General features: G+C 42.3%; 3 protein-coding genes across 4 annotated transcripts; 2 read left to right on the forward strand and 1 right to left on the reverse strand.

Moving 5' to 3' along the window:
- Nucleotides 1-12,349: 12,349 nt before the first annotated feature.
- Nucleotides 12,350-25,940, reverse strand: LOC119216638 (uncharacterized). The gene is made up of 6 exons (XM_062563499.1): nucleotides 25,843-25,940; nucleotides 23,733-25,577; nucleotides 17,314-19,027; nucleotides 15,845-15,852; nucleotides 15,725-15,795; nucleotides 12,350-15,550 (listed from the first exon to the last, which is right to left on the reverse strand). The coding sequence occupies exons 1-6, from the start codon at nucleotides 25,859-25,861 to the stop codon at nucleotides 13,034-13,036; spliced, it is 6,174 nt and encodes a 2,057-aa protein (XP_062419483.1). The 5' UTR covers nucleotides 25,862-25,940; the 3' UTR covers nucleotides 12,350-13,033.
- A 5,964-nt stretch (nucleotides 25,941-31,904) lies between these two features.
- ccdc50a (coiled-coil domain containing 50a) lies at nucleotides 31,905-46,001 on the forward strand. 2 transcript variants are annotated; one of them, XM_037469474.2, is made up of 12 exons: nucleotides 31,905-32,213; nucleotides 35,012-35,074; nucleotides 37,096-37,225; nucleotides 38,577-38,667; nucleotides 39,215-39,317; nucleotides 40,763-41,566; nucleotides 42,179-42,330; nucleotides 42,948-42,992; nucleotides 43,244-43,414; nucleotides 43,531-43,616; nucleotides 43,699-43,811; nucleotides 44,166-46,001. In XM_037469474.2, exons 1-12 carry the CDS (start codon nucleotides 32,159-32,161, stop codon nucleotides 44,183-44,185), a joined length of 1,833 nt encoding a protein of 610 aa, XP_037325371.2. In that variant the 5' UTR covers nucleotides 31,905-32,158; the 3' UTR covers nucleotides 44,186-46,001. The 2 variants fall into 2 exon arrangements, with proteins under 2 accessions (XP_037325371.2, XP_062419384.1); XM_062563400.1 differs by lacking the exon at nucleotides 40,763-41,566 and having other exon boundaries at nucleotides 31,916-32,213.
- Nucleotides 46,002-51,557: 5,556 nt separating this feature from the next.
- Nucleotides 51,558-54,169, forward strand: LOC119216706 (claudin-19-like). The gene is made up of 4 exons (XM_037469775.2): nucleotides 51,558-51,981; nucleotides 52,340-52,504; nucleotides 53,046-53,124; nucleotides 53,234-54,169. Exons 1-4 carry the CDS (start codon nucleotides 51,780-51,782, stop codon nucleotides 53,397-53,399), a joined length of 612 nt encoding a protein of 203 aa, XP_037325672.1. The 5' UTR covers nucleotides 51,558-51,779; the 3' UTR covers nucleotides 53,400-54,169.
- The last annotated feature ends 793 nt before the right edge of the window (nucleotides 54,170-54,962 follow it).

Below are 54,962 nucleotides of genomic sequence, written 5' to 3' on the forward strand. Positions count from 1 at the left end.
CTCTCCATTTCAGTTTGATACCTTACCCTATCCATCTCCAATGTAATAAGCATAAGCTCTTTCTGTTGGTCAAATGTTAACCCTGGATTTGTTTTTACACCTTTAATAGGTAGGCTTAATGGCTCCGCAGCAGCCACCCCACCTCCCGGCGTTTCCTCCAGGGACGGCAAAACATTTAATTCTTCCAAATTAGCAACTAAGATCATCTTTAGTGTTGGTAATTTACGTCTCCTGTCCCCAATGTCAATGTGGTAATGGTCCGCGATTTCCAGCAACTGATCCTTTGTACTGTTATTTAAAAGATCAACTGATGGTGATGCCACAAACTCATCAATATGAGCCATCATTAATTGGTTGGATAATTGGACACCGCTTTGACACACCGATGCAACTTTAAACAAAGGAGTGTCCCCTATCTGCCTAACCAAATCTTCACTAACTCAACCCTAGCTCTTCATGGGGTTCGGCAGGGGTAATTATGCACTGAATATACGCTGGGGACAACGCAACTTTTAAACATCACGCTGTCAGCCACGTACTGTGCTCCCGAGACAACTGCTACTACTGCGTTCCCCCAACACTATCAAAAAAAAAAAAAAATTATCCACGAAAGTTTAAAAAACTAACGTGGCTCTGCCTGACCTGGGACAAAGAGTAGCTCCCGTACTTATTTAAATACTCAATAACTTAACATCGATGTGTCATCAAACTTAATTGATCCATCCAATTAACTCAACCAATGAAAAGTCTAAGTTATAATAACGGCAACGGAAACCCGCACGCAACGCCAAACAATTTGAATCTTTTGAACAGCATCACATTGCTTAACTGAAATTCAAAACTTGAAAATGTGATACTCACTGATCCCGGACGAGCCCCCATTTGTCATAGCTGGCTCAAGCTATGCCAAAACATTAGGAGCAGGAGACAGTTTACAAGATGAAAGGAATACATGTTTATTAAATTATAACCCTAACAGAAAGAACTTCAATAATAAACTGAAATCATATATCCAAAAGCCATAAGGATCCTATGAGGTGGGTAGTCAGTAAGTCAGTGTTGTAAGTGTGGATGTGTGACAAAATGGTGTGGTGCGTGTATGCATGAAGAGAATAATTCAACACAACTCAAAACGCATGGAGAATACTGCCGGAGCGAAGGCCGGGGCTGCCTCCTCTCGAGTCCCCCCCTCCAACTGGCAGGAGCCTGGCATATATAGACCTCAGGAGAGACACCGGGCCCAGGTGCTCTCCATTAGCCATCAGGACAATGCCCCACCCAGGCTCACCTGTAGGGAGACAGTTAGGTAGGCACCATCCACACACACTCATTATGTGTGTGGGGCATCACATATGTTATATGATATTAGCCCTATATTATGTTGTATATTAGTCATATATTATGTTATATATTAGTTCTATATTATGCTATATGACATTAGCCCTATATTATCTTCTATGATATTAGTCGTATATAATTGTCTATTATATTAGAAAAAGGAAAACACTTACAGACTATGTTATGACTATGTTAAAATTGGATGTCAGCGTACCAATTAGGAAGGATAAGGAAAGAATGACCTGTTATCCACTTTGTCATGTCAGGGATTTATATAAGGTGCTGTAACTTAATATAGTCCTATATTATGCTATTTGATATTAGTCCTATATTATGCCAAATGATCATAATCCACGTTATATGATATTAGTCCTATATTATGCTATATGATACTAGTCCTATATTATGCTATTTGATATTAGTCCTATATTATGCTATATGATACTAGTCCTATATTATGCTATATGATACTAGTCCTATATTATGCTATTTGGTATTAGTCCTATATTATGTTATATATTAGTCCAATATTATGTTATATGATTAGTCCTATATTATGCTATATGATACTAGTCCTATATTATGGTATATGACACTAATCCTATATTATGCTATTTGGTATTAGTCCTATATTATGTTATATATTAGTCCAATATTATGTTATATGATTAGTCCTATATTATGCTATATGATACTAGTCCTATAGTATGCTGTAGGATATTAGCCCTATATTATGCTATATGATACTAGTCCTATATTATGCTATATATTAGTCCAATATTATGTTGTATATTAGTCCTATATTATGTTGTATATTAGTCCTATATTATGGTGTATATTAGTTCTATATTATGCTATATGACATTAGCCCTATATTATCTTCTATGATATTAGTCCTATATTATCGTCTATGATATTAGAAAAAGAAAAACACTTACCGGAGCACAGGGAATAAAAGTTTTCCCTTTGCATGACATTTAGCAATGAATGAGGAGGCGGGTCCCAGCCTGGACCTATCAGGGGGGCTCTGTCAACCCCAGGTGTTTATTGGGGTTGAAGCGTGGCTGGACAGGGACCGGGGGGTAGATGGATGAGCTGATGTAGTTGGAGATGAAGGAGTATGTTGACTACCTGGATGGTCTCCTTTTTCTTCACTTCTCTCTTTTTTTTCTTTTCTTTTTTACTCCTGCATCTTACGCATCATTTTTTCCAACTCCGTACGCCGGCCCTGCATCCGTCACCCAAAAGGGCATCTCGTCTTTTTTTTAAAGTCGAGCAGCCAGAGCCTTTGTTTAGATCTTTAGCAGTTTGTGTTTTGCAGCCAACTGGTTGTTTTTGGCCCGCTGCTCTTGCAGCTCCTCTTGGAGAGAAGCGTTGGTGGAGAGTAACCCTGTTACCTCAGACTCCAAGAACTGTTGTTTGTTTTTCAGTTCGTTGGATGTCTTCATTCATTGATAAATATCATGCAAAGGGAAAACTTGTTATTATGTTATATGAGGCTATTTGATATTAGTCCTATATTATGTTATTTGATTTTAGTCCTATATTATGTTATATGATATTACTCCTATATTATGTTATATGATATTAGCCCTATATTATGTTGTATATTAGTCCTATATTATGTTATATATTAGTTCTATATTATGCTATATGACATTAGCCCTATATTATCTTCTATGATATTAGTCCTATATTATTGTCTATTATATTAGAAAAAGAAAAACACTTACAGGGAATAAAAGTTTTCCCTTTGCATGACATTTAGCAATGAATGAGGAGGCGGGTTCCAGCCTGGACCTGTCAGGGGGGCTCTGTCAACCCCAGGTGTTATTGGGGTTGAAGCGTGGCTGGACGGTGACCGGGAGGTAGATGGATGAGCTGATAGAGTTGGAGATGAAGGAGGATGTTGACTACCTGGATGGTCTCCTTTTTCTTCACTTCTCTCTTTTTTTTTCTTTTCTTTTTTACTCCTGCATCTTACGCATCATTTTTTCCAACTCCGTACGCCGGCCCTGCATCCGTCACCCAAAAGGGCCTCTCGTCTTTTTTTAAAGTCGAGCAGCAAGAGCCTTTGTGAAGAAGGGCAATGATCAAGGATCACTCTGAAGTTCTATGTGAGTGACACATGACTTGATGATGTCATTGCATTCCGTTGCCACGGAATCCCCCCCCCCCCCCCTCCTGAACGTGGTGATGCATTCCCTGATTGCAGTAGCACACAACAAAACCCATTATTTACTCATATATATATATATATATATATATATAAATATTCTAAAATTACTTTAAAGAGAGAAAAAAATCTACTTTTGACCATGATAAAGTAGGGAGTATTTTTTTACCTTGCACACTATGTTAAAATTGGATGTCACCGTACCAAAATACAAAGACGGTGAAATTGCCAAAAATGTGTTTTTCACTCAATTCAAAATGGCAGAAAAAGACATGTCTACCGTATTTCATATTAAATATTGACTAATCACTGACTTGATGGGTTCTTAACTGTATTTAACCCTGAAAACACATGCCCATTGAACAAATTGTCTCTCCTTCCAGATGTGTGTTAAAGCAGGGTTCGAAATGAGGGGGGTGTGGGGGGGTCCCGGACACCCTATAAGTCATTAGGGACCCCCTATAAGCATCTATTTTTAAATTTTGTTAAAGTTAACTTCCTTGCTCAAGGAAAGAATGACCTGTTATCCACTTTGTCATGTCAGGGATTTATATAAGGTGCTGTAACTTAATATAGTCCTATATTATGCTATTTGATATTAGTCCTATATTATGCCAAATGATCCTAGTCTTATAATATGCTATATGATAATTGTCCTATATTATGCTATTTGATATTAGCCCTATATTATGCTATATGATACTAGTCCTATATTACGTTATATGATATTAGTCCTATATTATGCTATATGATACTAGTCCTATATTATGCTATTTGATATTAGTCCTATATTATGCTATATGATACTAGTCCTATATAATGCTATATGATACTAGTCCTATATTATGCTATTTGGTATTAGTCCTATATTATGTTATATATTAGTACAATATAATGTTATATGATTAGTCCTATATTATGCTATATGATACTAGTCCTATATTATGCTGTAGGATATTAGCCCTATATTATGCTATATGATACTAGTCCTATATTATGCTATATGATACTAGTCCTATATTATGTTATATATTAGTCCAATATTATGTTGTATATTAGTCCTATATTATGTTATATATTAGTTCTATATTATGCTATATGACATTAGCCCTATATTATCTTCTATGATATTAGTCCTATATTATCGTCTATGATATTAGAAAAAGAAAAACACTTACCGGAGCACAGGGAATAAAAGTTTTCCCTTTGCATGACATTTAGCAATGAATGAGGAGGCGGGTTCCAGCCTGGACCTGTCAGGGGGGCTCTGTCAACCCCAGGTGTTATTGGGGTTGAAGCGTGGCTGGACGGTGACCGGGAGGTAGATGGATGAGCTGATAGAGTTGGAGATGAAGGAGGATGTTGACTACCTGGATGGTCTCCTTTTTCTTCACTTCTCTCTTTTTTTTTCTTTTCTTTTTTACTCCTGCATCTTACGCATCATTTTTTCCAACTCCGTACGCCGGCCCTGCATCCGTCACCCAAAAGGGCCTCTCGTCTTTTTTTAAAGTCGAGCAGCAAGAGCCTTTGTGAAGAAGGGCAATGATCAAGGATCACTCTGAAGTTCTATGTGAGTGACACATGACTTGATGATGTCATTGCATTCCGTTGCCACGGAATCCCCCCCCCCCCCCTCCTGAACGTGGTGATGCATTCCCTGATTGCAGTAGCACACAACAAAACCCATTATTTACTCATATATATATATATATATATATATATATATATATATATATATATATATATATATATATAAATATTCTAAAATTACTTTAAAGAGAGAAAAAAATCTACTTTTGACCATAATAAAGTAGGGAGTATTTTTTTACCTTGCACACTATGTTAAAATTGGATGTCACCGTACCAAAATACAAAGACGGTGAAATTGCCAAAAATGTGTTTTTCACTCAATTCAAAATGGCAGAAAAAGACATGTCTACCGTATTTCATATTAAATATTGACTAATCACTGACTTGATGGGTTCTTAACTGTATTTAACCCTGAAAACACATGCCCATTGAACAAATTGTCTCTCCTTCCAGATGTGTGTTAAAGCAGGGTTCGAAATGAGGGGGGTGTGGGGGGGTCCCGGACACCCTATAAGTCATTAGGGACCCCCTATAAGAATCTATTTTTAAATTTTGTTAAAGTTAACTTCCTTGCTCAAGGAAAGAATGACCTGTTATCCACTTTGTCATGTCAGGGATTTATATAAGGTGCTGTAACTTAATATAGTCCTATATTATGCTATTTGATATTAGTCCTATATTATGCCAAATGATCCTAGTCTTATAATATGCTATATGATAATTGTCCTATATTATGCTATTTGATATTAGCCCTATATTATGCTATATGATACTAGTCCTATATTACGTTATATGATATTAGTCCTATATTATGCTATATGATACTAGTCCTATATTATGCTATTTGATATTAGTCCTATATTATGCTATATGATACTAGTCCTATATTATGCTATATGATACTAGTCCTATATTATGCTATTTGGTATTAGTCCTATATTATGTTATATATTAGTACAATATAATGTTATATGATTAGTCCTATATTATGCTATATGATACTAGTCCTATATTATGCTGTAGGATATTAGCCCTATATTATGCTATATGATACTAGTCCTATATTATGCTATATGATACTAGTCCTATATTATGCTATATGATACTAGTCCTATATTACGTTATATGATATTAGTCCTATATTATGCTTAATGATACTAGTCCTATATTATGCTATTTGATATTAGTCCTATATTATGCTATATGATACTAGTCCTATATTATGCTATATGATACTAGTCCTATATTATGCTATTTGGTATTAGTCCTATATTATGTTATATATTAGTACAATATAATGTTATATGATTAGTCCTATATTATGCTATTTGATATTAGTCCTATATTATGCCAAATGATCCTAGTCTTATAATATGCTATATGATAATTGTCCTATATTATGCTATTTGATATTAGCCCTATATTATGCTATATGATACTAGTCCTATATTACGTTATATGATATTAGTCCTATATTATGCTATATGATACTAGTCCTATATTATGCTATTTGATATTAGTCCTATATTATGCTATATGATACTAGTCCTATATTATGCTATATGATACTAGTCCTATATTATGCTATTTGGTATTAGTCCTATATTATGTTATATATTAGTACAATATAATGTTATATGATTAGTCCTATATTATGCTATATGATACTAGTCCTATATTATGCTGTAGGATATTAGCCCTATATTATGCTATATGATACTAGTCCTATATTATGCTATATGATACTAGTCCTATATTATGTTATATATTAGTCCAATATTATGTTGTATATTAGTCCTATATTATGTTATATATTAGTTCTATATTATGCTATATGACATTAGCCCTATATTATGCTATATGACATTAGCCCTATATTATCTTCTATGATATTAGTCCTATATTATCGTCTATGATATTAGAAAAAGAAAAACACTTACCGGAGCACAGGGAATAAAAGTTTTCCCTTTGCATGACATTTAGCAATGAATGAGGAGGCGGGTCCCAGCCTGGACCTGTCAGGGGGGCTCTGTCAACCCCAGGTGTTATTGGGGTTGAAGCGTGGCTGGACGGTGACCGGGGGGTAGATGGATGAGCTGATAGAGTTGGAGATGAAGGAGGATGTTGACTACCTGGATGGTCTCCTTTTTCTTCACTTCTCTCTTTTTTTTTCTTTTCTTTTTTACTCCTGCATCTTACGCATCATTTTTTCCAACTCCGTACGCCGGCCCTGCATCCGTCACCCAAAAGGGCCTCTCGTCTTTTTTTAAAGTCGAGCAGCAAGAGCCTTTGTGAAGAAGGGCAATGATCAAGGATCACTCTGAAGTTCTATGTGAGTGACACATGACTTGATGATGTCATTGCATTCCGTTGCCACGGAATCCCCCCCCCCCCCCCCCCTCCTGAACGTGGTGATGCATTCCCTGATTGCAGTAGCACACAACAAAACCCATTATTTACTCATATATATATATATATATATATATAAATATTCTAAAATTACTTTAAAGAGAGAAAAAAATCTACTTTTGACCATGATAAAGTAGGGAGTATTTTTTTACCTTGCACACTATGTTAAAATTGGATGTCACCGTACCAAAATACAAAGACGGTGAAATTGCCAAAAATGTGTTTTTCACTCAATTCAAAATGGCAGAAAAAGACATGTCTACCGTATTTCATATTAAATATTGACTAATCACTGACTTGATGGGTTCTTAACTGTATTTAACCCTGAAAACACATGCCCATTGAACAAATTGTCTCTCCTTCCAGATGTGTGTTAAAGCAGGGTTCGAAATGAGGGGGGTGTGGGGGGGTCCCGGACACCCTATAAGTCATTAGGGACCCCCTATAAGAATCTATTTTTAAATTTTGTTAAAGTTAACTTCCTTGCTCAAGGAAAGAATGACCTGTTATCCACTTTGTCATGTCAGGGATTTATATAAGGTGCTGTAACTTTGTTGCTCCAGAATTACAGGGTTACCTGTTTGATTATAGCCAATCTGCTTCTCCAGACACCACTACAATACTGGGACTAGCCCAAACCATGAAAAACAGAAAAAATAGACCATTATCCCACCTTCAAAATATGTCAATATAATTTTGCCTTCAGTATATAGTGTAGCAAGGTATTCTTCAGTATTATTATAGTTACATTTTAGGGGACCCCCCAAGAGTCCTAAGTCATTTCGAACCCTGATTATAAATCATGAAGCTTTAACACTCAAAGCTTTATCTTCTTCACCAAATTGTGATTGGTGCCCAGGGATACTTCTTGTTGCTCCACCACAGCTAAAACTGTTCCAGAAGGTCACGAGAATGTTTGTTATCCTAATTACGAAACAAAAAACGCAATAAAAAATGACCTGACTGAAAACTACTCTCAGCCAATCGGGGCAACTTGGTCCATGCAGCACTGCCCTTTTTGTTATGAAATCTTAAAGATGGACAGAACTGCACCAACCTGAGTGTAAGTTTAACTGGTTTAGGCCTTGCCCCTTGATCTTGTAAGATGGCAAGAACAAAATAAGAAAATGTTGTGTTCATGTAGCATCCTACTGATGAAATGAAAAAAGTAAAAAATGTACAATATTATATGGTGCTTCAAAATACCATGCTGTATGGCATTTAAGTGCGATGGTCCAATTGATTGGAATTTGTAGCTTTTAGCAGTTTCCCTCCGTCACATCCACTTGCACTCTCTAATCTGCCAGTACCTTATAGTAACTTTGATGCTGCAATGGTGGGCCTCCAACATCAGCTCTTTTTTATTTGCTCTTTTTAAGACTTTTGAAAACGTCAAATCTCCACTAAGAGCCTTTCAATAAAGTAGAGTGAAAAATTAAAAAGTTAAAGTGCTTGAAAAAACAGTCATCCATATCCGTCTATTTGCTATAATAGGGCTCCGTTGCCCATTAACCCCAAGTAATCAGGTGTACCATCCCAGCTGAAAATCAATCTGGTTACTATTTTCCAGTTAAAGTCTCTTCGTTTGGCCGTATAGGGCTCCTCCTCGTTTTATGGCCTCTTATGTTTTTCCGACACATTGCCCTTTTCACACGCAATTACCTCCTCAGCTCTGTTTCAGGCTCATTAGCAGGACTTGCAGGCTTATTCCTTCCTAAAACGTCAAGGGATACGACTTCCACTTCCGCTCCTGGAAAAGGACCGTTTAGCTCATCTAAAACTGTACTGGAATCGAGCACATGATCTCTTATAATAGGAAGAATCACATTGGGTAGATGAATGTGAGTTTGATAAGTTAGTTTCATCACTTTGGCTACACTGTATTGTAGAAGCCATAAGGATTACTGCTGCATATTTCTGCACATACATTTTAAATGAGCTGGTTATTGTCCATGAAAACCTTCATCCCTACAATAGCTATCAATAGGCAATCTTTAAGTTGAGTTAATTTGCAAGTTTAAATAAACTTGCAAGTTAGTATGTATTTTTACATTTATTTGTGTAATTTATATAAATCAGGCTTTTTTTCACAACCAAATTCATTTTTTAACGGCGAATTTAATGGCTTTCGGTTTGCACTGTGAGGTAGAGCTAAAGGTGAATGACACATTCATTTATTACCAAATACCACAGCACCAGTAGTAGCATTAGACATGTTTTTGGAATAGAGTCTGGTGTGGTCAATGAGGTGGTCACACCTGGAGCTCGATGTTCATCGACCTGAAGAAATTGACGGGTTGTTTTAGAGCTTCTTAGAAGTAAAGTAGGACATTTGGATGGATGCACTGATACAAATCTGATACATAGTTTTGAATGAATTACTAAAGCTGCCAGCATGCCAAAGCCAATCCAATAATAAGAGACTAATTGGAAGTTTATTTATATTTATTGAAGTTAGCAACAGGAAGATAATTTGGCGTTGAGTATTGGCTAAGCCTAAACCAAGATAAGAGACGGGACAAGACGCCCTGGAGACGGGCTGCTGGTGCAGAGGAGTGAAGCCAGCGGGTGGTTGATAGAAACTCTCAGTCAAATTGCATTGAACGCCGCGGTGGTCATGTTAGTGATTGGTTGCACAACAGAACGTCTAAGAACGTCTAACTTTGAGTGAGAGACAAAGATTAGAACAGGAGAAAATAGCAGACATGCATTCAAGTTGGAATAAAGGAAAAAGAGATAAGATCAACGTTTCCCAAAGCTTGGTGAGGACGTGATGTAGATGCGCTGTTAGAGATATTCTTTAATAAAACATCAGAAGACATCAGTGTACATCAGTGGATCCCAGACTTATTGGCTTATGACTCCATTAAATGAATCCCTGTCTACTTATGAACCCCCAGAGTTGAAAACAGTCAAACGGTTTTACTGTTCACATTGTTTCACTTGAGGTACCAAAGAGCTGAAAGTATCCACACAATAAAATGAAAAACGCAAGTGTAATGTTGTGTAACACAAATAAATTCTATTCCATATTTCGTGCAAACTTATTTATGTCTCAGGACCGTTTTGAGTCTCGAAAACACTTACTATGCAGACCCAGCATTTGAATAAACTGCTTTTAATGTACTACAACCGTCCCGCCACCTCTTTTTCTGAAAAAGAAGAAATAGATGTTCAATATAATCAACAAAAATATTTAAACTGTGACTCAAGTCTTGGAAATGCAATGGTTTTATCCGTAAACAAAGACACAAAGAGAATAAAGTGTTGAGCCAACTAAAATACACCAGTCACTCAAATCAGGATAAATAATAAAGACAAGACTAGCTTTGTTATGAGCATCATACGAGAGGACTTAACAACAGCTAAGCATAAAGCATTACACTTGGCTGCAATATGAAACGGGATGAAATATTTAGCAACATCAACTCTTCGGTTGAGTTATGTTGTATGTTGTTCAGTATAAGACACCTCTTTGATTTATACTGATTGGTCAAGACTTGTCATGTGATTAAGAAGTTTCATTTTAGTTTACATTCTGTGCCTTCGGATACAGCTGCCTATCGATGATTCCCCACTGACGTCAGAATGACTGACATCAGATCCTGATCTAATTGAGTTCTACCACTCTGCTCTTAGTGTGTTTCTCCCTGCAGCCTTGAGGTAAATCTTGTTAAGCAAAGTAATGTTTCTCTCATTCAGTCTCTTCATTAACTAGCAATGCTGTCTGGCAAGACTTCATAGATCCTTTCTTTACAAAAGCATTCTCCATAGGAATTTACATTAATGGACATGTCTGGAGTAGTTTCAGATTGGATACCATTTGATTATTAACATATATTTAATTTTACTTAAACTACATTGTACTGTCTGTATTGATTTCAACAGGAACCTAATCTGTAATTCAATACGACACCACTGGGAGCATTTTAAGATGTGAAATTTAATTTAATCTTGTCTTAGTGTTTGGAAGTTGTTGTTTTATCTGATACAAATATGCCCATTAGTGGAAGAGTTTATAGTCACACTTTTCCACATAAAATACTACAATGCAGGGAAAGAAAAGGTGTTTAATTTATTTAGATTTACTCAATATTACTGATAATAATAGTAATATATTCACTCAACTGATAATGGAGATCTCAGCAAAGGTAACCTTTTGTAGTTCAATGTGCTTTTGATAAGAAGTCATAGGAAATTATATAAAAATCCTGAATTAAATCTGACCTTTCATTGTTACTGTTGAGTGACATTTTCATTGCTCTGCTATATGATCTTTTAAAACAGTAGGTTATCAGTTTGTATTAAGATCATTTTTTGTTTTTCATGATGCTTTTATCCCTCATATACAAACTTCCATATGCTCACAGAGACTGGGTTATGAATCTGACCTTTTGTGTTCAGACAGCCCACCCCAACAAACACAAATAACGTCCCAGTCCCTGACCTCTGTTCTCTATGACGTGACCTGTGACGTTTTCTCCTTGACCTTAAATATCCATTTTGACACTTTGAGTGCAATAATTTCAGTTTCTAGAAAGTAGCATCATACAATTGCACCTTTATAGAATGCCTGGGATGAAGAAAAGAATGAAGCACATGAACATAAAATCCAGATGATGTCGGTAGTTTCCTAAACTCTTTTTCTGGGACGAGAAAGGAAGGTTTGTTGACATCTGTCTCCCCCTGCTGCAGGAGGGTGTTTGTTGGGAGTGGATTTCAAACAGATTTCCAGGAAAATGTTTTTTAATCATTGTAAATTCGATTATGCATACAACACATTATTATGCTAACACGTCACTTTTTTTCAGAAATTCTTTATTGAACATGACACATGATATATATATAGAACCTTCCTAATCACCTGCACTCCTATTTTTAGGGTAATTTTTCTGTTTTTTAAAATGATGTACAAACTCTGTTAAAACAAAGATATTATCTGTAAATTAACAGTCCAACTGCCAAACAATAACTGTAAAATTAAGGTAAAACAACTTAATTCAAATAAAGTGAGAAAACCAGAAATTTACAGACATTTTCTATAACAATTTTACAGAGAAACACATTCATTTTATAGATTTTGTCCTGTAGTATTACAATGAAACTTCTTTAATAGACGGTATTGTGTGTATATATACATATACTGTATATTGTCCTGTAGTTGACTGGCAACTACAGGACAGATCTGTAAAATAATTGTGTTTTACTGCAAAACCGTTGGTGTTTCATCATAATACTAGAGGAAAAATCTATAAAATGAATGTATTTCTCTGTTAAGTTGTTACGGCAAATTACTGTAAATGTATGTTTTTTTGCATTTCATTTGAATTAAGTTATTTGAACATTATTTTACATTTTGTAAAACCTTTTTTTTACAGTGTGGGTCATTTCAGGGTGGGAAGGCGCCCCTTTTGAAATGGTAGGGAAAACACTGCAGCTTTTTTCCATATGGGTTTCAACTTCATGCCTATGGATGCTTTGGCAAGTTGAATGCCAAAGAAGATTTCTCCAAAGTGCTGTTTAAAGTCCTACAGTCTCTGCCTCTTGTAGAGGCCTGAAGGTGACCTCCCTCCTGAAGGAGAAACGGGTGAGTTTGACCCAGTGGTTTGTCCTCTCCCTGCGCTGCAGCAGGCTGTAAAGAGACAGGGTGAACCTAGCCAGCAACAGGGTGCAAACAACCATCACCAGCAGCAGCGCAGTGTAGATCATCATCTGAGATTTACAGCCCTCAACACTCTTCCTGTACTGATACATGAAGGAGACTGATGGCGCCTGAGTCACTGGCCCCAAAGGACAGGTAAAGATCTCCGCAGTGGTTTGTGGAGGAGGACTTGTCTTTTGGGTGGTCGTTGGTTGGGTAATTATGAGGGGGGTGGTTGTGGGCGATGTTGTTGAAGGTGGAGTTGTGGTCAAAGTGGTTGTGGGCATTGTTGTTGAAGGTGTAGTTATAGTGGTTGTGAGCATTGTTGTTGAAGGTGGAGTTGTGGTCAAAGTGGTTGTGGGCATTGTTGTTGAAGGTGGAGTTGTGGTCATAGTAGTTGTGGGCATTGTTGTTGAAGGTGTAGTTATAGTAGTTGTGAGCATTGTTGTTGTAGGTGGAGTTGTGGTCATGGTGGTTGTGGGAATTGTTGTTGAAGGTGTAGTTGTGGTCATAGTGGTTGTGGGCATTGTTGTTGAAGGTGGAGTTGTGGTCATAGTGGTTGTGGGCATTGTCGTTGAAGGTGGAGTTGTTGTCATAGTGGTTGTGGGCATTGTTGTTGAAGGTGGAGTTGTGGTCATAGTGGTTGTGAGCATTGTTGTTGAAGGTGCAGTTGTGGTCATGGTGGTTGTGGGCATTGTTGTTGAAGGTGGAGTTGTGGTCCTAGTTGTTGTGGGCATTGTTGTTGAAGGTGTAGTCATAGTGGTTGTGGGCATTGTCGTTGAAGGTGTAGTTGTGGTCATAGTGGTTGTAGGCATTGTCGTTGAAGGTGTAGTTATGATCAATGTGGTTTCAGGTAAAGTTGTTGTGGTGGTTGTGGGAGGAGTTGTTGTCAACGCGGTGGTGGTTGTTGGCAAAGTGGTTGGAAGTGTGGTGGTGGGTGTGGTAGTGGTGGTGGGTGTAGCAGTGGTAGTGGCGGTGGTGGTTGTTGGTTCGGTTGTTGGGAGTGCCGCTGTAGTTCTTGTAGTCGTTGTTGGGGAAGGAGTGGGGCAATACAAAAGTTCCTCAGATAACGATTTGATTTCCTGCCCTTTTAGACTTTCTGGATACTCACAGACAACAGAAGACACGATCTTCTCCGAGTTGGCTTTCATCCAGAGGTGAAGAGGTATCAGACTGCAGTCACAGTGCCACGGGTTGTCATTGAGAAAAAGCTTTTTCAGCTTTTTTAAGGGCTCAAAAATGTCCTCAGGAAGCGTCCGCAGGTGGTTGTGAGCCAGCTTGAGTGTAACCACTGATTGTAGCTTTCCAAACACATCTGCATCTAGCGAATGTATCCTGTTGTACTGTAGATTGAGGTCAATGAGCTTCTCAGGACCTTCAAAGTGCTCTTGGTCCAAGGTGACCAAGCGATTCTTAGACAGATCTAATTTCTTGAGTTTCTTCAGAGGGCTGAATATTCCTTTAGGAAGAGCGCTGAGATTATTTTGACTCAGACTTAATTCTGTCATTTTAGGCATTTCTCCAAAAAGCACAGGTGGTAGACTTGTCAGTTGATTCTTCTGTAGAGTCAGCACTTTAAGCACAGGGAAACCGATGAAGAATCCCTCCGGTAAATGAGTCAGAAGATTACTATCCAAAAGCAGCTTATTTAGTTTGTCTTTATGTGGGAAAAGATTAGGTGACAAGTCTGCTATTTGGTTTCCTTGCAGGCCAATTTCCTTCAAATTTGGCAAATTCAGAAAAAGGTCATCGGGAACAGCGGTCAGCTGATTCTCATAAAGCCGCAGCGTCTGCAGTTTGTTTAGTTTTGAGAACCAGTCGGTGGACACGGCAGACAGATTGTTTTTAGCCAAATGGAGCACCAACAGGTTCTCTAGACTATCAAAAGTCCCGCCTTCAATCGATTCGATCTCGTTGCCATGTAACTGCAACTCTCTTACTGTTACGAGACTGTCAAACAGGCCGTTCTCCAGCCTGCGCAGCATGTTCAGCTTCAGTATGATCCTCTCCAGGTTGGGGAGGTCTTTGAACACTCCCACCGGGATCAACGTTAGAGGAGTGCTGGAGATCTCAATATGCTTGAGGTCTGACAAACCGTCAAAAGCTCCCGGCTGAATGGAGGTTGTGTCGGTGTTCATGAACTCCACCTTTTCAAGCTGCGGGTTTTCAACAAACGCTGCTTTGGGGATTGTTTTAATCTTGCTGCCCACAAAGAAAACTTCGGTTACAGCCGGTCTCAGGCGGCGTGGGATTTCTGTTGTAGATGAACTGAAGACGTCCTGGTTTTCTTTGGGGCAGTCTGTTTCCTTTTCACATGGTGTGTTTTGAGTCAATGAAGACTTGAGCAGTAAACACAGACAAAGAACAACGATTTCTCCTCTTGACATGATTATGCACTAAAAAAGAAAGAAAAAGTTCAGTATATTTACCTAGACCATGTATACAAGTTAGAAAATAGTAGTTTCTTTTCTCTTATGATATGAGTGTCAATAACATCATTAAGGCTTTGCTAAGCAAAGTTATCAATAACTCAACAAGCTGTTGGAATCAACCAAAAGCCAAAAGCTTACCGTATTCTGTGTCCCAGGATGGACCCGGTAATTACAGCAGTGAGGAGACACAAACAAGCTAAAAAGCATTAGTTATCCTTTGAGAGTGTAGTTTCCTGAGTGGGGTGTGGTGCAGCACACTTCTGCAACTAGAGATAAGAGCCAGGACCAAATGTTTTTGATATTTTAGACAGTTACTTGCCTTCTCTGCTGCATGGCTCCAACAGTTATGTATGATTTAGCTTTCAGTGCTGAAGTTATAATTACCATATGATTGTGATGGGTTAGGTTATTCAACTAAGACAACAGCTCAAACTATATAGAAAAGTATTATTAATGCAAATACTAAATATAGAGAGAGTGTGACATTTATTATTTATTGCGAGGTATTTAATAGAATTTTCATAACTATGTTTGCTATGACCTGGCTCCGGCATCAAGCTTTTGTATTTTACATTATCTGAAGGTAGGGATGCGTTTAAAAAAACCCAAAATCAAACAAGCCTCTGTTAAACACACATTACAGTGACTGGCTCTGGGTTATTTAGCTGGCATCTGTAATTGCAGAGGGTGGAATTTTGGGATTTTATCTAAATGTGATTCTCTTCTAGTCAATGGGTCTTTTGTATATATTTAATAGAAAGCAATAGAAACAAGTAAGATGGGGCTAAGGTTATAACCAGTGATATGTGTTGACTATCACTCTATAAAAAAATGAATTCTGTCAATGCAATGCTGTGTCTACTCAGTCTAAATGGTTTTTGTTCTTTTGGATAAACCACAAACTAAATGCGTACATTCTTGGTAATTCTACAAAACCAACAAGTGATTAAATAAAATAAATAGTTCTAATCACTATATGGATCTATTTAAGACCATTATACTGCAAAAGGTAGTAGTACTTTGTAAAAACCTAATCTCAATGCTTTCAGGTGTGTTAATGTGTTTTTTTATTTTTCTGCAATGTTTACATTATGTCGCCTTTTCTACTACTTTCTATTCATATAGCTCACCCTACTTCCCCTCCTGAATAATGATTTTCCATTAGATTAGGTCAGGTGAAACCTGCATGTAGTACTGGTTAGTTCAGTAAAAGTTTAAGACAAGGTAAGATTTCTCCCACTAAAAGTAGTGCGTTTATTCAACATAGAGTAGCAATTTGCATTGTGAGTTTAAAAACCATTAGATCAATTGTGTTACAGTGCAATCAAAATCACATGATTTGATTTTTCTTAAATAGCCACTTGGCAAAAAAAAGCTGCTTCCTAAATGAATTGTTGATGTCACAAAAACACATTGTAAAACTTCCGTTAATAATTCTGAAAAGTAGAAAACTGATACTGCATGGATTCTCTATTCTACTACAAGAAGGACAACTTTTCAGCGCTTCCGAGCTTATATTCAACAAAATATCCGTGTTGCCCACAAGATGGCAGTATGGGTTCATCATTAGCACATGCAACGGCTGTTCTATTGGCACAGCAGTAAAGGGAACTAGTGCATTTGATCATTAAAAATGGAAAGCTAATGCTGGTACACGCAGTAAATCACTAAATACTTTACCTTGGCGTTAAAAGTTATTGTGTTGCTAACATTGGGGGGGTCTAAACTACAGCACAGAGTTCTTACTTCGGCGGCCTATGTTCCTCTTGCCTCTCTTCGTTCTCCTCCAGCACAAACAGCTGATGATGACGGTGCTGATGATAACAGTGGCCACTACAGCAATGGCGATGAGGGCGATCAAAGTGTCATTAGAAGTTTTTCCCTTCTCTCCCTGGGCTCCGCTGGTGACCTCCTCGTGTTCCGATGTGGGGGTGGTCTTGACCGCTGGTGAGGAAGTGCTTTGTCTAGCTGGAGGAGTGTGGGGTGATCTCCTCGTCTCTGTGGAGGTCAACGCGGGGTTCTCTGTGGGGCTGAGAGGCAGGAAGGTCTCATCTGCCAGTTGAACAATTATCTCACCGTTCAGACTGAGCGGTGTCTCACAGACCACAAGAGTTTGGTTGATCTTTGATGTGTGCTTTTTCAGCCAGTCTCTCAGTGGCAAGATGTCCCTGTCGCACCTCCAGGGGTTCTGCTGCAGGAGAACTTCCTTAGCTATAGCGAGGGCATCCAGACTCTCCTGATTCAGGTTGGGAAAGGAGTTATTGTGCAGGTCTATCTGTCCCAGGCTGCTCAGGCCTTGAAGAAAACCTGACGGTAGGGAGCTGATGGAGTTGTGCTCCAAGGAAATGTTAACCAGATTTGGCAAACCTTGGAAAAGCCTAGGTTGCACTGTCGTGAGCAGATTGGTGTGAAGGGATATCTCTCCCAGCTGCTCCAACCCTCGAAACGCCCCAGTGGACACAGAGCTGATCTGGTTGCGACTGAGCACCAGCAGACGCAGCTGAGTCAGGTTCCCGAAGGGGCCATCCTCCAGGCGTCTCAGCCTGTTGTCATACAGCCACAACTCTTGCAGGGCCATGGGCCCAAACACTCCTGGTCCCAGGCTCTCCAACTGGTTTTCGTACAGGGAGATCTGGGAAAGAAGGGGCAGGTTTAAGAAGATCCCTTGCGGGAAAGTCGTGAGCCGGTTTCGGGAGAGGAACAGCTTCTGGAGTTTCAGAGTCTTGGAGAACAGGTCATGGTGGAGATGAGTGATGAGATTGTCGTTTAGGGATAGTTCCTCTAGGTTGCCAAGGTCATCCAAACTGCCGTGGGGGAGTTCCTCTAACAGGTTTTTATTTAGCCGTAGGATGTTCAGCTTGGAGAGCCCATTGAATGTCTCTCTAGGCAGCTGACTAATGTTGTTTCTCGAAAGGAAAAGGTGCTTCAGCTCAGTGAGCGGGTGAAAAGTGTCCACAGGTACAGAATTGAAAAGGTTCTTGCTGAGGTCGAGTTTTTTTAGTGCTGCCAACTGGGAAAACCACTCAGGGCGGAGTACGAGGAGCTTGTTGCCGTTCAGATTCAGAGTCTCAAGCTTCTGTAGATTTTGGAACACGGTCTCAGGGAGATCTTCCAGCTCAGTGGCAGTAAACCCTATGGTATTTATGTCCGGAGTGGAATTAAATGTGCCAGTGAGCACTTCCCTCAAAACAGTGTCTTTAATCAGAAGGATTCTAAGGGCATTAGAAAAATCATTCAAGTCCTCTGGTTTCAAGAAATGGATACTGCAACTGGAGAAGTAAAGATCTGTGGTAGAGGAGGGCACAGATGTGGGAAAGTCTGAGAGGCCACTGCAGAGGATTTTGGTTTCCTTACATTTGCATCCACTCGGACACGCCCAAACAACGGCGTCGATGGAACATAGAAGTAGGAGAACACCAAGTGTCAGGGACGGGTCCATTATTTAACCTAGAAAGAAGAAAAAAAAATGTTACATTCAAGGTAAACGGATTTAGGAGATCATCTGCGTTTGAAATTATAACCAGAATTGGGCAGTTATACCGAAGGCAGCTGTTATTAGTAACAGTGCAGCCTCAGCATTCCTGTTTGTATTTAAAACCTTCAGAAATGGATTTAGCTGTGCACTTTGTTGCCTGTGGCTTCATTCAGATTGCCAGTTGGCTGGTACACCACCTTGCTTAGCAACCTTTTGGCACTAAAACCTTTTATTCAGGACTGTTTTTCAACAGTGTGTTTGGAGCTCACATATAAAGTTTACTGCAGAATGTTTATGAAGTAGATCCCACCCCCCCCCCCCCCCCCCAAACCTCGTTGAATGTGGACACAGTATTTGGTTTACTGACACATGTAAAAGTTACCTTTGTGTTGTGTCCACAGTGCACCTAAAAAACATGTTTGAGGCTGTGTGGCGGTGGGTGGGTGTGCTTGCTGTTTGTTATGGCACAGGAGGCTCGGACAGGAAAGCGGTGCCAACTTAAAGACCCGCTTCTCCATGCAAATCCATTTCGAGTTCTGCAACGTAATGTTGGCAAGCATGAGTTGTTGCTCAGTGGCTGAGATTTATTAGGGTGCAGAGAGAGTCTTTCCGAGGAAGTCACTTTCTAAAGAGACCAGAATGTCCATCATTTGAGCCAGAGGAACCAGATTTGTTTTCTTTCATTCATTCATTCACTTTTATTTTTTTAGAGGGTCATCTAATACATCTTTCTGGATCGAAGCCGTGTCCACTCCATTTTTTGTATCTGCCACTGTTCCTGCACTGAGATACATTTGTATTGTTAGTGGAACTATTTCAAAATATATGTATTTTTCTATATTCCCAATTCTAAAAGTAATTATACTTTACTTTACTCCTTCTTTACGTTTAAAAAGTAGTTTGGAGGTTTTTTTGTTTATGTTCGGATTTCATCACTATGAGCAATTTCCTTTTTCTTTCGTATTTCAAAAAGTCAGAGTTCACATTTGAGTCATCTGATTATGCAACTACTGTGAAAAACAATTGAACCTAAAATAACTCTTTCTGGAACAATGGTTTCAAGCAGCTTTAGTGGCTTTCAGACACATGACACATTCTAGCATCACTGCTTTTAGCAAAACAAATAATTCAGAACCTGACAGCTAAACCATGTTTCCTCTCTGATGTATAATGCAAAATCTAACCAAACCCCCCCCATCTGCTCCTGACTGGGACAGCCTGGAGAGCTCTGCTGTACAGTTCAATGGCTGAAGCATTTGCAGCTCATTAATTGCTTCAGGGTTTTTTGTTTTTTTGGTGTCGCTGAAGGATCAGCACTTTGTTTTCTTATGAAAAGACTGAAGCAGCAAAGTGTAAAACTGTCCTGCCAGAGACCAGCAGGGAAACCAGTGAAGTAAATACATATTTGTCAAATACGGTTTTGGATCACCTCTTCATCTAACACGGTGTTAAAACTCAAGTATTAAAAAATAAAAAAATAAAAAGTATCGTAATTTGCTCATCAATACAGACATTATCATAAAATAAAAGGACACAAAACGTAATGGGTTATCCTTATCTCATGCAGGTTCAGATCAATTTCATATCCCTGCCTTATTAAAATTGAAAAGTTCTGTCACAAGTATAAAAGTGTAAAAGACCGCATGCCGTTTAGCAGAACTCACCTCCGGTAGTGGCTGACGAGTGAGTGAGACAGTGGGAGTGGGTTGGTGTGGTTATCTTCTTTGTACGTCCTCCCTTCCTTCTCAACCTCACAAATCCTCTGGTGAACGTTTCCAGCACCATCCAAACTTTCGCACCATCATGGTTTCCGGCTCTTCGTCGTTGTCATCACTGGATTCCCGTCACCTACCAAGCTTTTGTTTTTTTTCCCCGGGCTCATGAAATCTGCACGTTCTTTCTGGGGCTTCAGAGGCACAGTTTAGTAGCCCAGCCTGCCCCCCCCCCCCCCCCCCCCCTGCCAACCCTCTCTTTCCCTTTCACACTACAGCTCACATTTCTTGCTAAATGCTGTGGTGAGGAATGGTATTATCAAGAGTATTATCGGAGAGCCCACCCTTTATGTTTACATTAAGGCTTCTTGTTTGAATGCATTAAAAGGTCCGTGTGAGCTGTGGGATCCATCTGTTTTTAATTATGTAACCACACGGTTTCTCCTCTAGTTTAGAAAACAAAGGGTGTGTGCGCATTGAGATGCACATATTTTTGCTGTGATGTCGCTGGAATGCTTGTAAGCCGATGGTTTGTGTTCAGTTTTGGACATTCACAAATCCAACAGTTAGGGAATTACTGAATTAAAGAGAAGTTAGCTTTAGTGCTACAGTGTTGAATGGTCTATTCCCCATATAATCAATGAAACACAAAAAAGGCTGATCAGCATGTGTTCCGCTGCGCTCAACATTCCCAAGATGCCAAAAGTAAATCCATCTGTTGAAAAATTACAAACAAACTCGCTGCAGAAATCAGATAAGGAGGGTGGAGTTAACGTACACTTTTCTGGTTTATTCACTGAAGCAACATGTCGCACCAGCCTCAGCTACTCCTCCACATGGTCATTAAGATCGGAGCAAAGAGGAACTTTTCCCCTCCTTAGTTTCTAAACTTAACTGATATTACTGCAAGGATTTGTCCCACAACATCATTGATAAACTGGGCACATTGTTGTTGAGAGTTAGTAATGAAAAGCATGGTTTGGGCTCTGATACTTTCATTTTACATTTCCAGTTAAAGTACTGTCAGATGTTGGGAAGCATCCACACATCTTAACCGTGACACATGGATCATGTGAGAAAGCCTTCCTGTTGTACTTCCTTAACAGCTGCAGCTTGACCATACAGTCTGTAAAGGGTGAACTAGGTCATGTCCTGCAGTCTGACAGAAGTCCTCGTTCCTCATCTGAGTGAGGTCAAAGGTGAGCAGTGAGTAGACAGATGAGTGAGGTAAGAATTGCACAAGATCCATGAGTTTACAAGAAATATTTTCCCCTAAATATTTCAAAAGGCATGAATAGACATTGAGTTAGGCGTGACTGAACAGAGACTTTATGATAAAAACAAACCGTTACGATAATGTTCTCGGCCAAAATGTTTGGCTCCAAATGCTTTCAAACAGTTCATTATTGGACTTAAGAGGATTACTGCTCTACTCCGGAGTCTGCTAGAGAAACAAATGTACTGTGTAAAGTTCTACTGAACACCAGGTTAAAATACATTCATCGCAGACAAATTAGGGTTGGATCAAAATACAATGTCCTTTTATTTTCCACTGTGGTCAGGATGATTTCCTCTCCCAACGATCTCCCTCTATTACTGTGTGTGTGTGTGTGTGTGTGTGTGTGTGTGCGCGAGTGTTGTGGGGTGGGGGGGTGTTGGTAGGCCCACTGTTGTGTGAGCTCAGTGTACTGGAAAGGCCTAATCATCCGTTGCCATAGCAATGAACTTGTGTGTTGTTCGCCAATTCGTCCTCTTTTGTTTGATGTTTGTTTTAAAGTCCAATCACTTGTTGTGGAATTTGTGGCATCCGCTGTCATTTTCTGCAGCTTTAAAAGAGGAGATCAACAAAAAATTGAACAATTTTCAATCATTTATTTTGGCTGCGTACGTTCCGTGATTATATAAATTATCTTGGATCACTCAAAAAAAGGGAACTGTGCACATTCTCCTCTATGACACACACAGAGTGTGTCATAGAGGAGACGTCTGGGTCATCTTGCAATAGGAAGAGTAATTTGTAATCTGAAAAAGGACTTTTGTCAGCGTTTCCTGTTTTGGAGGTTTTTTACTTCCTTGTATTCAATACATGAGTTATTTGGGAAATGCACATTCCTCCCAGATTCATTAAAAATGTAGACACATCAAGGAAAGAGATGACAGACCATAATGTATTTAATTCTGATTATTTACCCAACAGTACAGCTACAGTATTTCTTCGTTGTGATGCCTCTCAATGCAGTTTAAAGCTTTGGCCGCTAGAGGGAAACAAATAACTTGTGCACACTTTCGACTCCATGAGCTTGAGTTTGCTGCATTAAGTTTGTTTAACTAAATCAGAAAAACAGATTCATTCTATATTGGTAGTTAACACATTAATATGCATCTTATTTTGATGTACAAGGCAAACTTGTGCCATATTTACACGGCACCTTAGCAAAGACAGGATGACAGAAAGAAAGTTTTATTTGTATTTTAAAAGCAACAGTTTGAGTAGTATGCCACAAAGTTTCCTCATCAATCCATTAAGCGTTAAGTCTACAATGAGTTTTATTAAAACTAGTGAAATCATGCTCATGACAACCCCCAAAAGTGAACTTATTATTGCCTTATTTGTCAGACCAACTTTCACAAAGCTATTTCTGAGCTAATAGAAAAGAAATAACTAATATGATGAACAAACCAGTGGTAAAATAACTGGTTAGAGGCTTACAAAATGTATTAACTAATGCCATATGTCGCATGCTATTGATTACGGTATTATCTTTCCGTAATTCTTTGGTATCTTAGAATAACTCCTATAATTCGTATAGGTCTGACGGTCCTAAAGTATCGATTTGAAGATAATAATCAACATCACATCTAGAAAACCTACACATAAGGGGGATCTTTTATAAAATGCAGCCCGTAGAAAACAAATCGATTGGGCTCTTTGTCTCCAGGCCTGATAACGTGTTGCGTTACCCTGGAGGATGGTCGATCTCAGACTTCAGCTGATCCATGGTCTTGTTGAGGAGATACATGCAAAACATGGCAGCAACAATGAGGATCACGCCCGTGGCCAGAAGAAGGATGTAACAGAACAGGAGGAACCCGGTCAAAGCCGCATCCGAGGGCAGAAACCACAAGTACACCCGGCCCTTTAAACGGCTGTGGTGAACAAACTCGGGCCCTTGTTCAACCACCAACGTGTCATAGAAAGCAGGCGCCGAGCACGGAGACGAGGGGGTCTCGGGGATGTCAAGGAACCCGTTGTCAGGCAGGGTGATGGTGGGAAATTGGAAACTGGTTGGTCGGACCGTTGTGGTTAAAGCAGCGGGTTTTGTCGTTGGAGCGTTTGTTGGGATGGTGACTCCCCGAGGGGCTGCTCGAATGTGGCCAGATGTTTGTGTGGTTGGTGATGCAGCGGTTGTTGTCGGTCCGCTGGTTGGAATGGTAGAAGAATGTGCCGATGTGAATATTCTACCGTCACAGAAGTCGATCTCCTCGTCCGGAAGGGAGAGAAGCGTTTGGTTCACTCGGTGCGCTGGGCTGTGACATATCACATCATCTCGATCAACGACCACAAGACGATTCTGTTTCATCCATTTGCCGATAGTACTACAAACGCAGTTCCAGGGGTTGCCCCCCATCTTAAGCTCCTCCAAACTCACAGCGCCCTGAAAGATGTTATCCGGCAGGCTCTGCAGCTCGTTGCGATCAATAAGCAGCTGCATCAGTTTGGTGAGTCTGGAGAACAGCTCAGGATGTAGATAGCGCAGGTCGTTGGATGTCAACGTGAGCGTCTGCAGCTTGGGATTGCAGCAGAAGAGGTCTGAGGGCAACTCCCTTAGCTGTGTATTATAATTTAATTTAAGCTTCCTCAGTCCAGACATGTTGGCAAACAGGTTTCCAGGAACAGTGGTGAGTTTGGTGGCGCTCAGATAGAACTCTGTCATGTCCGGCATGTGACCCATTAGCTGCTTTGGTAGAGATAATAGCGGATTGTTGTAAATGTTAAGCTTGATCAGCTTGGGCATGTTGTAGAAGCTTTTTTCCGGGATCGCCTGAAGTCGGTTGAAGGACAGGCTCAAGGTCTTCAAGTTCCTCAGAGCCCAGAACACGTGACGTGGGAGGCTGGTTATCTTATTCCGATACATTTTTAGCTCCTCGAGGTTGACAAGATCATCAAAAATCCCAGCTTCTAGCACCTCTAGTTCATTAAAACAGATTGCGAGCATGCAAAGATTAGTTAAGTTATGGAAGATGGTTGGTGGAAACTTCTTAATGGAGTTCTTGCAAAGATTCAGCTTGGTGAGGTTGGTAAGTCCATCGAAAAGACCTGAAGCAAGACTGCTCAGTCTGTTGCTGCTTAGGTCAAGATCGATTAACCCTCCCAGTCCTTCAAACATATCTGGAGCTATGGTCTCCAACTGGTTCGAATCGACATGCAGCTGCTCCAGAGTTTTCAGCGGACTGAAGACTCCAGCGGGGAGGGTGGAGAGATGGTTGCATGACAGCTTGACAGACTTGAGCTGTGGAGCAACGTGGAAGGCTCCTGGATGGATAGTGTGGAGGCGGCTGGAGGTCAGACTGAAACGCAACAGGAGCGTCTTGTTTGCCAAGCTCTGCTCATCTATGACGGTGATGTTTGTCGCATTGAGCTTCAGTAGGTATACGTTGACAGGCAGCAGCTCGGGTACATCTGCGATGGTGTTGCCGGCGCACTGGACCGCCCCGTCGGATCCACAGAGGCAGCTGGCAGGGCAGAGCATGTGGCCGCTGAGGTGCGGCAGTGTGACGAGGACGAGTGTTGTCCACAAGGTGCCTGCAAAGTTGACAGAAATGGACATTTTGATGGACAAAATCTCATTCGAAAAGTCTTACTCATAACAGCTGAGCAAAGTACCAATATTTCACTGCCTAGAAAAACACCATATTTTTCAGTCAGCTTTTGATGTAAAACTGGACTTAAAGGTATTAAACATGAGATATAGAATATAATAACAATTGTATTTTTCTCCTAAATGAAAATAAAACCATAAGCCTGAGTTTGGGTTTAAATCAAAATAATAAAAAAATATTTAACCCACCTTTAAAGCGAGACTCCATCTGCTTGTCTGTTTGATATTATAATAATGTTACTGGTATAGATTCTGCTGTTATCTTAAGGGCTGCCACACAGAGCTGAGCAGCCTGTCCATCATGTTCCCTCGGCTCCATCAGAATGCCCGCCCCAAAAGTCACATCCTTCCTGCTGCCCAACCACAAACCCCCATCTCCTGGAATGATATGACACCATCAAATAGATTCCATGACTTCTTTCCTTAACCTTACAACTATCATTTTAAGTAAAACATTGTATTTATGATTTTATTTAGACAAGACAATCCCAGATTCTCATCCACAAGGTTGTGATGTCCAAGATGGCAGCGTGACATTTTCACCCAACTTCCAAATAGAAATGCAAGAACAAACTACATTAAAAATGTTTTTAATAAACGATAAAAGAGAGAGCAGATTGGAAAAAATTAATTGGGGAATGTCACTACTAAACCTCAGGTCATACTCAAATTACACCAATAATATACTGGTGTACCAACAATTATCAAGAAAAGTGGAAAAACCTAGAACTTTATGTAGAAGAAAGGGAAATAGAAAGTCTTATTGGAGACAGTAGTATGGCGAGACATCTACTCGAACAGGTGAACGTTGTCACCTGATTTACATTAGAGATGTGGTTTAAAGTAATAAAGAATAACCGATTAGAGGAGGAGCTCGGGCCCCTGCGATGGATAGCCTATGATACACATTTTATTCCAAGTATTCTTGATCAGAGGTTTAAATTATGGATCTCATATGGAGTAACAGCAATATGCGAGTTATCAAAGAGGGCAGTGTGGTAAGCTTCCAGGAGCTGAAAGATAAATACACGCTAAATAACCAGGATCACTTCAAAAATCTACAATTAAAGGATTGTTTGGACAGGATGCACAAAATTAAACAGGGTAAAAATGAAATAATTACAGTTACAACTCAAAGAAATAGAGAATCATATCAACCCTATATCAACACCTGATGTAAAATCGAGGAAAAACAACATGTTATGTAAAACTAAAATGGAAACAAGAACTTGGAGTGAATATCACAAAGGATGAATGGTTATGAGCACACAACAACAGACTTGCAAACACTTTCTCTACCTTACTACTGGAGACGTTGTGTTGAGAGAAGACCGGTATCTGCTTAAAATTCTACTAGCAGCTAGTAAAAAGGAGATTACAAAGAGATGGCACAGGACGGAACCACCAACACAAGAGGTACGGATACAACTAAACAATATGGATCTGTTAACCTGCAAAATAAGAACCAACAAGGAACAACGTTGTTACAAATATATATATATATATATTTTTTGTTTGGAAAAGGCAAAAATAAAGTGATATATAAAAAAGAGAGAGAACAAACTTTAAACATATCAGAGAATGTGTCACTTTTGTAATTGTAATGTAATTGTTTTTCAAACTGTGCATGTTTTAATTATGTAGTCAAACTGCCTTTCCAATGGCTTCTTTACTGGTCCCTTGTATGTGCCGGGTTTACAAAGTTTGAATGTATTGTCTTGAGTTTCCTAATGGGAACAGTTGAGCCTTTGGTTCCTAACTTGTAATTACTGCTGTGGAGTGACACACAGGATGCTGGCTCATTTCCTGTGGACTTATCTCCACAGGATGGTGCGACCCCACTTTGCCTGCATGCGCTTCTGATAACAACCATCTCTGCATCAAGTCAGTTTGGGTGTTTGACAACTGTACCACTTGTTAAGTGTGTCACTTTCCAGTAAGAAAGGACCTTTCTTTCTGTTTCTATTTGATAGCGTCTTACTGGCAGTAATTGAAATTGAAACAATGAGTAAGTGTGTGTCGCTGGTGGCAGCGTGACACACCTCACACTGGGATGGAATTTAAATGTATTCCTCTATTTGAAAGAAATTAATTAAATTGATCTTCTTTTTTTCTCTCAAATTTTTCCCAAATTTTTCAATTACATATTATTGCCGTTTATACAGAGGCAAATAGTGTAAAACAATTATTCTAGGTAATAATGACTGAGTTATGAATTACACAAGCCCGCAAAAAAAATACAAAGTAGAAAACCTTATTTTGAATGTGTACATCACACAACACCACGTACTGAACCACCGTAGAGCACTCTGTTGTTATATGGAAGTGGTTTCTTACTGTCCTATAATTGAACAAAAGGGGGTGAAAGAGACACTTGCTTGCTTTGATGGTTCTGTGAATGCAGATGAGCGTCATGTCGTCCTCTGATCAATATTCTCCGAGCAGCGGAGGACCTCTGTGCAGCATTTCACCCGCGATGTGCATCTCGGGCCACATTCCTTCCTTTACATGTTTATTTCCACTGATTAAAATAGTTGATAATTTAAGTGAATAATAATAAAAAGTAGGAGCGGATATTAATTCAGAGTGCAATAAAGTGTACTTTTTTTTAACCGAAAGTCATGCAAATAAATTGTCTTTTTTAAACCATTCAGTGACCAAGACACCGTCAATCATTTTCTTGTGTTGATTTAAGTTATTTATTTTTCTAAATGAACAGCAGTCAGAATGAAAGCAGTGGCTGACGTGTTAGAAACAGCAGTACAAAAAAAGGTTTTGCCCAATTTGGCCACGAGAGAGCCACATAAACAAGCAAAAAAAATCCCTCCTAAAAGGATAGCTGTCGAGTACATTTTGTCACATGTGACCTCCAAGCGTTTCCAGTGAGTAGCTGATTATTTACAGATTAAAGATGTACAACTGCAGTCCTAAGATCTCCCATGAGAGCGCCTCTGTGCGGTGGAAAGGTTTATTGATGACTTTCATTATGTTACAACTACATATTGCATTGATAAATACAGTGTATATTATAGTATATTACAGGTGTTTTGAGTCTTAAGGCTATGTTGGGCTTTGCAGCAAGATTTCACAGTGCTCCTCCTCCTCTCGCATCCGTGTCAGACACAGTACTTCCAGAAGCAAGCTGCAGGCAGAAGAAGCACACAGAGCATTAATACTGCGATGGATAGAATGAACCAAAAATATGAATCAGTTTGCAGAAAGTTCTCAAATTTCACTCACGTTCGCCCCTCTTCCTACTCGTGGATTTGCCTTCCACCAAATTGGCTGTGATCTCCCTCTCCAGCTCCAGGGTGTCTCTCAGCGCCTGCAGCTGCAAGCGGAGATCAGAGGGATCAAACGCACAGTGGTGTGTAGACAGCATCTTAGTAGCTGCTCAGTGACTTTTTGTGAGGAAGATTCTCAGAAGGAGAGATGATGCGCAAACACCTGTTTGCACTGTGGTTAATCTAGGCTTTCGGTCTTAGTTATTTCATAGTGAATCTGTGAATTCTCTTACCTCCTCTATGTCGGCTAAATTATTGGCCAGCTCGAGACCTGCAGCAAGGAAAACCAGTTGTCATCAAAGCAAAGCATTTGGGTTTTTTATAATCAGCATTTTATTTCATCTCTCACCTAAGGGATCATCCTTTTCAACAGGAACTACGCCTTTCTGTAGTAACAGTGATATAATCCTGCTCCGAGGATCTTTTGGATTATCAACCCGGTTTCCTGCACATACAAAACAATTAAAATGCAACTTTCAGCAGCCTGAGGATTAGAAAAACAGACAGACGACGTGAACTACTGAACCAAAAATGGCACAGATGTAAAGGGTGCGGTAGTTGCATCCACGGCAGCAGCTTCTATCATGTATAGACCAAAAACAACGACAGTTTGTCCCACTTACCTGGGTTAAATATGCTCCGTCCCTCCACATCGAGCATCCCCTGCAGTAGAAGCAAACCTAGGAGTCCTAAGCAGTAGTTCACAACTGTAACCCTGTCCATAGTACTCATTGTCCCAAACTTTGCTGTCCTGTGTCCACTGCCTCAAGTAAGACGAGCAATTCACTGCCTCGGGTCCATCACGTCAATATATTTATCCTCTCAGGGGCCCGAGAGGAGGGGCCACTCAGCTCCCTACGCACTAAAGCAATTGCTAGACATTGTTGGTTTCGTCAATAGGTCACCTTTTCACAAAAACTGTGGAGCGTCTGAGTGAAATACCGGGTTCTGACGCAGGCAGCCCAGTAACCCTACATCACTCTGACATGGCCAAATCAAACGGAGAGAGGAAGGTATCAATCAGGTCGTGAGAGACCAGGATCAAATGGTCTTTGCACCTGCAAGTGTGTTTCTCTTACAATAATTGCTTCTTTAAATGGATTCGTGGGACTGGGTTGGTGTGGGAAGAATGGGGCCAAGGAAATTGGTTGGGTCTCTAAGTGCATCGTAGCCAGACACGAGCTCCCTTTTTTCTTGTCTTCGGGATGGATTCGGAGCTGGGGGGAGATCAATCACTGCAGCTGAGCCAACTGTCCTGTCACTCCCGTGGACAGTGACAGGCTCCTAAGTCACCGTCGTCCATGCTGTGCGTCAAGGCACATGCATCGTGCGGGATTCGGGAAATGAGCCTTCATGGCACCTACTGAATTTGGCTGGTGAGGGATCTCACCGTAAAAAGCCTGTCAGGAAGCACTCACATCCCGGATCCTTTCACGAATCTATCACTTTAGGCAGCGTCTCGAGGCGTGCAAGGAGGAACAACCTGGCCTTTGAATGAATTACTAATTTGTTGTATAAGTCATCCAAAGTAAAGTGAAATGCATTAAAGCAGTTATGTTACAAATACAAATCCATAATTGACTAATTCAGCATTGATAATAATAATACATTTCATTTATATAGTGCTTTTTCAAACTAACCCTGGGCAGTACATGGACCACTAATGCTCAGTAGAGAAGAAGAATTGCTGCTGGTGTGGTGGACACCGGCCACCTGAAATGTTGCAGTTGAACACCAGAGGGAGCATCTACATTATCACAATCATAACACCGACTGCTGTCTGATCACATGACACTTACGCGCATGTTTGTGTGTGTGTCTATATGTGTATAGTGGGTATTTGATCAGGTAAATAAGATATACATTCTGTGCGTTATCCTAATTCAGACAAGCACGTGTCTAGTGCCTCTATTTATTTATTTTGTATACTTTCGCGTGCACGCGTACATTTGTCTCCAGACGTCATCACACATCTGGGCATCCGGACGAGGGGAGCTCCCTTTAACTTTTTTAGCCTCCGTACATCAGACTCCTTGTAGTTGCAGGGGTTTACGGCTATTGAACCTCGTGGAGAGAACTGCGCCAAGTCATCCAGCGGGAGCTGGACCTATACCGGAAGTGTGATAATAAATCTTCCTAATTGAATTGCAAAGTAAGAGCATTCAAGATATTTATTGTCATATATACAGTTTAACAGGTTACTCTGTATAATGAAATTCTTATTTTGATATGCCCCCCTTCCACATAGCTAAGATGTAAAAAAAAAAAAAATAGTTTAAAAAAAAGACATAAATATAGCACTGCTGCTGTTAGGCTTCTAAAGTGAATCACTAGCCCTGGAGTTAAATTTAGTGTGGTTCGTTTATTTCCAGTAATTGTGTGACTTGCATTCATTATTAATTTATTGTGAATTCATGTATGCATGTATTTACTATTATTTTTATACAATAACCAATAGCCACAATTGTTTTTTAAAACACCACTTCACCGTGTAGATTTATATGTTGTCAAAGCCCAGATTCGTGTAGTCAAATGATATCAAACTATTCTGAAATCAATGTTCATGTTTATCATTTTTAACTAATTTTAAAATTAGTGTCATCAAAAACTGAGAAACATTTAAAGAAATGATGAATCCCTCCCCATTGTGCTCCTGAGTCTTCAACAAGCCATACCTTCAAAGAGTGACGGGCGCTAACTATTGGTTGTGTCTTTAGAAATCACATAAGGGGCCAACCACAGCCACCTGTCCTTCGGAGGAGGAAAATTAGCTCAGTTCCCTGTGAATATCTTAATAGCCACCACCGAATGTGATTATTTCTACTGTCATGATCACGAATAGCTCGTGTTGTAGAGACACGAAAAAACGCCACTGTTTAAGGGACACATCCAGAGTCTTTTATTGTGACTTCCCTAAGCGGAAGTGGTGTCTCGGATCCACGTGTCTTTGCGGGCTTGTATGACGGCGCGAGGAGGGGAGGGACGCTCGCGGAGCATCTGACACACCAGCTACCAGGCAATCACAGAGGCGACGTATCGGGAGAAGGCGGCGACCGAAACTAACGTTAATCAAAAGGGCCGACCAGCACCTGAACCACCGATCGATTTAATACAGTACAAGGCGATCCATCAGCCCGCCGTTATCCTTCGGCCAAACGCGGAAGTATAATTCAACGCCAGCGGTGTTTTTTTTTTTTTTTTTACTTATTATCGGTGACAACATGGCTGAATGTGACGTTAGCATCGACAAGAATAAACTACCTGGAGTGAAAGAGGGTAACGTCTATGACACACTTGTGAATTAAGCATCACGCGCATCGAGCTGGGTGACACGAGCGAACGTAGACTGGGGTGAACGCGGCTGTCTCTAGTCGCTGCTGCTTGTTGTTGTTAGCACGGCTTGCTAGTTCCATGCTAACTCAACGCTGGGTTCAGTTAGCTAGCCGATGCCGATTAGAGGCGCCGCGGGGGTGTGTTTTTAAATCTGTTTTTAGCAGAAAAAGCCAGCTGTCACATTGGGTCAACAACTATCTATTTCACACAATGTTTGGGTTGTTGTTACATGGATCGTGGTGCAAATGGAGATGTAACGTTATAATCGAATGGGTACACAATGTGTGCACGACCTGTGTGCGTGTGCGTGTGCGTGTGTGTGTGTGTGTACAGTTTAGGAGTCCGATAATGAATGGCCTTAGTACTGATCACATCGTGGTGTTTTTGTGTTGTACGGTGTCTGTGTGTGTGTGTGTAGAGACAATAGGATTTTGATGTGATGAAAGCATCCTTTTTGAAGTTCAAATTGGATCATTTCCGGTTGCATTCAGCTCACGGCTGTGAAGTTACTGCTTTGAAACTCTCTCTGGAAGAATCTTTCCCAGCAAGAAAGATTTGAGACCCCCCTCTCCCTCTATTCCTAAAACTTCCACAAACACCACTTTGTCTGCTTGTGATGCTGATGTGGAGGTGAAGGAGCAGGTGAAGCTGTGCTGCTGGGAAGGACCCGGCGAAGAGCAGCTGCTCCGCAGGATGCTTGTTATTCTGGTCAGACAGCGGAGGAACGCTCCTTCCCGCTGCTCGGCCGGTCTGCGCGGTCACTTGGCCTGTCCCCCCCCCCCCTGCATGCGGAGCACAGAGACCTGAGGCCTCCGAACCCCGGCACACAAAGTGATGGTGTGAGGACTGAAATGCTTCTGCAGCTTGTGGTTTAGGGTTGTGAAAACTACACCAAGCTGAATACACGAGTCTCCAAGTGAATTGTCACTCAACCTCCAATTGTACAGCTTTACGATGGCTGTTTATAGCTTTACCGGGCAGAATGCATCTATTATTTTGGCTAAGAAGATTAAGCTCATGGTGGAAAAATGTTCTGTTTTCATTCAGTCCGATACTGATTGGTGGCGCTGGGGGGGCTTTGTGGGGGTTTTACTCTCCTCTTCACAGCATCTGTTACAACCCAACCATCCACCCATTCAACCGCCCCCCCCCCCCCCCCCCCCCCATTCAGACAGACAATCTGGCCTACGCATCTGTGCTTTGCTTCAATCCCTATTTTTTGTGCTCGTCAGTAACGCATTCAAACATGAAGTCATAGACTGTTGCTGCTTATGACTTTTTTTTATGTGGATGAAGTCATCTTTTTTTTTAGATGATGGACTGTGAGCTTGGCCTTTTCTGTTTGTTGAGCGTGGTTCGGCCTCGTAATGCCAGTTGAGAAAGAGAGCTCTGCGGAGTAAGTTAGTTAACAAAGTTTGTTCTCCTCTGAGCAGAACCACTGCTCGTGCAAGATGAAATCATGGTTTTAATCAGTTTTTTTTTGTTTTAAACTGTTTTCTTTGTTTTTGTTATATATCCGATGCGGCAGGGTAGAGTTCTCTTGCTCGAGTGTTTAAAGATGTTTTAGCATCCATGGTGACCTAACCGCACATGCAGATTCTTTTAAGGAACCTACGCCCATGAGGACCACATCCATGGTTAGCTGAGGGGTTAAGAATGGTCTTCAATGTCCCACTACGTTATACTGGTTCATACAAAGCAATGGCAGAGGACTGGTAGATTCTGAGTTTTCAAAGGAAGAGAATCTGCCTAATTTCAGTTCAGCTCACGAGGAAGACTCTCTTCTTTCCGCTGTGTGCACAATTGTTTCCGGAGTGGCTGTTCATAGCATTTTGCCGGTTGTTTTGCAACATCGAAGCCACAACTGGAAACTCTGTGCCGTTTGGACTTTTTCTGAAAATTCAAGATGGGGGGGGGGGGTAAAAATAGCTGTAAAATTACTTTCACTGCTTAAACAGAGGATTCAAATTCCGATTCCAGCAATGCCTGTACATCTCGAGTCCTAGAGCTGAGAGACCAAGACAAATTCAAACCCATGAGCCCGGCCAGTAACTGACACCACTAGTGGACGGGGTTGTTCAGATCTCATGTGGTCTGTAATACTTGGTCCGGAGCTCCTGATTTTAAAATACAATCCTCCCCGGTTTGGCTGATACACACAGACGTTGTTTTTGTAGAGGATGGAAGTTTTAGTCATGTGCTGAATTCGCCTGCATTGGAGTCAGTTCACAGATTGTAAAGCACCTGCTTGTCACTCGTCCCTCTTAAGGGCCCTTGTACCTCTGAATAGCTTTTCAGAAACGGCTTAAAAAAAAAAAAAAAGAAGAGAAATCCCACAACCACATCATTCTTTATTTATCATCACTGAGTTTCACTTCATGTTTTCGTTTTTTGCAGAGCAATTGCCACAATTGATCGTTTGATTTAGTAGAATTCCTAGTCATACAAGTCATGGAAGCAAATCCATACATCATGACGAATCTAATCCGCTGCTTCCGTTATGATTGTGGGTCGGATATAAGATTATTTCTCTATGTGAGAGTTTGTGTTGGCAGATGGGCCGGATGTTTAAACACCTCAAACTGTAAATGCCAGATGTCGAGCTTGAGGCAGCAGAGATACAAAGATCTCCAAGTTCCACTTTCTCGACTTGGTCTAAAAATAATGAAACGGCAGTAGTTTGAAACACATTTTTAAATATCTGTATTTTTCATTTTCTGTCTCCTCTCTCTTTTTTTCAGTGTGCAAAGACTTTGCTGTGCTGGAGGACCACTGCCTGGCCTACAACCTCCAAGAGCAAGAAAGTAAGAACCCCCCCCCCCCCCCCCCCCCCACTTGTGCCCTGTTATTTATAAACCGGTAACTCTTACTCATTGCAAGCGGGGACTTCTGCTTTGACTGTTTTAAGTCACTGATCTGTTATCAACTGTAAACAGTAAAAAAAAAGCATGACTGCTTTTGTAAGACGAAAACATTTTGTACACCGAATGTCCCACATCCCACACAGATGTTGTTTGCACACGGAAATCATTCATTGTTTCTGCACGTCTTCTGCATCCGACGCGTCGGACTATTTTTTGTCAAAGCTCAAACTTTGAAAGATGTTTTTGGAAGGAGACCAATGAATGCACTCCACGGGGCTCCTCTCTCTCTCTCTCTCCCCTTCTGGAAAATATGTCCAAGTCCAACAAACTGCAGCGTCAGTGGCTGCGGCCTGATTAAGCCGACACAAACCTTTCCTCAGTCACCCCGTTAACCGTGTGAGTCGTGCAGGAGGCCCAAAACACTGCTGTATCAGGGCGGTGGTTGACTACAGTGGCCCGGTGCATGCGGTTTTGGATCACAGTCATTACTGTATAGTCGGCTTAGCAGGGGGGTGGGGGGGGGGGGTCGTATCTAGAACACACTGTGTGGACGTGTTTTATAAAAAGAACAAAACAAAGGTGTGTGTGTACAAGCCGTGCAGGTGTTTGTTCCTGCAGGACTGAAAGAGGCCACAGGCTTTGTTTCGTGCAGCCAATGAGTCGGGCACTGATCAGATGTGTTTGAGGTTTGATTTGAAGAAGCGGATACATTTAGAGAGTTAGGTGGAAGCTTGAGTGCTTTAACACATCCGCACAGCACAATAGTTTTCCTGTTTCCATATGTCACCATGAAGGGTTAATTCTCAGAACAAGCTCTTTGAGCGAGGGAGAGAGAGAAGGCCAGATGTCACCCAGGCGTACCCTAAGTGCAGATTAGGCTCTGTTTTAGCAGTGATTAATTAGGTTTTGTCTGGCCTTGTGTTGTCATTACCTCTTTTAGAAGCTTGGTGATCCGTGAGCGAGGCGCGTATCCCTCGGCTCCTTTTGTTGACTCACTACACTGAGCTCCTTTTGAGCTAGAAAATCTTTGCGTCACCTTTGACCCCGGATGTCACTGAGAACGGCAGCTGACCTAACCGGACGGCCTTCTGAATTTGCAGTGTCCCTTTTTTTCTTTTTCCTCGGGATCACATCAACAGATGGCTCTTTGCTTCGAGTTCAAGGTGGAATTAGAGCCGGCTTTTATTTCCCTGCAAATTACCGAGCACAAAGCATCCAAATGATACATGGAACATATTTCTTTATGGCTGTCAGCGTGTTTTGTTTTTTTCTGCGATCAGCTAGAAAGTCCAACTGAACCTTTTTTTGAATGAATGGATGTCACACATTTTTTTGCTGCTTTGAAAGGTTAATCAATTTTACTTTTCAGAGTAATAATAAAAAATAGCCTTGTTTTGAGTTGTGACATCGGCGTTCCCTTCAAAATATATTTTTTTGTTAGGTGTTGTGAGCCTAAACAATTGATCTATGTCATTCCCCAAAAAACAAAATCCATGTCACCGCTGTGGCTTCCATCAGGTCGCCACAGCGGTGACTCACTTTCCTCGTTCGGCAAGCAGAAACTTTATGGAGCCTTTCACGGGTAAATTGCCAAACGCAATCAGGCCCTTTCCACCCGAACGCTGGGAGCAGGTCGATATCCAGGTGAAACGGAGCTGAGGGTGACTGATGCGCTCCGCGCTCACAGAGTGCGTCAGCCGGCAGGATTTATGGCCCGCCGCGGCCCGCGGAGCGCCGCCTCGCGGAAATTCATTTGTCAGTAAGTGAGATCGCCGCCCGTTTATTACCGGAGACAGAAGCGTCCTTAGTGTCCTCACAGTCACCTTCAGACCTACAGGGACACTACAGCTCCTCAGAAGGGGGGGGCATCACACCCTGGTTGGTGTGTGTGTGTGTGTGTGTGTGTGTGTGTGTGTACACAAAGTGTTGAGAGCGGCGCTCGTGTGTTTTGTGTCCGACAGTCGAAAGCCACTTGGCGTCCAACGTCAACAAGAGCCGCCTGGTGCAGAAGGACCTGCAGGTGGCCAAGAAGCTGCAGGAGGAAGAGGATCTGAGGGCCAAGGGTCACACCCAGAAAAAGCACATTGACATGTGGGTGACACACACACACACACACTTGTATATGTCTATACAAAAAGCAATCCAAGAGATAGAAATAAATCTATAAATGCAACTGTTGTTGGACATACTTAATGTAACTAATGAGATTATCAAGTGAAACATTTAATTTGCAAGTTAGTTGCTATTTGAGGTGATATTTTTAGGTTGTTTGCTGGTTATAATTGTATGTAATCATCAAACTAGCTATAATCATCCTTTGAAGTCCAGATTGTGGATTTTTATGGATTTAAGGTGAACTGACCCTCGGTAAGAACTCCTCAGAATGCTTTTCAGAATAAGCTGTGCCTAGTATATATGTTGCTTGGTTGAGAGCGTCTGGTTCAGATTAGTGTAATCTGGTGTAAGTACTCCCGAACCCTGAGCACAGCCAGAGGTACGATTCACCAGCAGCGTACTGCATCGCTCCCGCCATCAATAACTCCCCTGTTGGGATTAGGGAGGGGACGTCCGGCATTCACTACCAGCTTCTTTTAGCTCCGGGTGCTGGGGAGCAAAGAGCCGAAGCTTTAGGTCCGGATTCCCTGTTATTCTGATTAATAAAGAGGATTACAGAGTTCTATGTTCAGCACCCAGGCACTTGACTCTGTGTTATAAAGACCAACCGTGTGCACACGGCTTGTGCTTAGAAAGGCTCTGCAACACAAGCAGCCCAAGTGGATCACCCACTTGTGTTTCTCTGTGCGGTGTCTCCAACCCTTAGAGCCCTGAAGCATAATTATATTTTCAAAAGGGGGTTTGGGTCGGCTCCAGCTGCACGTCCAAAGCGACGCAGCCTCCACACAGACTCTCTTCTGTTGCCGCTGCGTCAGAGTCAGAGCCACCCCGTCTCTGCTCTCATATCTGAGATAATATTGCTGACTCGCACCTTTAGTGTGATCACTGTTGTGCCAACGCACCCTGGCGTATGGGAGACGCCAGATGCCCCACCATCGATGGAGGTGGGCCAAAGCTGCTTGTTGTTGTTGTTGTGCTGGGAGCTCTCACTGCCACCCAACCCGCACCTGCCAGCGCCTCCTCACAAACACCCACTCAGACGTTTGACTAAGCACAACATATCGGACAACGCCGCTGCTGATCACGCACCACTTCTGTAACTTAATTATTTAAACTGTGTAGCTCTTTTGTTTTGATTGAGGTGATGTATTGAAGTACTATAGCAATATTGAGGGGAGAGATATAGATGTGTTTTAATAAGTCAGAATCCTACTAATTTGTTTTATTGCAACATAAAGCTTGCCCTTTCACGACATGGCGAACGCTGCTTTTAATGTTCTCCCAAAACTCCTCCCCCATGTGCACGTGAACCCTCGGGAACCTTCAGCGAGCGGCAAGACAATGAGATCGCCCAGGAGATTCAGGACCAACTGGTCCGACAGGCGGAGCATCAGCGGCTGCAGGAGGAGAAGGACGCGGTGAGAAACTTCCCGAGCTCTGCTTCGAGCACGCAGTGCGTTACGTGCTGCTGTGGGCGAGTCATTGCGCTTGAACCGGCCCTTTGTTCCTGCCTCCAGATTTGGCCTGACTGGTTTTTATGTCACAAACTTTGGAATCCCAATGTTGACACCCGACATAGAGGGCATAGTTTTGGGTGTGTGCTCTTTCTACAGTATCTGGGTGTATTTGTGTTTATTTCTTTTCCACGATGCTGTTGATACCCAAGAACAGGGTTTTTTTCGGGATGAGCTTGTTTTTCCCCACAATGAGACGGCCGCTGTTTATATTGTGACCCTCTGATCATCCAATGCAACTAGTGAGTTATCGCGTGTTCAGTCAGCGATGGGTCTCAAAAAAACAACAACAACAAGGCACCACTTTGTCTGAGTACGCCTCATGAATCTTTTAACTGTAATCTGATGTTTGAAGATAAAGAGACTGTTGATAAAGGAAAAAAAGCCACTGACAAATGACACATGCATTTTCATAATCATGCGGTACGACATGTTTTGTTTGTTTTTCTAGGCCATAGCTCGTAAGCTGCAGGAGAAGGAGATGAAAGAGGAGAGGAAGAGACAGAAGCAGCTTGAAGCTAACTTTGAGGAGGAGTACTTTGAGGATCACGGAGGTAAGGACAGTTCCTGTGTGCGTCCCTTCTGTCTGTGAGGACAGGAGAGGAGATGTTCCTCCTCCTCTGTGGGCCAGGATGTATCCCTTTATTCAGCTCAGGCTGTGTGAGGGTGTGCCTTTGAAGCTGCGTGGCGCCGGAGGTTGTCTCTGACTTGAGGGCAAAAATTGGGGAGTTTTTCATTTTGCCCCCATTTAAGAACAAACAGTGCTGTAAAGAGCTTTAAGAGCTCCGGTTTTAAAATAGGTTCTAAACGTGCTTTGGCAGCAGATTTTACCTTTTGATATTAGTAAATATCTAATTAGTGGGTAATGAATGCAGTGTGATTTACTGACCGTATTATGCTTCTATTTCACATTAGTGAGGGACTCAGTTTTCATGCACATCATCGACTGCATGATGCATCCAACTGCAGGTCTGTTCCTTCTCTACATATCAGTCCACTCGGCTTGGTTTAGTTTTTTTTGGTTACCAGAGCATTTGTGTTCTCTGCAATGCTCCTCGTATTTGAGACACAAGAGTATCTACCTTCACTGTGAGGGCGCAGGTGCATTGACCACGTGTTGTTATTGTCTGCTTTACAGGAGGTATTTTCATTTTTTGTCCATTTCTGAGGTTTTCTTTCAGGAAGTGTTTCCCATAGAGAGACTGTGGACACACCTTTTCATAAGAAACCTGTTTTTCCTCTAGGTTTACAACTTTACTTTTTAGATTTTTTTTAAATCTGCGTCACTTTTTCAGGGAGAGGGGGGCTGTTCTAAATGGTTGGGGTGACACTGAAAAAAAATTCTACCCCATGGGAAAGGACACCTGTGCGGATCAGTTACACACAAACCCCCGTCAATACGTGTCAACGGACACACTTCCGACATACTGGTGAGGTGGTGCAGAAGCCCAGTCACTGTGAACAGGTACCGCTGCGGCTTTTGAATCCCCTTCTCAAATGTCTGAACACAAACAGCCCCATCGATTGGACGCCAAAAAGCCAGTTAGATAACTTGAATTCCATTGCGCTGACAGAGTGATGAGCCCCTGCCGTGCGCCCCCTCGTTGTGCTTTTCCGCCCGTTTGTTCCCGTTTTAAACTTTCGGTTTGGTGTCAGGCCAACTCTCAGCTGGACGGCCTTCATTCGAGATGAGCTCGTTGTTCTCGAGCTCTGTCCGTGCACTCCGGATGTGTGTGTGAAGGGTGCTACACATCCGTTTCACACTGTCCATCTAACCACACAACAAGGGTGTTACAGCGGATGTTGTTGACAAGATTGAGGTTATCATCTCGTTGTCGCTAGTAGCTGATTCAGCTCTTGCATCTGCAGTGTGCACGGTGTCTTTTGATACTCTCACGTGCCGGGTCAATCTTTTTTTTTTCTTCCTGTTTGTCACGTTTCCATGTTCTCATCAACCACCACCATCATCATCATCATCTCCGTCATCGTTTTCCCCCAGCCGCCCGCCCTCCTCCTCCTCTGCCCGGTCCAGCCGCTAGAAAGCCGCTGGACCTGGACGAACCCGCGCACCGCGATTACTCCCCAGAGTACAGCTCGGCCGAGCCCAAAAGGAGCCGGTACCCGAGGCAGGACCCGGCTGGGGCGAACGGCCGCCCCAGGTACCCCGAGCACCACCCCCCGCCCTCCCCCCGGGCAGAAGGCGGGCGGAGCAGGCACGCGGAGCAGTACGCCGAAACGCTGTCGCCCTCCAGAGGCGGCAGGCACGGGGATCGGTACGCAGATGCTGAGCCCGCGGAGACGGGCAGGGCGAGAGGCCCCGGGGGGGAGGACACGGACAGAGCCGTCAGAAAGAAGGACAAACCGGCCAGACCTCCTCCACCAAAGAGCCCCATGGAGAGAGAGGGAAGACGTGACCGGGGCCGAGACCTGGAATGGGAGAGGCGTGTGGAGAAGGAGCCGAGGAGAGACAGGGAGCAGGACCCCAGGGGGGGCCGAGCAAGAGACAGGGAGCGATCCAGAGATGGGGGACTGGACGGGCCGAGCGAGAGAGACTGGCACAGGCCGAAGGACAAAGACGGACAGCGAGCGCGAACCAGGAGCAGGGAGAGGGGACTTGAAGAGGAGCCGGGCCACAGACGGGGCGGGCCCAGCGAGGGCAGGGCTTCTTGGGAGGAGGCGGGAGGGGAGGGCGAGAGGGAAGGCAGGGCCCGGGGCCGGCAACGTGTCCTCTCCGGCCCCGAGGACGTGTTTGACGTGCTGGACAAGCACGACGGCGCTCATTCTCACCCCAACGGAGAGACAGGTACCGCCCTGAGCCCCCTTTTGTGTGGTGTGCCGGAAGTTCTTTTCTGCTTTACCAATCCCGGGTGCTGGTGGTGGTGGGTCGACCTAACGTTGCAATCACTAATGAAGACACTCCTTTTCAATTCTCACGGGGATGACGACAATTTCCGATGACTAACCGATTTAAATGGTTTGCAATCGTTCGATTTATTGCTGTTGTGCTGTGGATTTCTTTGTTTTGTCTGCTGGGTTGCTGCTATTGAGTGACATTTTAACTGATATTTGGCATTCACAAGGGGCTTCAAGGCTGGTTATTTTACTCCTGAGCTGTTTAAGGCCTTTGTCTTAACACAGTGACGGACACCGTGCCCTGCAGCCCCTTTAGTTTCCCTTTTTAAAGCTTTAATCCACCTGCAAATGAAACTTATTATCGTGCTGAAGCGATGCCTCGATCATTTGGAAAACTTTATACTTTGGATAATTAGTCATTTATCAATCAAGTTACAGAATATTGGGATTGATTTAATTTTTTGCAGATGTCTTAAAGATAAAAAGAAATATTGATACAAATATGATTTGATAAGGAAAGTCATCTTTATTTGTTGTTGATATAATGTGCTGACATCCGCAGGTCGTATCGTGCACCGCGTGAGTGGAGCCGTAATATCAGAAGCTGCGTATGGAGTGAGCGAGGCCACCAAGGACTTGACGAAGCTCGATATCCGTGAGCAGGAGCTGAAAGACTTGGAAGTGGCCCGAAAATTGCAAGAGGAGGAAATCAAGGTGAGGGAGGAAAGGGAAAATTGATGGATTTCATTCATTTGTGAGAATAATGCAAAATCCAAAAAATATCAACTCCTTCTTCTCCTTGTTCTGCTGAAAGATACCAACATTTTGCACTGTATATTTTAAAAGAACAGACATTAATACCTAAATACTGTAACTCAAAACCATTCTCAAACTCTTAAACTTCATGTTGCTGAAGGCCAAAAAGCGTCTTTGGATAATGGTAGAATGTGAAGTCATGTCTGATTCTACAAAGTCACACCAGGAGCTGATAATACAGCTGCTGTCAAAAGTGATGGTCGGCTTATACAAAGTCTAATATCAAACTTATAGGCTCACTGGTACAATGTCAGATCTTCACACTGTTCAAATTCTATTGAATAAGGTGTTGGGACATACAAAGGCAAATGGTTTATGTTGTTGAAATGACATGTGGTCATTCGGCATGCTTGAATAAAGTTCAGCTTCAATATCTGGTCATCTATAAATGACTGGAAGCCTTTAAAAAACCCTACTAAAAGGCCTCCATCGCAGTGGTTTCCTATGTTACATAACGTTGGAACAATGTGTTCCACTTGGGGGGAAAAATGTGACTTTTTGTTCTCTGGTTTCAGGCCAACAAGGGGCATGTGCGTACAGCCCAAGTGGCGCAGGATGAGGTGAGTGTGCTGTGAAGTCCGGAAACATGTCTCACGCCGTCGTGCTTTTGGTTTTCTTCCTATGCGTCGTTTCCTGAGATTAACCAATTGAATGAGTTCATAAAACCGAGTTTGTACAACCCAACTGTTTCTGGCCAATAGGTACAATGCATTTAGCTTGTGACTCTACATTAAACACATACAACAAACGTGGAATCCTGTAGGATGTTATCTGTTTACTACACTGTTTTTCGGGTGTCTCTCTGTGGCAGGAAATTGCCCGACTGCTGATGGAAAGAGAGAAGAAGGAGTACCGGAAGAATCGCGAGCGGGAGAACGAGAGAGAGCGGGAGAAAGAGAAGGAGCGGGAGAGGGAGAGGGAGAGGCTGGCCATGGAGAAGAAGGCGGCTTTGGAAAGGAGGCGGCTCGAGGGAGACTACAGGGTCATTTGCCTTCAACAAACTCTTTTTTTGCAACGTCTGACATTCTTCGATTTTCTTTTTGTTTTCTTTTTTTCTACTGCGGTTCCAGAGCAATAATCATTTGTGTTGGTTTGCAGCCGAGCTCGGAGGAAGTGGTCCGGCCCAGAACACGAGAGGAGCACGAGTACCAGAGGCAGAGGGAGAGGAACCACAAGCCAGCCAGGTACCCGACACGTCATTTCTGAAGCCCCGAACACTTAACGTCAGCCAAGAAGTGGATGTAAAAAGATCTCTGTCCGTCTCAGGCCTCCTCAGCCTCCTGGGCTCCACGACTACGAGAACGTCAACTCTGGCTACGGCTACTCGGACCACCCGGCTGCCCCTCGCAATCCCAGCAGACCGGAGGCTGCTTACAAAGGTTCGCTGGTACAGAGTTGCTGACTTTGGACCACGCTCACGATTGCATTTCTTTAGCAAATAACTTCATGAGCGGATCAGACTTTTTATGCCTTTGGTGCCGGTCAGGTTTTTGTTTGCCTCCGTCAGTCCATGAATACGTCCCATTCTTGATCTTATAATTTGGGGATCAGAGATCAATCAGTAGATATTTACCACAAGCTCATTGATACAGCTCCTCAAATAATATCTAATAGGACAGAGTAATGAAGTGATGACATTTCTTAGGGGTTACATTATAACTTGTTTATCATATCAGTGACAGTGTGTGATTTTCCCATGCAGTCATTGACACGTCTCTCTGCATCTCTTCCAGGTGGCCATCACCGGCGGTGACTCAGGCTCTCTGCCGCCATGCTGTCAGTCCTCTTTCATCCTCCCATTTTTTCTATTAAATTTCTCTTCTATTTTTTTCCAACCGCTCACGCTCTCAATCAAAAGCCTTGGGACAATCTATTGGGTTGTCAGTAGGATTGCTCCTCGCCCAGAGTGAAAAAGTGGAGTCTGCGGGTGCTGCAACAACACATTCATTTTTTTTATTTGTATTTATAAGTTGTAATTCATATTATTTCTTTAAACTGACTCAACATCAAGACCAGCCACAGTAACAACATTTGTGACATGACCTCCCCCCTGATTCTTGACTGTTCACATAAAGGACAACCTGACCCTTTTTTTGTGGTCATCGCGTGCTGATGTCCATGCTTTCCGTGGACCATTCCATCAAAAGGGCTCCCGGCCTCTGCCGGACGCACCTACCCAATCTTGACCCCCCCCCCCAAGGGGACTCTTCCTGGGACGCGCCTGTCCGGTCCCACGCGGCTGCCACAGTGTCTTAGCTACGCCGCGCTGAGGTTCTATTCACAGGCCCGACCCGTGTGCCAAACAAAAATAGGCTTTCATCAAGATGCTGGTGGTGTTGGCTTCGACGTGTTTACCGCTTGTACCGGCCCAGAGGAGGCGGAGCTTGTTCATCGTCCACGGACATTTAATTGGCCGTCGCCTTTTTCTTCTTCTTCTGCTTGCGAGGGGATCTTTGTAACTAACAATCACCCTTCAAACTATGGATGGATGATGCTCTGTGTGTGACTCACTGTTTCTATGTGCATGCTTACTGAAAGTGTCCAACTGTGTACGTGCATTTCAGCTCTGTAACAAAGGACCTGACGCTCCGTTTGACTGAAAGGGCTCAAGCCACAACCAGCCAATAACCTTTTTCTCTTCATAAATGGACAATGTCACTCATACCGCTGTACAATATATCCCCCTTTTTTTGCCACTATTTCATATCAAATCACCTTTTACAAACCAAAAGCTGACCCATAAAAGGACCAGTACCAAAAGGATGTGTGTGTACAGGGCTTGTCTGTCATACCTGATATCATGCTTGTGCTTACGGCACAGATGTTGTGCAATTGAATATCTGCTTGTTTTATTTAAATGTAAATATTTTGTTGGTTTTATTTTAACTTGTGCAACAATATTTTTTATACAATGTCTTTCCGCAAATTGTTCCCTTCATCCCCCCCCCGCCCCCCGCAGTAAAGACAAAACATCTCCACTTCTACACAGAAATATGCTCAAATATATTAGTGCATAAAGGGAACTTTTGTGTCAGACCACCTTCAGGATCCATTATTTTCTGTTCATATTGAATGAGGTGATTCAGTCTTTAGCCGTTTCGTACTGCTTCCATGTTATAAATGTCGCTTGAGTTGTAGATCAGCTTCCAAAATGATTCCCTCCCCGTTCAGTGAGACGTTTGCATCGCCGAGGACAAAATGTGCCGATGTTTGAGTTCTAATGTGCTTATTTCTGTAGACTGAGCTTTGTGTGTGTTAATTTCATCAGGGACTTGCCAATGGGAAAAGCTTGTGGATGTAGCAGGGCTACCAAGATGGGACTCTTTATTTATTCTTTGGTGAGAGCACCACCATGTGGACAAATGTACAAAAGTGATGTGTCTTCATGGATGTTGTTCAGCAGCCATTACTTTGGAAAAGAGGGACATGCACATCCAAGATTCAATGCTACTTTTTCATTTTCTTTATTCTGGGGCTTGAATGCAATTTGCCAATTGAATCAACAGTGTTGAAACTTGCTGTATAAATGCAAGAGTTGCTCCTCAATGTAATAAAATAAATTATCAGCATTCCCGACTGCTTACGAGCATGAGTTTCATTAGGTCTAAAGCGTGATGCTGCACACTGAGCTCAACCATTAAACCGGAACGTCCGGCCTAAAATTAAGTCAGACTTAGCCCTTATTTCCAGAATTTCCCCTTAATACAAATGACAACTTGTCCCATCATACATTTAATTCCCTAGAAAGAAAGTAACCAAAAGACAATATTCAGATGTGCACTTTTTGCTCGGAGCCTTTCCCATTACAATGGTTCCAGTGTTGACTCATTGGTTGGTCATTTGAATGGTACATAAGTCTCTATCCCGTTAAACCGGTCTGCACCTGGGTAGTACCAAACAAAAGTGAACCCATTTTGAAGTAAATCTAAACCGGCTTCTGCTTGCGTGTTAATAACAATTTAACCTAAACGATTTACACTGCACTGGTTGAGTAGTGAATGGTGTACAAGCATTTGTTTCACAGCTTTATTGTTATTCGGGACTCCTCCTTACATCTCTTTATTCTAAGCTCAGGCACGTGCTCCATGCAGTCATTTCCTTGTACATAGTTTCAGGTCAGCCTTGTATCACAAGCGTTTTTTAAAACATCATGCCACACTAAAAGGAAAGTACAGAGTTACACCCTTCATCTCAAGGTGGCTGCGTGGATCCGGTTCACCAACATACCAGACATACTGAGGCCTCGTCTGCATGTGTTAACACCACTGCCATGCCCTTTAGTGGAATATGTCACAACTAAAACTACTGCAAAGAACCACAAAAATGGCTGCTGCTGCTGCTGCTGCTGTGCTGTTTGAAAGTTTAAAAAAAAAAGGATGTGATGTGTTAAACAAAAAAAAGATTAGACAGATATTTGTGAATTCTACAACCATGAAGCAGATTTGGGTCAGGATCTCTGAATCTCTGGATGAACAGCTAATTTAAGCAGATAAGCACAGGTTTCGCTTCTTGTTGTGTTTTTAAAGAAAACATGACTTAAAATAGATTTATTTTGAATTTCAGACTTAGATCCTCAGTCGCTCTAAAGTATAATGAAAGAGAAAGTCCTTCCGAACCTCCCTTGTGGCAGGTGTCCTCCTTGGTGTTGGATGCACGTTACACGCACGACCAGAAACAATGACTGAAATTTTTTTACACAAATTCACAGGCAAGGTTTCCAGCAGTGCGGGTAAAAGAAAAAAAACCGTACAACACGATCCTGTGGAGAGAAACAATAACTTATTTTTGTGTGTGTGTCCAACACCGCCTTCAGGAGCGCGTGAGGAGCAGGCCTCGCGCGCTCCTCGCGGCATCGCCAACGCGCACAGCTGCAAGCAGAGACTCATTAGGGAAACTCGTTCAGTACCTCGACCCGGTAGAATCCGGCAACCCAAAGAACGCGGTGGCGCGCATCCTATAACGTGCGAAAAGTGCGTGTCGGCAGGTGACCGGACTCACCTGTCCTCCGACCGTCGAGGGGTCAGCGGCTGCTGCCGTAGGACTTCACTCTGAGGACCGAATGGGTTTTCCGCGTCTCTCACCTGGCAGGTAAAAAGGCAGAGTGCTGCTGTCCGTCATCCGCAGCACGCCGTGTTGGGACACGAAGACACGCCCACTTATTAGAGAGAGAGAGAGAGAGAGAGAACCAATCGCTCTCTACCCTCAGGATGTTTCTGTTCATTCAGGTCGAGTTTCTATCAATCCTCAGTGGACGGTGAAGCAATAAATGTATGCACTCTTTGATATGATTTGATATGAAGGAAATCAAAGCGTTTTTTAATTAACTCAATGCATCCCATGTTGTTATACAGGGCCCGGGTCTAGGCAGGGGCAAGAGGGGGGCTGGCCCCCTCAAATAAATGTTGTGCCCCCTCAAACTAAATCCCTAACTAAAAGGTGCTGGAGCACAATGCCCCCCTCAAGATTTGTGGCTGCCCCCTCATACATGCCTGTCTAGACCCGGCCCTGTTGTTATATCATCTTCTCTCTCTATCCGTCGAAGCTTAACGTGACTCCCTGCACCTTCAGGAAAAACCGGTGCAGGGAGTCACAGAAGTCGTTTTTTCAGACACTCAACCGATGCAACCCTCAACCCCCAAAACAGCTAAACTCTCCTTTTTAACTAGAGGGACTCACTACAGCATCTATAGATTCAAATATAAAATGGAAAATCGAAGAGGTGTTTAAACACCAAATTACTGGTTTTAACCTGAGCACTTATACACTAGTACTAATGTGTTCGTCCTACAGTGACAGGATTGCATCAGCAGAGTTGAGCCACACCTTCAGTCACACACTGTTGCTAAATAAATACATCTGTTGTTTAAACTTGGCTCAACTTCTAGCACGAGTGCATTTAATGCAGATCCCTTGGTAAGAGTTCGCTCTGTGTAGTATCCAAATAATGGGAGATCTGACACTTATATTTGTGGCCACATCCATAAAGGCTTTTTCCTCTAGTTTTTTTTTTTAATACACCCTGGCTCAAAACTTCCTATAATCTGATCATTTTAAGAATCACTTACAGCCCCTTGAGAGGATGCCATTTTTCTAAAGGTTTAAAATGCAGCTGCATGTGAGGGAGAGCAAACATTCTCATCGTGGGCCGTAAAAAAAAAAAAAGAAGCAGGCCGTTGGGCCCCAGGCTCTGGGTGCTGTGCCCGATGCAGGAATCACACTGGACTGGTTTGGGTTTGAAGCAGCATCACGGCTCATCTTCACAGGGAGTCACCCCTGAATGCATGCCCGAGCTTTGTTTTATCCTGCACACAGCGCCACTGGGTTTATTTAAGGATCTCCATCCACTGCTACGGGTTGGACTTTTAAGAGCAAAACCCCATTGAACAATCTTAAAATGAAATGAATTTGAGAAATGAAATGGAGCCAGTTAGTTATTTTTTTTTTTAAGATAAAGCACTGACAAATGGATGTTATATTGACTTTTAATTCCATCGCTTCATTCTAATCACATTAAAGGTGTACAACTGGCGAGTTGTACACTCAGACGTCTTGGGGACAGCAGTTTGTTTGGCTTTCAGTAAACTACAAATCGCACACGTATCAGCCTTTTCCTAAAATACGTTTTATAAGCACTTGTCTAAACAATAAAAACCAGTGCAGGCACAATTCCAATTAGCTGAAAAAAGGGGCACATGTTTGTGTGATGGTCACACTCACTGGAACACTTGAATAGTGCTGTGCTTTTAGCACTATGTCAAAAGGGGCTGTTGGGAAAAACCAACCTGGTTGATCTTCTCTACGAAAGGAGGCATGTTTTCATGGTTCCTGCAGTTTTGATGCACCTCACGGGTTTGACATGGCTAACTCGTGGAAAGATTTGAAAAAGATTGCATCATTGATATTGCAAGTATTTCACATATACTACATACATATATTATTTGTGTGAAGCCTTTTATTGGGGTACGGGGATGACTGGGATCCAAACCATAAGCTACGGTTACAGTGATCCTGGAGTCCGGTGGGTCAGGTGTCTTCAGAGTCAGGGGCCACTAGATGGCGACGTCCTCCCATATTTCTTAGTACATGAAGCCTCTATGCCTATTCAACAGCACTTTGCCAGCTGAGGAAGTGTGTATGGGGGGGGGGGGGGTAACTTTATCAGAATTTGATCAGCACGTCAACTCATTATTTTATATCATCGGTAGCTTTTGGCAGTAAGCCCTGAAACATTAGAGGAAGGCACGTGACTTCAACCTACTTTGACTTCTCTCCTCTCTGCTTGGCAACTTGACATAATAAATATTGTTGTGTAATTAACTCAAGTGGCTCACTGCTCTTCCAAGAACTGAGATTATACTGTAACTCCTTCCTATGTCTGCTTCCTTCTTTTGTGTGCATGGATATGGGGATCATTAGGCTGCAGGAAGCCCACGCTACTGTTAAGAGAAACGCCATAAAGTCAGACAGTAAGGGGGATTGGCCTCGTCCCCTTTTGTGGGAAAAGTCATTTTACCGGTAAACTATGATGATAACTGGCTGCAGGGATGACGTATATTTCCAAGCCAACACCTAGAAGTCTTCATCACACTGATTTCCTTGAAAGCAAACTGATGGGATTTTATAACCAGGCTGTGAAGGAGCAGTTGGCCTGTTGACTGGTTTTAAAAGCTTCAAAATTCATAAAATGTAATAAAGTCTATGATATTCCAGAACAAAATGCAAAAATCTCTTAAACTTGAATCAAAAAAAGTTTATTGCATCTAACCAATAAAAAAAATGTCATTGACTCCGAAACAAGGGAACCAAAGGTGTAAAAATGCAATCCTGCTCCAGTTTTATTGAATGTAATGATGTCATCACTAACACACGGTGTAGTAACACAGAATAAAACAAGGCAATGGCCACCAAGCTTGAGTAGGAAACCATTAAGAGTTTACAACTGATCTCAGAGGACTTTAGTTTCCTTCGAAAAACAACCTCAAAATGCATTCTTAAACTCCACATTCACCCTCTGCTCATTTTATATTTCATATCCACATAAACATCATCACACATGTATTTGTTGGGGGAAACAATTGCAGCCTGATTTGTTTTAGAGAACTTGTCTTTTTGTTTGATCTATTTTTTTCACCCCCCTCAGTGTCACTGCGTCAGATTTTTGCTTTTACAAAAACGCGAGCGTTTAAATGTGTTTTTAATGGCATCTTGGCTCTCTTGGGGTTCATGTGATGCCTAAAAACACGACGGGCCACAGTGACGCACAGCAGTGCCTAAAGGATTCTCTCCACATCATTCCAGCGGTTTCTCGTGCGCTGTCCTTGAGCCATTAGTACACTTTTCCTGATATTGTCACGGGCCGGAGCTGGTGGACGGGGTCATCAAGCATGCAGCTGCAATTTCCCACAATAGAGAGCGACCCCCTTTTAAAGCGACGTTAAACAATGCTGTGAGGGAAGAAAAAAAAACAAGCGGCCTGTAACGGAGGACAACATCATCTCTTTGTACAGGCCAATTCAGAAGGGAGCTGTGACTCTTAACTGTTGTGCGCAGTGTTTTGATTTAGGCTTCTTTTTTTCAGGAAATGGTGGAAGCTGATTCACAAACTGGCCTCTGCTTAAACAAATGTGGTCAAATCATTTGGAAATTTGAGTAAGGGAAGATGCAAACAGTCGGTGCTATAATTTGCTCTAGCATCAATGTGGTTTTACTTGTCAGTTACATTATTACCATGTCATGACGCGTTTATGCAAAGCGACTTACAATAAGTGCATCTCAACCCCTGAAGAACAAGAAACAAAAAAAGAGCAATCCCATCAAATGTTGGTTTTCTTGTTAATGTTACTGACATGTAGGCTGCACACTCAATAAGCAACGACAGCTCTTGTTGAATGATGCTAAAATGACTTATTTGTCATACTTAGTAAGATTTTAATGTTGAGTTTACTTGTATTTGGTATGAATACTAATCGCATCTGGACCTACACACCAGGGACCTCAGTGGAAGAAAGTCTTCTTAAGCGTGCTCCGTATTTGTGGTCATTTGTGCCCTGGTCTGATAAAGCCAAACCCTTCCCATCGGCCCCTGTGCCTGTGGAGAGGAGACCTCCCGTGCGTCACACGCCTCGGCCCTTTAAATAGAGGCTGCAGAGGAGCGCGCGTATAACGGAGGGAAACGCCGTCCAAAGAGGGAGATCATTTCCCTTTGCCTTCGACAACCTCTTTGCGCTTGGATTGACTCATTGTTTTTTCTTCTCTTCGGAGTTTCCAACAAAGTTCTGGGCTACTCTTTTTTTTTTTTTGTAAAATTCCTTTCTCACCTCTTCCCACTCTGCGCTTATCTGGACACGATGGCCAGCACGGGACTGCAGCTCCTCGGGTTCTTCCTCGCCCTGGTCGGCCTCGCCGCCACTGCCGGCGCCACCTTGATGGTCGAATGGAAGAAGCAGTACCAGGGCAAGACGCACCGCATCTTCGAGGGCCTGTGGATGAGCTGCAGCGGCAACGAGAGAACGACCTGTGAATTCCACCAGTACGTCCTGAAGCTGCCGAGTAGGTTTCTCATCGACGCATCGGCATCTCCTCCAAAAGCCAGACGCTCCTTGTTCAGATACCTTCCACTGCCAACCAGCTACTATAATTAGACACAAGTGCGTCTTTGTGGTACAAGCTCCTTGGACTGACCTCCTCGCGGCTTCACGCCATGTCTGATATTGACACAGAGAAGACGTGAGGTGGACATTCTGAAGAATTGTTATCTTTAGTTCAGCTTTTTTTTCTTTTGTGCAGTTGTCACAATTACAAAACGCAAGCCCAGAGAAAACTACTACAATTTCAATACATTGAAGCAATAAGAGTAATATAGGCTGTTTACAGTTTAAATACGCCAATGTTTCCTCTTCGGCTCTAGCTGAGGTCCAGGCCACCAGGGCCGTAATGCTGCTCAGCGTATTCCTGTCCGCTGTGGCCCTGCTGGTGTCCACAGTGGGGATGAAGTGCACCCGCTTCATGGACGGCAAAGATGAGAGCAAGTCCAGGACCGCGATGGTCGGGGGGATCATGTTCATGGTTTCAGGTGGGTTCACTCACGCTCACACTGGATGAGAAGTTAAATATAATGTGCCAAAGAAGTTCAGATTCATCGCACATGTTAGCCTTTATTCATCAAGGAAGGCTTAAGGATTTTTTTTAATATCTTTTTAAAACAGAATTAAAGAAGAATTACATACTAAAGGGATTACACCATTTTGAATAACAGTTCTAATTTGTAAAAAAATGGCTCTTTGAAACCAGTCTGAATCAATAACTTAATGAGCCTATAAAGCATCAGAGAGAGAGTCCCCATTTCTGCAGCAATAATAGTTCAGTCTAAACATATTGCCTCAATCTTTTTTTTTAAATTCAAACTTCATGATATTGTAAAAGTAGAGGGGACATTGTGGATCATATTGAGAAGTGGCATAAAAGAAGATCTTTGTTAACTTCTACTATCTTACATCTGTGGTGTCTGCAGCTGTTTCCTCCCCATTAAGGATGCACAAGCAGTCCTTAAAAGAAAGTGACATCTGAGAGAAAAGCGCCGTTTAAAACCATTCTTTGTGTTTTTTATTATTCAGGTTTGTTGACCCTCATCATAACCTCCTGGTACGTTAAAATGATTGTTAAGACCTTCAATGAATCCAATCCCCTGCAGAGGTAAACAGGCGCGCAAACCCACACCCACACCCACACACACACACACCCACACCCCCCCGCACACAAGTAGAGTTGAATCTGACCATCATTGGGTTTCCCCCCTCTGCAGCTTTGAGTTCGGTAACGCGGTGTTTGTCAGCTGGGCAGGCGGCCTCCTCACCGCGGCCGGGGGGGCTTTCCTGGGCTGTCGGAGATGCTGGCGGTCCCAGTCCAACAGCTCCGTCAGCTCCAACCACCTCCTCTCCACCACCCACCCAAAGTCCAACTACGTCTAGGGGGGGGGGGGGGGGGGCGCTGGATTTACCAACGGGAGCAGGTTGTGCTTTCTACAATGAGGACAAATCAGGATTAAAAATACCTGCTGAACTTCCAGTTAGTGACCGGGATCAGGATCGCACAAAAGATCAAGCAGTTTGTTCTGAATTTGAATCCCATTTTGATGCGGTAGCTTGAATTTCCTCCGTTTCACCATAAAACGTGTTTGGTTGCCACTTGGGTGCTGACAGTCATGGTTTCTGCTGCTGTCAGCTGTTGTTTTCCATTGAGAGAAATAAACGTAACACATGAAAATATTAAATGAAGTAGGCAACGTGGTGCAGGAACATCCTGTTGGCTTTGTGACGAGGGAACATGTGTGACGCTCCAGGCTCCAAAAATAAAGACTTATTTCAATAGTTTGCAGCGTATCAAAATGTTGTGTCTATAGACACAACATTTTGACAGTTGATGGAAACATTGATTTTAAGGTGTACATTGTTGTACAGTTTTTTGCTCTTCAGCTTCACTTTTGATATAGAATGTTTGTGCGATGTTGTTCATTAGTTTTCATATTTCCTTGTCGTATTTTAATGACATTTTGTTGACTTTGCCAAATGTAGAACATTCTGTCTGTGTGCAGCGTTTTGAAAAGTAAAAGAAAATGTGTTTTGTCTTTCTCACTTTGTGTTCCATTTCCTTATGCCTTTACTTTAATGACTCTTTATACTCAAAGTCAGACTCCTTGGACTGGCTTTTAGCGCACACAGATAAAAAGTGTCCCTCAGCACCCCCCCCCCCCCACCACCAAATGGCCAGGGAAGTCATCCTGGACGGGGGTTAAACAACAACCTTGTTTTTCCACAACCAGCTGGAGACTTTGTTTTGTCCTCCGCGGATGTAAACTAATCAGGAATCTCTCTTGGGCTGGGAAACTGCTGCTGCCCACACTCCTCCTCAGAGAAGAAGGACGAGTAAAAAGGCCAGCTGTGCCTTGGTGAAAAGCTGGTGAAATATGCTGCTATTTGCTGTAAAACTTAGAAAACAACGAGAAGTCAAAACCCTCAGAATACACTACTTGTTTCCTGAGGTTGTTTCCATCTACTTAGTGTTTTTTTTTAACTTTCAAATGTCTCTGACAATACTGCACTACTTTTGTTGCCTAAATCATTACAATGACATTTATCACGTAATCCAAAATCCATTCACTCAAAAACTTCATTCAATCAAAGTGAAGGGATTTGCTTAATTTGGCAATGAATTGTTTATGTATTAAAGATTCAGGCATGTCTGTTTGTCCTCAATGAAGCAGGTTGGTTTAAAACTGCTCATGGCTGCGATAACCTCCAGAGGGAGGCAGTGTCCTTTAGGTGGGTTGTGTGTGACTGGGACTCCAACCCTCAGAAACTTCTAGTACACAAGGCAGCAAGTATTTGTACATGCATAGCTCACTATAATATATTCCAGGGGGGGTTAACTTATTGGGCTTTTTCTAACAGGGACAAACATGATGCTGTTTTCCATCAGTAATCAAACCAAGAAAACAAAACTTACAAAGTCAACGTAATGTCATTGCGTCATTT

This window comes from Pungitius pungitius, chromosome 7 (genome assembly GCF_949316345.1).
Source record: "Pungitius pungitius chromosome 7, fPunPun2.1, whole genome shotgun sequence".
In the NCBI taxonomy this organism is placed as follows: domain Eukaryota; kingdom Metazoa; phylum Chordata; class Actinopteri; order Perciformes; family Gasterosteidae; genus Pungitius; species Pungitius pungitius.

Excerpts from the sequence above, each read along its gene's own strand:
- LOC119216706 (XM_037469775.2), top strand. The coding sequence starts at position 51,780 with ATGGCCAGCACGGGACTGCAGCTCCTCGGGTTCTTCCTCGCCCTGGTC. Across the intron at positions 51,982-52,339 it reads GTACGTCCTGAAGCTGCCGA|CTGAGGTCCAGGCCACCAGG; the intron begins GTAGGTTTCTCA and ends CTTCGGCTCTAG. Across the intron at positions 52,505-53,045 it reads GATCATGTTCATGGTTTCAG|GTTTGTTGACCCTCATCATA; the intron begins GTGGGTTCACTC and ends TTTATTATTCAG.
- LOC119216638 (XM_062563499.1), bottom strand. Across the intron at positions 19,028-23,732 it reads GATCGACCATCCTCCAGGGT|TAATGGACCCGTCCCTGACA; the intron begins AACGCAACACGT and ends TTCTAGGTTAAA. Across the intron at positions 15,551-15,724 it reads ATCCTGGGACACAGAATACG|TGCATAATCATGTCAAGAGG; the intron begins GTAAGCTTTTGG and ends TTTCTTTTTTAG.
- ccdc50a (XM_037469474.2), top strand. The coding sequence starts at position 32,159 with ATGGCTGAATGTGACGTTAGCATCGACAAGAATAAACTACCTGGAGTG. Across the intron at positions 37,226-38,576 it reads CAGAAAAAGCACATTGACAT|CGAGCGGCAAGACAATGAGA; the intron begins GTGGGTGACACA and ends GGGAACCTTCAG. Across the intron at positions 38,668-39,214 it reads TGCAGGAGGAGAAGGACGCG|GCCATAGCTCGTAAGCTGCA; the intron begins GTGAGAAACTTC and ends TTGTTTTTCTAG.